The sequence below is a fragment of the Phycodurus eques genome, chromosome 21 (assembly GCF_024500275.1).
Source record: "Phycodurus eques isolate BA_2022a chromosome 21, UOR_Pequ_1.1, whole genome shotgun sequence".
Classification (NCBI taxonomy): Eukaryota; Metazoa; Chordata; class Actinopteri; order Syngnathiformes; family Syngnathidae; genus Phycodurus; species Phycodurus eques.
Window position 1 is genome coordinate 3,353,684 of NC_084545.1, and position 60,948 is coordinate 3,414,631.

The window sequence follows — 60,948 nt, forward strand, 5'->3', positions numbered from 1 at the left end:
GCTATTTTTATTTTTTTCATGTTTCCAGCTACTGGACCTTTAACGCACAGCTGACTCTTGGAATAAAGCCTCTGGCGACTCTCGACGTGCGTCAGTAAACGCACCCTCTTCCCAACATCCCCGGCTTGGCGCACCAACCGTTCGTCTGCCCAACCGCAGCGTCTAAAAAGCCTTCAACTGGTTGCAGGTTACGCACCCACTTCAATATTCCGACTTGGCGCACCCCCTGTCCCCTGGACACACCCTAAAAATAAGTCAAAACAACTCATTTTCTTATATTTGAACTTTTTACTGTAGGCCCTGTACTTTAAGTTACACAGCCCCTTCCCCTCTGCACACACCCTCAGAAAAGTCACACATCCTTATAATTTTCATTTTCACTTCCAGTCGGTCCCATACTTTTGACGTTACGCACCCCCCTTCAAAATCTCAAACCGTATGTGAAAATAACTCCTCATGTCTTTTTGAAAACGTCTTTTTTTTCTACACATTTTGATTTCATGTTGGTCCCATACCTTATAAGGTATGCACCCTCTTCAGCATTCCAATTTGCCGCACCCCTGTTCTCTCAACACACCTGTTAAAAAGTCAAAACACCTTCTTATTTGAAGCCAATTACTTATTTTCTTACATTCCACCTTCCTGTAGGCGAGTTCCCCCCAAAACGTTTCAAGCCACGCACCCTCTTCAGCGTTACAACTTGGCGCACCCCTTCGCCCCCGCGCACACCTTTTAAAAATATGTTTTCAAAAATGGTGATATTCTTCCATTTTCACTCCTTGTAGGTCCTGTACTTTCAAAGTGAAGCACCCGCTTCAACATCCATACGTGGCGCACCCCCTTTTCACCCACACACACTCAAAAATCAAAAAACTGACATTTTCTCTGTTTGCACTAACTGCATAAGACAGCCTTTCCTAAACTTTTGAAGTCCACGCACCCACTTCAGCATCCCGACTTGGCTCACCCCCTCTCCTCTGCGCACACCCTAAAAAAGGTTGCAGCCTCATGTTTCTAAACATGAGGCTGCAACCATGAGTTTAAAAAAATAAAATAAAATAACAAACAGCATTTTTGTAATAGTTGCAAAAAAATGTGTTCGCTTTTTTTTTTTATTGCAGCATGTGGAGCGAGCAATTTTTCCTTTTTTTTCTGTGCGTAGTGACTCAGGGGGCTTTCCTGGCTCCTGAATCCCCTGGTGACAATTTTTAGCTGGCATCGCCGTCCATATCGGCGGCGAGTAAGTAAGCGAGTAAGACGACTACATCAGCTTCCTCTGCAGCCCTCGCGCTCTTGCCTTCGCCCAGCTGCTCGTCGGGACCCCCGGCGGACCGCCACCTCTTTTGAAGCCGTCGTGACTAAACAATGGGCGTGACTCAGTCGGGTCCGAGGCGGAAAAAGGAAAACAATCGGTCGAGAGTGAATCAGGAGTCAAGGACGCTGCCAGTGTGACGTGTTCCGCCGACGATTACTCAACCAAACGCTGCTCGCCATTCGGGGCAAAAGTTCACTCATTAAAATGACAGGAAAAGTCGTTATTAACGATTATGTTAGGTCCACAAGTATTTGGAGAATTTAAGGTTAGGGCCAAAGGCCTCACGATGAGACACTGGTGTGGTATGAATTGTTTAAAAAAAAAAAAAAAAAAAAGTAAAAAGTCTCAGAAATGTATGAAAAGTCTCATGGTGGAAGTTTCCAGTATTTTGCATTTAAACAGCATTTAAATTGACATGAATATTGTATCACTTATGTATATTCTTATATATAATTGATTACTTACATATAATAAATGTGTATTAAACACGTAAATGTGTATTCGACATGTAATGAATGTGTAATTAACATGTAATTCGTATGGAATTCATGTGTATTTAACTTTTAATTTTCAATTGTGTAAATAATGAGGAATTCATATTAATGTGTAGCAAACAATGTGACCCCTTGTGTGTATTGAACATGTAATTATTGTGTATGTAACACGTAACGTAACTGTGTAATTAAAATATATATTTTTTTTATTGTATACTTACGGTGTATTTAAGATCCAATTAATGTGGGATTGATTGTATCAACCTGTAATTATCTCGTATTTAACATGTAATTGTGTATTTCACATGTAAAAAATGTGTAACAAATGTGTCTATTTACATAATTAATGTGGATTTAGCATTATGTTTTAGTAACACACCATCAATTGTGTCTAACGTAATTAATGTGGAAAAAAAAAAAGCATTTTAACATCATTAAATTCTAGTAACATGTAAATAAGGCACAATGAAGGTACAATCGATTTCCTTTTGGACAAATACCGAGTGTTTGCAACTTTTTCTTTTTTTTTTTTTTTTTTTGCCTCTATGCAAACCACTGAGGTGGATTTGAAATCAAACAATGTGATGAAAGTGTAAACATTTCGCTTCGATCTAACACGCATGACTAAAACGTGGCCTTTAGCGTTTCGGAATCAACAGCCATTTTGTGCAGAGTAAACCTACATTTTAAATTGAGTGCAGAGTGTCCAAAACCTTTGAGACTACTGTCCCACGTACAGTACACGTAAATATGACAATTGTGTACTATTGTCAGTGTTTTTATGTATTTTTTTCCTCTTTTTTTCTCTCTCTATATGTCGTGTAGCACCTGTCTCCACTTCCACTCCACACCCATGAAAGATGGTCTGGGAACATCCTGTCATCGTCTTTGTCCGACAGGAAATGCTGCTCTGTGAAATTCGCACCCCCGTTTTTGTTTTGTTTCGATGGCCGGTAGCACTTCCCCTTTATAATTTAAAAAAAAAAAAAAAAAAAACGGCACATAAGGTCTAAATAAAGTGTGGCGAGTACTGTATGTTGTGACCTTGGTCAAATGGCTCTGCAGGGTTATTAATATTATAACCACTCGCAGTGATTTTTTGTTTTGTTTTGTTTTTTTTTAAAGTAAAAAGGTCACAAAAAGCTCTAAAAAATCTTATACTGTATACTCCAGCAAATGTGCCAATGTTGACATTTCTAACATAAAAAAACCTGTATAAATAGTTTTAACACTGCAACTAATCAAGTGTAATTAATATGTACTTATGTAATAAATACGTAATAAACGTCTTTCTTGCGCACCTCTGGGATTAAATGATTTTAATAACTAATAAATGTTGTAATGTACAACCAAAAGCTGTTTGTTAGCTCCTCAGTGTGTATGCATCCTTTGTCTTTTTTGCACTCCTTGCACGGGCTCGTTTTTTGATCGCGTCATTTGTTGTTGTTGTTGTTGTTGTTGTTGTTGTTGTACTGCCAGCTGCTGCCACTAGGGGTCAGCTGAGCTACATTGAGTGGGGAGTTTTCGTGACAAGAGGATGAAGCGTTACCTTCATTTACTTTTACTGCCAAATCATACACTGAAATCGACATTCCGCTACAAGTTGTAATAATAATCAATTCATTGTCCATTATTATATTGACTTTAAATTAAAAGGGTATATTGTAATAAAAACAAAATATGAATCTACAATGTCACTATTTTCAACTTGGAGGAGGCGCAATGATTAGATATGAAAAGACATATAGTTGAAATATACATACATTCATTTCCAATAATTTCATTCAATAAAAATTAACCACGATGTAGTGGTATGTGCTTTGTGAGTTCTCTCCTTAAAGAGTGCATTATATGAAGTCAAAACAACTCATTTTCTTATATTTTCACCGCTTCTTGGTTCAGTCCATTTTAAGTTATGCGCCACCTTCAACAGCCCCAAATTAGCAAGTCAGCGCAACCCCCCCCCCCCCCCCCCCCCCCCCCCCCCCTTCCCACACACATCGTACACCTCCACCCAAAAAAGTTGCATTTTCACTCCCTGCGTGTCCTATACGTTATACATCAGTACCCTCTTCAACATCCCAATCTGGCGACTAATTTTCGTATATTTTTCAATACTTGTTGGTCCCATCTGTTTTAAGTTATGCGCCGCCTTTCAACATCCCCGAATTAGCAAATTGGCGCACCCCCCCTTAATGGGGGTGGGGGTTGTGCTAGTGTGTGTGTGTGTGTGTGTGTGTGTGTGTGTGTGTGTGTGTGTAATAACGCTGCTGACTAAGGGGAAGTCAGCACTCATGTCAGACCTTTTGTTGTGGGGTTGAGGGAATGTCAAGGCCTCGGCAATAAGTGCATGTCAGAGCGCCCGCCAACACTACGCGATCTGGTATTGTGTTACGTTGTGTGCGCGCGCGTGTAGGTAGAGCGCGTTGGAGGATGCCGCACGGAGGCCGCCTGTCTCGCCCCGTGTCGCCGCAATCAAGAGGAAGGCCGACACAGACGGATAAATCACTCCTCGCCCGGCGGTCGCTATCGGCCGTCGGCAAAGCTAACAGACGGAGAGGCTGCCGCATTCTGCGCACGTCGCTGTATTTATTGCACCGTGGGGACGCTTTGATGATGTGCGAACATTGAAACCGCGCTCGTTTTAACAGACCTTATGCTTCCAGAAATATCCACAACTTGTATGGAATAACGTATGATACAAATGGTAATGCGTTTGAGGGAACCCACGAAAAGAAATATCCGCATGACGTAATCATTGCCGTATAAATCAAAGAGATAGAAATCCCCCCGATTTTATTGCAGCCATAAAACTTTATTCTCCTGCAAAATGACAAAAGTGGAGTTAGCCCTCTGTAATTCTCAGTGGCTCAATAATAATAATGTGCAATTAACATGTAATTAACGTATTATTCATATAGGAGCCACAAAAGGTACAGGAAGTCTTCATCTCTGCGGCAACTGTCTCTGAATCAAAATTGTCAATACAATACATTTAAATGTCGATAAACCATTGTGCAGTATCATGTGTGTTTAATACATAATTAATGCAAGTTATGAACTGATGCCAGATTTTTTTTGTGATTTAAAAAAATATGAGACCAAGATAAGGAGGGACTTATGAACAATTAAAAACAGCAGTCAGTTTTAGCACAAAAGCTTCAAGCTTTTACTAGAAAGGAAAGAGAAAGTCGTGAAAAGCCTACTAGAACATCCGAATTTTGATGTTAATCGCAGGCACTTTAAATAGTGGCAAATAAAATAAATAGGTTTGAATGTGATTGGTGATTTCTGAAAACAGCTGCATCCCCACTTATGAGGGTGTGCCCACTTGGGCAAACATATGATGCCAGTTGTTTATTTTTATTGAAACTGTATGTGTCACTCGCTCTCTTTGCGAATCTGTTTTGTTCGTGTCATACATTTCAAAAGAGGGTGGAAATCACTCAAAGGGAGGAAATAAAACGAGGTGAGGACAAGTTTAAAGCGTGTGAAGGAAAAGGTCGCCAAAATGAATAAAGGGGGTGTCGGCGGAGGAGGGTGGAGTGATTTAAAAAAAAAAAAAAAAAAAAAAAAAAAAGAAAAGCTCTGCCACAGCTGACATCCTAAATCAAATATTTAATCATCAAAATTCCGGCTTACACGCGAGCGAGAAGGCGGCGGCGACAACGCGACAGATGCTAGCCTCCGCGTTACGGTAGCACCCGCGTTAATGGTAGCGCCAGCGCTAACGGTCACTGTGACAAGACGGCGGGCACAGCTATGCGGGCAGCAGCTGCGCGCCGCCGCGACCGATTTAGCCCCAAGCACATTTTTTCCCATTAACAGTCGAGGTTTGAAGCTCACGTGGCGCCAATTAGCCGCGGCGTGGGCGTAAAAATAGCGGCTAGGCGGGGTAGCGGGGTTGGGGATTGGCACGACCAGTTCACGTGCGATCACGTCACAGGAAAAATAAAAATAAAAATAAATAAATCATAAAAATAACGTCACCAGCTGGCTCATAACTTGGATGTCATGCTACCCGGCCTGGTTACCTCCACCAGGGAAATTTGTCGCCCTGTTTCCGACATACAGGATCAAGAAATTTCACCGTGACAAAGGAGGAACATTTGATAAAATTCAATTTAATACAATCTTTGATACATTTTTTTTTGAATGTTGTATGCAAAAAAAACTAATTCTGATCTCCCATTTCCAGGCTCTTTTTGAGACTTACATAGCATACAAAAAGTTTACACACCCTTGTTCAAATGCAAGGTTTTTGTGATGTAAAAAAATGACACCGGCATTAAAATAGTATTCTCGCCATTATTGTGACCTTGGACCAAAGGCCAAGAAAAGCCTACTAGAACCACTGAACTTTATTTGGGCTGAATTAGAGGCACTTTAATTGCTGGCAGGCGCATGCTGACCCCCATTTAACATGAGCTTCAATGTGATTGGTTCATTCTGAACACAGCCACATCTCCACTTCTAAGAGGGTGTGCACATTTGTGCAACCACATTATTTCAGTGGTTTATTGTGACATCCTCTCTTGAAACGATTTCATTTTTGTTTTCAGTTGGGTGTTACAGGTTATAGGTTGCAAAATGGTAGAAAAATTGATGATGATTTATCTTGGCCTCGTTTTTTTTTTTCTTTTCTGTACATCACAAAAACATGGCATTTGAACAGGGGGTGTGGAGACTTTTTATAAGCGCTGTACTTGTCTGTCAGCAGGATTACAGAAAATCACAGACTATACAGCAAAGAATGTTCCGACATTAAGCAAGAGAAGGAGTCCAATTTGTTAGCGATGGGTGGTAGTGGGAGGGTATGTTTGTCAGGATATATCTGTTGCCCGCTGTCTTATCTTTGCACTTGTGGAATGAGGGGCATGCAGGCTCGGTCGGGCCTACCTGTTTACTCTGGGGGGGCTTCCTCTATTGTCCCCCCCCCCCACCCCTCCCCCTCCCCCCCTCCCTGCAACTTCCCGTCTTGGAACTTTGGGCATTTTTGCGGGAGCTGTTGTTTTGGGAACGGGGCCACGAGCTCAGCATTCTTTTCCAGTAGCACCTGGGAGTCGTTGCCTTATCTTTTATGTGTGTTTTCCTGCGTTGAAGGTGCTAGCAGGGGGGAATTTTTAACATGGACAGATGGACCAGGTCATTAGTTTTTATTTTGATTTTTTTTTTTTTTTTTTTTTTAAATGTGTCCCCTGTGTAAAGATATGTCAAATAGTTAATTTTAATAATTCAATGATTCAGGATCAGTTTAACTGTATTAATTGAATCAATTTAACCAATTAGTTAACCAAATAAAACATGTTAAAGGCATATGTAAATTTTTTTTTTTAAACTATAGTGGCACCTCCGGACTCGACTCTTAGAGGGTTTAAGAAAATACATATTTATATCTTTTTTGGCGTATTGGCGGTATATCCCTGCTTATTCAAGAATTTTTGGGGTTAAAAAAATGTAAAATAAATAATGAAATTTAAAAAAACATTTTAACAAACCAATTTTAGGTTAAAAAAAACCCCACACAAAACAACCCTATATTTTAATGAACCAATTTTCGGAAAAAGATCGAAATAAAGACCGCAAACATGACAGTCCTCTTGATCATGTCAATTTGAAGACCAGAGCGGGCCTTATGTGGGCCGCGGGCCACAGTGTGCCCACCCCTGAGCGAGTTGGTAAATTCCATTGCTCGTGGCATGAGGTCACGGCTCCCGTGGCACAAAAAAAAAGCACGGCTCACTTTTGGCCGGCCGTTACGCAACGTGCGATAATTGAGTAGGTTAGGCGTACAGCTGAGCGGCTAAGCGCTTCACAGTTGCGGGCCCCGGCTTTAATTGTCTCGGGAGAAACGGGAGAAACAACGGCGGGCAAGTTCATTTGGAGGTTGGATGGCAGACACGCTAGTCGTTCACACATGAAATTGTATTAATATTATTGCCCGATCGGAAACGAATCTTGGCGCGAATGTCGGTGTTGAAATAGACATTTTTGAAAGTATTACTTGCTTCCTTTCATTTCATCCCATCCTTGTCCTTCCTTGCATCCATTTATTCTTCCGACTTCATCTTTCCTTCCATCCGTGACTCCTCCCTACTTCCTCCCTTCTTTCCTTTCAAACCATCCTTGTTTCCTTCCCAGCTGCATCTTTCATCCCTTCCTTCATCCTTCTTCCGTACCTTCCTTTCCTTCCTTTTTTGTTCCTTCCATCCTTTCATACCACCCTCATTACCTTCCATCTTTCCGTACTACCTTCCCACGATCTCATCCTTACTCAAATAAGTGACTTTAAAAAGTGTTGTTTTTTTTTTAACCCAAACTTTAAAAAAGTTTGGGTTAAAACTATGAATGTTGGTAGTAATTCTAAACGTTTATTGAGGGGGTGGTAAATTCCTGGCTGATTTCGCTATTGGTGTCAGAGCTTGCCCGAATCGCAAGGCTTCACTGTTCTCATTTAGTCCCTGAGGGTCTTGCGAGTGAAGAACCCTTTAATCCTTATTATCATAAGAGCTTCTCAATGAGATTAAACCCACCCCGCACTAATAAAACCACACACTCGTTAGCAACGTTAGCATCCTCGCCACCTGTCATTTTGTTTGTTTGTTTTTTTTGAAGGTGCTACTGGAAAAAATATGACCACAAAGACTTGTACATCAACGTTTACCATCCACGTGGGTTTGTGGGCGAAACCTACTGCATAAACACGAAGACGATTGCCCAGTGTGTTGCACTAGCATCGAGGGATTAGCGCTGAGAAAAGATTAAGCAAATTAGCCGCGATGGTGCAGCCCGAAATAAACAGTTACCGTGGAAGCGACTCGTGCAGAAGTCGGGATGTAGAGCACGGTGGTGTTTACAGCCTCAAAAAGAAGGAAATAACAAGTCGGGAGTTTCAGCATGACCACCTAGGTGAGTTTTGGATTCATTTCACGGGACGTTGTGGTATGATTTGGACTCCAAAGCCACAGAGAATCATGATCAGAATCTCTTAAATTCCATTGGAAAAGTCAAGATAATTCCCATTAGCTTTGATTGAACAAGATAGTAATTTCATATGCAATTTCTCATACACAACGATGAAGAAGGGCGATAATCTTTTTTTAAATGCTAAAATTACCCGTGAATTTTCAGATTTGTCGTTAGGGTTAGACGTTTTTTCCGACCCAAATGATATTTCTAAGGTTAAATGATCTATTTTGTAATTGCTAAGAATTCTCAAACGCACTTTTAGAAAAAAAAAAAAAAGTCCAGACAAATAGTAACACGTGATTATTTATGTTAAATTCTAGTTATTTACTTGCATTCCTAAACAGAATAAAACCCCACAAAAGTTTTGGTGGTTTGAAATGCCTTATTCCTTTTCAAAATGGTAAATTAAGAATCCACGTTTAAGCACTTGCCAGGTGGTCTAATACGTTTGTTAAGCACGGCGTATATATTTAGCTTCAATCCTAAAGTCAAATAAAGCTGCGAGCAGTGACGAGCGGGCCCTCGCAGCCGCTTTTTCACGCTCTGTCCATATTAGATGGGCTTGGAAAAAAGTCTCACATTTTAGCGTTGCCCATCTGTCGAGGATTACCTGAGCCTTCGATCAAGGCTCATTCGGGCGAATTCCGGAGAAAGAGCTTATCAAAGTTCCAGCCCTGGAATTCACCCAAAATGGCTGCTTCAAATCGAAATGGGTGACTTCCTTGAGAATTTGTTCGTGAATCGTGTTACGATGGACACGTCAGCCGAACGTTATGTCGACTAGTGAAAATGGGGCGCTACTGAGTGAGTTGAGAGGGGTCGTATTTGTATTTGGTTGTATTTAAATACATATATTTTCACCAGGAGGCATAGGCTTGCCAAAACTGATGCGTTTTTAGGCATGGTGAGCCCTGACTCCCCCCAAAAAGACAACAATCTGCTAGAAGAATGGCCCCTATGCCTCAATAATTGGTAGTTTTACTGAAGTAACTATACTCTGCAAGTTTTATGCTTCTGTTTTTTTTTTCTTTCTCTCAACATCCTGCTGGGGTTAGTAACCAGTAAGCAGGAAATCACATTTGTGTTGGCGTCTTTCCCAGAAGTCCGATCAAGTTGTCACTTGATGGCTGTGACTCAAGTAAACAACATATGTTGGCCTGATGCAAGTCACGTGCCTGCACATCATTAAGTTGTCCTCCAGCGCAACGTTTGTTAACCTATTGGGAAGTGTTGATCAACCGTCAAATATTATTTTGAACCGTCCAGACCTAAAATCACATTGTTGGTCTCCTGTGGCCACACGTTCACAGGTATTTTTAACCCTGTGCTTATGTCATGGCTGAAAGTGACACATCTTAAGTTGGTGGTAGTGGTAGCAGTAAACAAACACACAAAAAACAGTTTTTCAGTATGGAGCTTGTTCTGTATGACTTGATCATTGTTATCGACAAACACAATTAAAAAGAATAAAAATAAATCACATATTTGCAATTTTCGATGAAAGACAAGTGAATAATCCTCATGATTATCGCTGTTCCTAAGAAACTAATGTAATACACAGCAGAAACCATTTGGACAAATTCAAATAAATGCAACTGCAGAATATCAAACTGTCTTCTCCCCCCCTCACAGCCAATCATCAGAGATGAACGAGTTGGACCTTCGCAGGTTCCCCCCTGACCAGTCGTCAGGGAGTCTGCGCACCATCGGCACCCTCCGTCATGCGAGCGTCACCAACCCAATTCCATCCAAGCGGGTGTGCTTCTACAAGAGCGGCGATCCTCAGTTCAGCGGCCTGCGCATGGTCGTCAACAACCGCACCTTCAAAACATTTGATGCCCTCCTGGACAGCCTGTCCAAGAAGGTGCCCCTGCCATTCGGGGTGAGGAACATCACCACCCCCCGTGGGGTTCATGCCATTAACACACTGGACGAGCTAGAGGATGGAAAGTCCTACATTTGCTCTGACAGCAGGAAGGTAAAACCCATCAACCTGGCACTGGCTAGGAAGAAGCTGGCACCCTGGTACCACGCCAGGCCTGCGAGCTCCCGCCGCCGGACCTTGCAGCGGCCCAGGGCCTTCCCTGGGCGGCAGGAACCCGTGCTTGTGCACACGCCAAAGAGACTGGTGGTCTTTCGGAATGGAGACCCTACGGTCAAACACACGGTGGTGCTCCAAAAGAGGAGTGCGACGACTTTTGAGTGGATTCTGGAATATATTTCAGAGATGATGCAGTTCCACGTGGTGAAGCTACACACGGCTGACGGCAGACGCGTAAGTGCATCCATAACTTTTCATGTTTACCCTTTGGGTGGCAGGACGACTGACCCATATGGGATTTAGCGCTGCACTGTAAATGGCCGGGCCATAAGAGGAAAGTATTAAACATCTTTAGCGCTCACCCTAATCCCTTGCACTGAATTCTGGGATACTGCCATGTAAGGCTACTAGTCAGGGATCTGCTTTCAACTGAGAAGATCCCAGTGACATTCACAACGATATTTCCAGTCATGGCTCCAAGGGAAACTTCTCAATGAAATCGGTCTTGCTGTGTTATGCTTCCTGAAAGTGACATTTGTGTTTTGTTTGTCAAAGGTGGAAGGGCTCCCTAGCTTGATCTTGTGCTCTGGCGTGGTGGTGGCAGCGGGCAAAGAGACATTCAGGCCGGCAAACTACAACACCCAGAAGTCACCAGGGTCCAGGAGGCCGTCCGACAACCAGATGAGCGGCAGGAGACTGAAGGCTCTGAACCGTAAGCCCCATTCGCTTCAATCCAGGGGGGCCTTGGGTCATGTGACCCATGTAATCTACCTAGTATCACAGGATAAAGCCTGAGAAAGTGCTGACGCGATGATATCACGTATAACACTGTAGATGACCTACATAAGACGTCTGTGAGGCTCACTACTCATAGAGAGACCATCTTTCTAATTGTTTTTCTCTCTTCCTCCTTCATACCTCCTGGGTATACTCCTCATCCTACGCTGCTGCATGAAATCTTTGGACTTTATTTACACTGCTTCTTGGTCGAGAAGGCAAAAAGAAGTCACAATCGTACGGGTCCAAATCAAGAAAATTCTCGACGTCATCAGAGCGCTACATTGTGAACAAGATTCACAACTCCCTCATGGAAAGCTCGTGCGACCTGCCAAGCCACCCCTCCAACTCTTTGGAGTATGAGTCTGGAGTCGTCGCCGAAACAGACGGCGGAGAGCAGGACTGCATGCTGCCTGACGAGGATGACATTGAAAAGTCCTTCCGGGTGAACCAGGATGGCAGCATGACAGTGGAGATGAGGGTGCGCTTGACCGTCAAGGAGGAGGAGACCCTCCATTGGACGACCACCCTGACCCGCTCCAGCGTGGACAATCATCTTAACAACATGGCCTGTTTGCCCGAGCCAGAGCCAGAGTCAGAGCAGGATGTCTGTGCCACCACACCGGATTCACAAGACCCCATCTCCTTCAATGACACCATTAACAAGAATGAATCCAAAGACGACCACGACGAGGGGCCGCCATCGCTGGGCAATGGGGTTTTGAGTCAAAGCAGCTACGAAGAGGAAGCTGTTAAAATCCAGGCGACGTCTCCTAGGAGAGCACCAACCCCAGGACATAAACAAATCAGAAATAAGCAAGCTTCAAGAGAGAGCATTAGATCCATTGGATCTTACTCTTACAGCGAAGAAACAGAAAACGGAGCCCTGACGGAGCAGTACTGCATGGTCAAGCAGAGCAGCACTAGACCGATCCCCAAACCAAGAAGGCTCAGCTCTATGGAGACTAACAGCATGAGCAACACAAATGGCTCATTATATAAATCGGCTGAAATCATGCATATGGAATCCAGCGGGGAGGAGATCACGGAAACCGTCTTGCATATCTATGAACAGCAAACTTGCCAGGATAATTACAATGCTAATGTGGGTTCATTTTATAGGCCCGCTAATTCAGAAAAGGGACATCTACGCACAAATGACGAATTTGAACATGAGCCCTGGGGACCCTCAACAGCCTCTGAGTCTGTTAGCATCTGGAAGGCTGGGAACAAGCCAGTAACAGCAGACTTCCATTCTCCTAAGCTTAGCAGAGTAAAGATGAGGCAACGGGTAGCCAAGCCCACCATAGGCAAAGAAAATCAACCTCGACCCAAGTCCAGAAGGATCCCCAAAGTAAGCAACAAAGGCATTAGACGTCTTCTATCGCCTGGTAAAAGGCAGAGAGAAAATGTATCAGTAAACGTGAAGAAACGCAAGAAAGTAACACCGTTCTCCAGTGCCGGGTTCATCAGGAGGATTTACGGAAATAAATTCAAACCATCGAAAAGCCCGACCAAGCTCAAAAGGAGGATGACCAAGAGCACGGTGGGGAGTGCTGTAGCAAAGAGCACAAAGCTACCAGATAAAATGCAACAAAACACACTTCAGAATCCCAATGTAAGTGAGGCACAGGGAGAGCTGACCCGGCAGACGTCGGTGAATAGAGACAAGCATCATGATGTTAGCGAGCAAATGTCCCTGCCTGCTTTTGACTCCTCCAGCTCTGTTGCTAATGAATATGTCCGGAACTGGCTGAAGAAATCGCATATTAACCAACCTGCTGACTGCCAAAGAAAGACCAACAGGATAGAAAATCAGGGACTTATCCCTGCCGCTGATGGAGAGAATATCAGAGAATTAACTACGCAAACATCACCTGAGGATGTGCGGGGGACTTCTGTCAGATACAGAATCCTGTCCTTGGAAAACAAGATGGCTCCATCAAACCATCAGATCAATAGAGAAGGAATAAACGCTCACCCTAAAACCAACAAAGAGACACCACCTGCCAGCGAAACCGAAAACCACGCAAAACTACAGGAGCGTTTTCATGTTCTTTCAACAGATCTAGCTCTACCGACTCCGCCTGAAGAGAAAATGCTGGAAAAATCCAATCCTGAATATCACGTGGCCTGCAACCCAAGGTGCGTGCAGCCAGCAGGGAGCAGTCAAACATCAGATAATCACCCGCCATCTGCCCAGGCTTTACCGCATGCCCAGCATGTCATGAGAATGACTCAACTGCTGGAGGCTGAGGTTCCAAAGGAGGAAGAAACATTATCAAGATCTATGTCGATCAAAAAGGCACCTTTGGTCAGTAATGTGTCTCTGGAAAGGAAAATGTCCCTCAGAAAGTCTTGTATGGACAAATTTACCGTATGTAACAATGAAGAGAAAGAGCAATCACTCTTAGGTCCAAAAGGTAGCTCTTCTTTGTCTCCAAATAGTCTAATCTCAGAAGAGCAGTTGCCCTCAGTCAGTATGCCATCAAGTGAGGTTCCAACATCTCCAAATATCCCGTTGCCCAGGACAAAGGTGGTATCATCACCAAAAACCATCGCCAGTCCAAAATCACAATCCAAAAATTCGGCTTCTGAGCTTCCCAAAAGGTCCCAATCGTTACAGCGCCATCCTGCAGACAAGAAAATGTCTCCAAATGTAACTCCCTTGCCAAAGAAAAGGCAGACGCTGTCCAAATCCGAGCAAAGCAAACAGAACACACATTCCCAATCAACGGACCTGGCATCGGCTCCGGTCAGACGCAAGTCCAAAGGAAAGATGCTCTCCAGGAATTTTTCGTCAGATTCAGAGTCTGCCGATACAATAAGAAAAACCCCACCCCAAAGAAAGCAGCTGAACAGTCTCCAGGCCATAAAAGAGCCAGTATGTACAGATGAAACTGCTAATCAGACTGATGAGCTCCAAAAGCAAGATCAAGAGAAATCCATGACTGACACAAAAGTACAAGCACAGCCGTCAAACATCGTCAACCAGGCAAACATGCAACCTGTCTTTGAAAATGTATGCTACTCCATCAAGTCCATCAGGCAAATCACTCAAGTCAAACGTCCATCGTGCTTGGAAAAGTTCAACAGAGTGCCAGACTTCTCGTCCCACGTGGCCTCGACATTTGGCTCCTCGTCCAAAGTCCTCCTGGCGTTCTTGTCCATCGTGGCCTTGAAGGACAGCATCGCCATCCTCAACGTGGACCAAGTGAGGGCGAATGATGTGAGCTGTGCTGAGGCTTTGAGAATGATCGACTCTCTGAGGGAAATTGCTAGCATGGAGGACGCCCGCCGGTTGGAAGACAGTGTGTCGGCTTTACAGGAGTCTGCCTCGAGGCAGCTCCTGGACAGCTGGAGGGACTTCCAGGAGCTCGGGGACACACATCAAGAGGAACAGGCCATTGATGATATAATTGAAGGGCTTGACATACCCAATGCACTTAAAGAAGAACTAATGTCTCTCTCGGCTGGGTCTGTCAGCGCGAGTCCCAAGAAGCTGAAGGCTGATTCTGAGGGCTGCAGTTATGGGATGGAGGAACACGATGAGTTGGCTCATGATGACGAAGCACAGCAGAAAATGAACTCTTACCATGTTTTGCATTCTACTGAGGTACAAAGCTCAGAAGAGGAATGTGAGGACAAACCACCAGGAGAAGACTGCTATGTGGAACTCGATCCCAGCCGGAAGGCAAGTCCAGAAAAACACCAACCAGAGACTGAAGGCAAAGTGCAGAGACTGGATAAAGCTCAGCCGGAAGTTGAAGAGAAGGGATTGAACCGTATTGCGGAGGAAAGTCAATCTGGCCCTGACAAAGAGGAGAATGAGGAAGAAATTAGAAACGAGATGCAGGACATTTTGGGGGATGAAAGACTCATTTGTGACTCCAATCCAGAGAGAGGCAATCCTCAGGATCCAGCCATTGATGACAGCGGCAATGACCAGAGCGGTTGTGACGACCACACAGAGTCGTCAGCGCTCGAATACGAGCAAATTCGAAGCTCCACTGAGGAAGAGTTGAGCTTCTATGAGAAAGCGTCATGCTCAGAGGAGGAACACGGCTATTTAACGGAATGTCAAGCCGCCGTGACGGACACGAAATGTGACAAAGTCGCAGTTGCCAAAGATCTGTCTGACGAAGAAACGTCACAGCCTGTAGCGGTGAGGGTGAGTCTTCTGGAAAAGCAGGTTGCTGATGCCCAGAAGACAAGGTACAACAAACATGTCAAAAACGTCTCGCTTGTATCCGAAGACTCCATGGAAACATTTCAGCAGTGCAGCCTATCTGCCCCACAGTCCTCGCTATCCTTCAGCTATGATTGCAGCGGTGTGGTAACCGTGGAGCCTGAAGGCAACAGGGTCAAGTCTATAAGGGAAATGTTCCTGGCGAAGAGTTCCGCAGAAAATACAAAGCAGAGCCTGAAAACAGAGTCACCATCTGATATGTCGGTGAGCGGCGGATATCAATCCCGAATGTCGAGCGAGCAGTCGAGTGGTGAAGAAGATCCGGTGCGGAAGTCCATAAGCAAAGGCTTCGTAAGGAGAACCATCGAAAGGCTTTACGGGAAGAGCGATGCCATCGAGAGGCTTCCTTTGGCACCCGGAACTAAAAAGAAGCACTCCAACATTTTCACGCCCTTTCACACGGCCCGATGCAAAGCGGCGTCAGAGTTGTCTTACTTTAACTCAACCAATGCTCTGGACACCTTGACAGAGGCAACCCGCTGCATCGCTTTCAACGCACAAGTCGGGCCTCGGGACAGCGTTCCCATCGACGAGGGACGATGGCTCATCAGAGAGAACGCGCTGATCCGGAAATCCATTTCCGACCCGACTGGAATCAACAAAAACCTGGTCAACTCCGCCCAAGATGAAGACAACTGCGAGGACACGCAAGAGGACACGCCTTACTCCCTTTTTAGTACCGCATCCGAGCCGGAAGACCATAAAAAGTCCAAAAGGTGCACCTATTTCTCTTTGCCCCACACCAGCGACTCAGAGGTGTGTCAGGACGAACCGAGCGTCCTGGAAGCAAAACTGGAGAGCGCCGCTAAAACGAGGCCCGAGAGAAACGGTTCTGCTGTCGGGATGCCGGACAACAAAGTGCACCCATTGGTGGAGCTCCCGGCGGATGGTGAGGTGGTGGTGGTGGCGCAACCCAAGAAAGGACACGGTGTGGTGAGCCAAAGCCTCCAGGAGCCTGACGTGTTAGATCTGTTATACAACTTTTGTGGCGAAAACTGTCCCATCTTGTGAAGAGATTACCCATGAATATCATCTTTGGTGCCTACATTTTTTTAATGTTGCCATAGCCTTGGCATGAAAAATGACTTCCTTAAAGTTTTAAGTTGGTGTATTAAAGGTGTAATGGTACATGTATTCAGATTGTATGGTTCGATATTAAAATTCCCACAAGGAACATATTAGGTATGGGATGGGAAGTGTAATTAGCCACGTAAACGAACATGTAGCTCAGCCTCTGACTTGTGGACATCATGGCTTAGCGACATGCTTTTGGCACTACAAATTTTAACTGTTCAAACTCTTCATCGTTTGTTTCCTAAAAAGAACTGCTGATGTTGCACTTTCCTTAGAAGAAAATATTTAATAATTATTATTATTTTTTGCATATATTGGAGAATTTTTCATTAATGGGAGAATTGACTGCGAGCGGTTCGATTTTTTAAATTTTTTTTTAAAGGTGTTCCCTTTAGTTCACTTGCTGTACAAAATGTGAACAGAACTTTCACCTTAAAACCAAGGTACACACCCAACAAGGATTTTTCTTTACTTAGCGTTACACCCCTATTGTCAATATTCAGAGCTATCAGTGCAACTCATGTAAATATAGGTGTTTTGTTTTGTTTCTGTTTATGGTTTTTGCCTGTCGAGAGGAAAGAAGCTCTGGGAAGATCCAGCGTAATCTGGTTTTAAAGCACTTAGGAGAGATCAAGTCCCAGCAGATGTCAGATGTCAGGCGACGAGGTGCAGCTATGATTTGACCCATGGTTCGGGTCACACTATACAGTATGTTTTCGTACGTCATACTTTGTAAAGCAGAGTACATACGTCGATTTTTCACATCTTAACCCATTTTAAAAATGTGAGAATCACCAAGTGTGTACTTACTGCTTTTATCTTGGGCGTTGTACTCCAGATAACCACACACAGAACCATGTCCCGCGTCGCTCCTAATTGGCCCAACTCGGTGTTGACCACACGTATAAGGATTGCCATTGTAAATAATGAACAGGTTTAACATTTACGATGATCGGCTTTGATCGTTTTCCGAGTTGATCGGGGAGGAAACATTTATTTTAATGCACCACACGATAATCATTAGACACATCCAACAAGTTGGCCTTTGATCGCAAGGGAAGGATAATCCTCAAATTTGGCCTGATTATCCGTGTGTGTGTAACCTGTGTTATTGGTGTCATTAGATCATCAGATTGTTTCTAGCTAAAGTTGTGTTCTCAAAAGAGCAGTTTCAATAGTTGAAAATGTGGCAGCTGTGACGACTTTGTGTCTTTAAACTCTTGTGGAGGAATAATAATAATAAAAAAAACAAACATTTTCAAATGTCTGCTCATGTGTCAACACCACTGTCACTACCACATGCAAATAATCAAGACGCAGCAGTGAGTGCTTGTCCTGAAGGGATACCTTGGTTGTTTCTCATCCTGACAAGATCGCTATCACCTCTCCCTGCTTGAGGAAGCGTTTTTCTGTTGTTCCAAGCTTGTTTTCGCTAGCATCGAGCCGGACTGTGTTGTGACAGGAGCGTAGAAGAATGCACTAAAAAAAGAAAAAGAAAACATGCCAGTACACTTAATATACTTAAAATAAGTATTTACAACATGACGTGTCGCTGCTAATTGGGTTCTTGTTGCATCCCTGTTCAAAAAAAAAAAAAAAAAAGTGAGCAGGCACAGGCAGCAATGCTTTTACTGTTTATTATTTAAATAAATATTTACAACTTTTTGTATAAATCAAATGTATGCACAGTCATAAGAGGGAGGGGGGGGAAAAAAGAGCCTTTCAGACCTTCCACATCGTTTATTATAAATGTTATAGTACGCATTTATCTACACGACCGTTTGATATAGTACAGTGTAAGTTATTAAGGAAAAGAAGGATGATAACTGTTCACTAACTATGTAAAAAAACCAAAAAGGAATTAAGTCACACTGTTAATGAAATTCAGGCACAACATCAAAGCAGAATGGCCAGCCTGGGTGAAATAAACCGCAAAAAATATTTTTATGGTATAGGTTACAATGCCCTGCCGCTTTGATGGCGAACAGTATATGGCTCAGCAAATATGCGAGCTAAAAAAAAAAGTTTTAAAAAAATGCCCAAGCTACAGTTCTAAACATTTCTTCTTTAGATAAGAAGTTCTCACATTGTTAGTTTGAAATGTTGTGATAAAACATGATGGAGGGGAGTAAAAAGGGTTTAAAAAGTGAGCAGCCATTGGGGGGGGAACACCATGTACTTGATTGCATGTTAATGCATGGGAATAAAATACATAGTAAAAAACGGACATGATTCGTGTCGTACAAAGGAGTATGAGGGCCATACTGGAAGGAGGGGGGGGGAATAAAAAATAAAAATCTCCACAAAATTAAAGTTGCATATTTTGGAGAGGGGAAAAAAACCCAACTATTTTGCAGATTGAAGTCTTAATTTTAGGAGAATAAAGGCGTATATTTTCGAGATAAAAATGATTTTGCGAGAATAAACTCGTATGATTTCAAGTCACTTCAAGCTATTGGAATTTAAGATAAACGCATTCATTACCCAGAACTTAGTTGTAACATTCATTCATTCGTCTTCCGTTCCGCTCATCCAAGGGTCGCGGGCGTGCTGGAGCCTATCCCAGCTATCTCCTGGCGAGAGGCTTGAACTGGTCGCCAGCCAATCGCAGGGCACATAGAAACAAACAACCATTCGCACTCACAGCCATGCCTACGGGCAATTTAGAGTCTCCAATCAATGCATGTTTTTGGGATGTGGGAGGAAACCGGAGTGCCCGGAGAAAACCCACGCAGGCACGGGGAGAACATGCAAACTCTCTTGCAGGGCCGGGATTTGAACCCCGGTCCTCAGAACTGCATGTTTTCAAGCAAATAGTGAGTTACGTATTTTTTCGATTCATACTATGAGAATAGCTATGTTTTCCTGAAAAACAAGGGTACATTTTGAATATAAAAACTGATCTTTGGTTTATCTAAAAAATATATCCAAATTTATTCTCCTAAAATGATGCCATCAACCCTGCAGTTGAATTATCATTTTTTTCTTTTCAGGGTGGCCCCAATATTCAGTGGTAGTTTAAAATAAATCTGTTATGTGAGCAGAAAGGGTGAATCTGTTCATCCTGAGATTGGAACCAAGGTGTGTCCATTTTGTGGGGGGAAAAACAATTGAGGTCCATCAGACGTCTTTTGGCGAGGGCGTGTCCACTCTCGGTGTCGCCCTCACCTCTGTGCTCGACCGTCATACAGAGTCAGTTTTGGGGCGTGGGGAGTGCGTCCCGCTGACAAAGTTGTACACCAAAAACTGCGAGGTGCCGAAGTAGTGCGTGGCGAAAAGCTTGCCGTCAGGCGTCGGATCCGAGAAGGCGATCTCATCTTTGCTCAGGTAGGAACCGTAGATGAAGTTGTTTCTGCGCACGGAAAAAAAATATGTTTGAAGTTCATTGACTTGCTGTTTTGTCACGGGTCAAACTGAACAGGTTTAAAAATTAGAATTCAAGAAAAATGCTCTTTAAAAATGTGAAAAGCCATTTTGTGGAATCAAACGAGTAAGCGATTCAAATAGTTGCACTCAATAATGATGGTGTCACATTGACCAATCTATAGTTTTTGGTGAAACCAAGAAACAAACTGGCCAATGTGATCCCTTTGTAGTTAAGAACTCAACAAAAACATATTTTACGAATGGAAAATCTAAGTTTGATGACAAACACAAGTGAGCGATTGTAGTAGTAGCCATAAATATTGACTGACTCATCCTTGGGTCACATCGACCCATGCAGTTTTTGGGTACTCAACAAACGGGTCTATTGGACCCGTTTAAAGGTTACAACGCATTACAAAACACATTTTAAAACTGTAAAAAAAAATTGGGGGATGAAACAAATGAGTGAATGATTGTAGTATATAGACAAAATATTGACAGAGAATTTAAAAGAGGTCAATTTGACTGGCAACTTTAGTGTTATGTGACGATGAGGTGGCACTGACCTGAGGCACTCGACCAAGCGCGAGGCGATGGCTTGCCGTCTCAACATGCTCACCACCCATATGCGGCTGATCCCGCACAGTGCCGGCTCGGCCGTGGTGGAGCAGCACCACGCCCTTTGACGCTCAAACATCACCTTCTCCCCTTCCGAGCCCTCGGGTTCGGGCTCCTCGATCACCCGGAAGCCCTGCGGAAAGGGTCAAAGTGATCCAGTGATGTACGCGTGCTGAGCATAGAACCTTCTACAAGTGTCCCCGTGGACTTACCTCATTGATGTGCTCTGCTATGAGGCATCCCGCCACTTTCTTGTCGTTGGTGATGAAGAGAAAGGTTTTTGTCAGGGAGGGACACTTTGTCCCCACCTGCTGGAAGCCAAGGTCATTGTCCACCATCTCCCGTATTTCTTCAACCTGAGTCGCAACAAACTCAGTCATCAGTGCCTTTTTTTACATTTTTTTTTTTTTTACACTGGGTATGTGACAGAAAGCGGTACTGCTTCACACTGGCGCCACATTTTGACTCCGTAAACAAATACAGTGCAGCTCAGCATCTGGATAGCAAACGTTTTAGTTAGCAAAACCGGGGGTCCCCAACCTTTTTGAAACTGAGAGCTACTTCTTGGGTACTGATTAATGCGAAGCGACCAGTTTGATACACAATTCTGAAATAACTAGTATGCTGAAATTACCCTTAATACATTACCCTGAATATGTTATTAATTAATGATGTTCATTTATCTGAAGACACTGATCATGTCAATGATTTCTCACAATAATTAGGAAACTGAAACTATCAAGATGCATCACTATTTCTATAGCGCTTTTCATACGAATAATAAAACTAATGAACTTGATTTCACTACTGAAATAAATGAACTTTTCTAACATATTTTAATTTATTGAGCTGTACCGGTACAAAATAATGTGCAAATTGCAAAAAATATAATCAGGTTTTTTTCCCCCCCAGAAAAAAAATAAATAACTTGACATAATGTAGTGTTAATTTTTTTGTTATTGTGTAATCACCGAATCGTGATATTGTTGATATCGTTGGCAAAATATTGCAAAGACTTTGTATCGTGTGTGTGGACCTGGCAATTTTCCACCTGGGGGGTAGCAACAGAACTGTAACAGACTGCCTGAGTGTATTCTGCAAGGTCGGGACAGGGGCGTCAAGTTTAAGACCCTACCACTGAGATCTCCCACACTTTTACGTTAAAAGCAAATGTCAGTATGTAGTACGTAAGTATTTAACACATCATCTAATTACCTGTGCTGCTGTCTAAAAATGCAAAGTTTTCAGCAACGTTACTCCTTTGCTGAATTCTGCATAAAAGGCACAAACAGACGAATGTTGGGTCTTCTGTTACAGCTCTGATGGTGTTATTTTGCGGGATCTCTGCATGAAAGAGGCTACTAGTGTGTTGAACTATCACTGGCAAAAGGTTGTGACTATATCTTATCGTGAGTCATCCTGGCGTCACCTTTGGAGTTAGTATCAGTCAGAAAAACAGAGGTGAGGCACTGCCTCTATGTAAAAGTATGCCTCGAGGCTGGTACAGGGGTGTCACGTTCAATGCCCAACACCCACTTCACCCGCCCTGTTGTGAAAATAAAAGGTCTTCTGCAACGACTGTGATGCGGCCATTTTGTAGGATCTCTGTTTGAAAGCGGCTAATCAAAAACTAGTTTTCTGTACCTTCTTGAGGGCGTATTTGGGATCATCAGGCAGGACAAGAATGATTTTGCCATCGGGAAATTCTCCCAGGATCCTCTCCTTTTTCCAGCCCTGGTGTTAACAACAAAATGAAAACAGGATAAAACAGTCAAGTTTCTCAACATATTACGAGACAGCCAAAGTTATGCTAATGGCTGATTCCTCTCACCACGTATTTGACGGCACTGATAAACTGGTTGTGGAACAGCAAATGTTGCGATTCGTCCTCGGGGTTGGCGGCAGAGTACAGCATCCCACACACGCTGCAGGCCACGGCTCCAAAGTGCTTCTGTCCTGCATCCTGTGGTACAAAGACAACGGAAATGTAAGATCCCAACAAACTGAATTAAGAACAACGTTTTCCATTAATCTACTTACAATGACAGTTTGGCTATCATCTTTGTCAGCCTCCTTTAGTTTCTTGACTTCTCTTTGCAGACCCGCGTCAGAGAGAGGAGTCTGTAACTCATGCTGCTTCACCACACCACTGCAAAAAATATATATATCATGGATACAGATGACACTTGTTATGAAGAAAACAATAAGGCTTACTCTTGACAAGATGTTTCTGATGCATCCTGGGCTATCCTGGAGGTATTGGTCTTTTGGCACTCATCAGCAACTGCAAGCAAAACAATGATTATTGTAAACCACAAAAGTTTTGAAAAAGCAGGGAACAAGTCAAAAAAAAAAAATCGGACCTGCAGGCTTTTCTTCGCATTGCTGTGCATCAGAAGGATTAGCGTTCTCTTTCGATGGAGGGGGACTTTTAGGTGGACTTGATGAACTTGAAGCAGCAGCAGTATCCTAGAAAAAGAACCATGGGTTTAATAAAGTAGCATCAAAAATGTTTGAGAGCTTCAACTTGATCAAAAATTGTTACCTTGCTTTTCGTGTCTGTTGTTGCCTGAAGTTGGAAGTTTTTCGCGGGACCTGAAACTCCCTCTGCCTGAAGACCACCAGCCTTCATCTGGGACGTGTTTGAAGCTGCTGGCTGGGTGGTCTGAGCTGGGGCAGCGCCAGTAGTTTTCAGGTGGGGCAAAACAGACGGCGCCTGCTGCGATTGAGTCGCAGCCGAGGCAGGTTTTGATTGAAGAACTACAGCGGACGGTTTGACGGGAGCAGATGTGATGGAGGCTTTTGACTGAGGGGTTGTGGCGATGGCATGCTGTTGACTGGGAGAACAGGCAGGTTTGGACTGCGCAGCGGTTGAAATGACAGGTTTTGACTGACCTGGGATATGTCCAGCAGAGGTGGTTAAGGGTTTAAGTTTTGGCTGGCTGGCAAGTTGGGGCGTGGCTTTCGATTGGACCAGGGGACTACACCGACTTTGGGGCTGGTTAGGCCTGGGCAGAGGACCAGACCTTTTTGGAGGCGCTGGTAACGGATCATCGTCAAGTTCAAAATCATCTGGTGAATACCTGGGCCGTGGTTTGTATGGTTTGTACTCGACAGGCTGAGGTTTTGACGCCTTAAGTCCGTTGGGCATGGGTGGGGGTACAGCCGGCAGAGATCTCCTGGTGGACGATCTGGTGACTTTTGGAGTGGGAGCTGGAGGAGGAGTCACCTTAGGGGCCTGAGACTTACTACTTTGCCTTGTTATTCTCGTGTTTTCAGCTTTAGTGGGTTCAGTCGGAGGTGTTTCCGTTTTAGGGGGTTCAGTGTTGACCTCTAGTTCAGTCTTGGAGGCGTCCACTTTAGGTGGTTCCGTTTTAGCAGCTTCAATATTGAGAATCTCAACCACAGGAGGTTCTGGCTTGGGTGATGCTGGTTTGCTACTTAAGGCAGGACTTGGAAGCAGGGATGAACTGGCTTTGGGTGCAGGACCAGTGGTCGTGGCATTGGTGGAAAACAGAGCAGGTGTAAACATTGATGCTTGCCAGTCCATGTCCGAGAACATTTGATTGGCCTGGTCAGACTTCATTTTCTTCATGCGTGCCCATGACATTTTCTCCCTTTGGAGTTCGACCTGTCTTAGCTTTTGATATCGAGTTAGTTTCTTCTTCTCGTGGGCCTTCAGCGGTACGGAAACTTGTGAGACGAAGAAACGCCTCTTTGGCGGGTCCTCTGCCACCTTGGATTCAGCACTGGGAGGCTCCACCACAGGGGGCTCCTCAGCATGGGGCACCTTTTCTGAGGAGCTTTCGGTTTCAGCGGGAGGTTTGACGTCAATGGCGGCTACTTCCTGCACGCTCACAGGTGGATTTTCCTTCTTGGCGGCCTCACTTTTAGCCACCGCTTGTTTTTCCTCCTCAATCCTCTTTAACAGCATGCTGTCCGTGGCAATGTCCTCAGCAATTTCCTGACACAAGGCTAAGAGGTTGAGCTGCTGCTTGTTGGCTGTTCTCTTCATGGTGGCAGCTTTCTGCTCTGCCAGAGCAGCCAGACGCGCTTTGGTTCTCGCTTGGGTGTTCATTTCTTGCTTTTTGGGCTTCTCAAGGACAATATTGCTGTTAATGTCGGGCTTTAAAGATACATTGTTTGTGTTTAAAACAGCTTCATTTTCAGTCTTTTCCACTGCCTTTTGAAGAGAAGGTCCTTGAGTAGCGGCTTTTTCTAAAATCATAATATCGCTGTCTTCTTCGTTGCCGACCTCGACCACGACAATCTCATGACCGATCTCCATGTCTTCCAGAATTTGCAACTCTTGGAGGGCCAAGTCACCCCCGGCGTCCTCTGTCACCTCAAAGTTCACGCCATGAGGTTGAGGATCGGCTGTTTCTACCATGATGGATGATGGTTGAGGGGAGCGGTCCGGAGTCAACTCAATATGTTCTTCTGAAGGTGGTGCAGTTAAACCTTCTGCCTCTTCACCTAAAGGAGTCACTGCAACATCTTTGACCTTAGCGGGCTGCTCTTCAGTCTTCAAAAGGCAGGTCTGTTGGGGTCCGTTTGTAGCTGTGAACATGCAGTTTGGATCCACCTGGTTCAACAAACAGGGGTTGGACAAACCTGATGCGGCAGCGGCTTGAGAGACGATGTCTAAGTGAATTTCGCCCTCTGTGACCGGCTCTAGAATGACATATTGCTCAGATCTACGGTCTGGTACAGCAGGGACAGCCGAAGGTGGCGTCACTAGGAGGTCGTCCTCCAGGTGTTCAGAAGCCTCTGCCACAACCACAGAATCTGTAGACACAACCCTTTCTTCCCAGGCGAAGTCAGCTGGTTCATTGACGACTGTAGCAGATGATGTGAAACTCTCTGGAGCTGTGGTGGTCTGTTGTAGTTCCATCACTTCAACTGCTGCTTGTGCATCTGTCTTTTCTAAGTTGGAAGGTTCCTCATTTTCTAGTTGCAAGTCGTCCTTCGTGTCTTGGGCATGTGGTAAATCCTCTAAAGACAACAAAGCTTGCATCTCTAAAGCCAGAGCAGCATCTCCAGCTCTGCTTCTCTCTGGACTAGTCTCTGGAACTGTGGTTGTCTGTTCTACCTCCATTTCAACTACTGCTTGGATGCCTGTACATTCAGCAGTTTTCACATTTTCCAGTTGCAAACAACTAGCGCCCACGCTTTCATTAATAGATAAGTCCTCCTTCATTTCCTGGGTACTTGGTACATCCTTCATTGCAACTGCTGCTTGGCCATTTGTCGGTTCTTCTTTGGCACTTTCATCATTTTCCAGTTGCAAATCATTAGCCTCCACACATTCATTAGTAGGTATGTCCTCTTTTCTGTTGTGAGCACTCGGTAATTTTTCTAAAGACACCCAATCTTGCTTCTCCAAATTAGTAGCTGCATCTCCATCTCCATTACTCTCTGGAACTGTGGTGGTCTGTTGTAATTCCTCCAGTTCAACGGCTGCTTGGTTGTGTGTCAGTTCTTGTTTAGCAGTTTTGTTATTTTCCAGGTGCAAATGACTAGCTTCCACGAGTTCATTAGTAGTCAAGTCCTCAATTTCTTGTGTACGTGGTACATCCACTAAAGAAACCAAATATTTCTTCTCCAAAGCCAAACCAGCATCTGCATCTCCATCTCTGTTCCTCTCTGGAGTACTCTCTGAAACTGTGGTGGTCTGTTGTACCTCCATTTCAACTACTGCTTGGCCATCTGTCTTTTCTTCTTTGGCATTTTCATCATTTTCCAGCTGCAAGTCATCCTTTGTGTTTTGGGAATTTGGTAAATCCTCTAAAAATAACAAATCTTGTATCTCTAAAGCCACAGCAGCATCTCCAGCTCTGTTACTCTCTGAAACTATGGTTGTCTGTTCTACCTCCATTTCAACTACTGCTCGGACGTCTGTACATTCTTCAGCAGTGTTCACATTTTCAAGTTGCAAATAACTAGCGCCCACGCTTTCATTAACAGATAAGTGCTTCTTCGTTTCCTGGGTACTTGGTACATCCTCCATTTCAACTGCTGCTTGGCCATTTGTCGGTTCTTCTTTGGCAGTTTCATCATTTTCCAGTTGCAAATCACTAGCCTCCACACTTTTATTCATAGGCATGTCCTCTTTTCTGTTATGAGCACATGGTAATTTTTCTAAAGACACCAAATCTTGCTTCTCCAAATTGGTAGCTGCATCTCCATCACCATTACTCTCTGGAACTGTGGTGGTCTGTTGTAATTCTTCCAATTCAACGGCTGATTGGTTCTGTGTCAGTTCTTGTTGAGCAGTTTTGTTATTTTCCAGGTGCCAATGACTAGCTTCCATGCTTTCATTAGTTGACAGGTCCTCAATGTCTTGTGTACTTGGTACATCCTCTAAAGAAACCAAATCTTTCTTCTCCAAAGCCACACCAACATCTGCACCTACATCTCTGTTCCTCTCTGGACTACTCTCTGTGGTGGTCTGTTGTACCTCCATTTCAACGACTGCTTGGCCATCTGTCTGTTGTTCTTTGGCACTTGCATTATTTTCCATCTGCAAATGACTTACCTCCGCACTTGCATTAGTAGGCCTGTCCTCCTTTGTTCCTTGAGTACTTTGTTCTTTCTCGAAATACACCAAATCTTGCATCCCAAAATGAGTAGCAGCATCTCTATCTTCATTACTCTCTGGAACTGTGGTGGTCTGTTTTAATTCCTGGATTTCAACTGACGCTTGGTCGTCTGTCAGTTTTTGTTTAGCAGTTTTGTTATAGTCCAGATGCAAATGATTATCTTCCATGGTTTTAATAGTAGACAAGTCTTTCTTCATTTCTTGGGTACTTGGTACATCCTCTAAAGAAACCAAATCTTTCTTCTCCAAAGCCACAACAGCATCTCCATCTCTGTTACTCTCTGGAACAGTGGTGGTCTGTTGTACCTCCATTTCAACGACTGCTTGGCCATCTGTCTGTTCTTCTTTGGCACTTTCATTATTTTTCAGCTGCAAATGACTTGCCTCTGCACTTGCATTAGTAGGCCTGTCCTCCTTTGTTCCTTGAGTACTTTGTACTTTCTCGAAATACACCAAATCTTGCTTCCCAAAATGAGTAGCAGCATCTCTATCTTCATTACTCTCTGGAACTTTAGTGGTCTGTTTTAATTCCTCCATTTCAACTGCTGCTTGGTCATCTTTCAGTTCTTGTTTAGCAGTTTTATTTAAGTCCAAATGCAAATGATTAGCTTCCATGGTTTTAATAGTAGACAAGTCTTCCTTCGTTTCTTGGGTACTTGGTACATCCTCTAAAGAAACCAAATCTTTCTTCTCCAAAGCCACAACAGCATCTCCATCTCTGCTACTCTCTGGACTACTCTCTGGAACAGTGGTGGTCTGCTGTACCTCCATTTCAACTGCTGCTTGGCCATCTGTCTGTTCCTCTTTTGTGCTTTCATCATTTTCCAGTTGAAAATGACTAGCCTCTGCACTTTCATTAGGAGGCCAGTCCTCCTTTGTTTCTTGAGAACTTGGAACATTCTCGAAAGACACCAAATCTTTCTTTTCCAAATTAGTAGTGGAATCTCCATTACGCTCTGGAACTGTGGTGGTCTGTTGTAATTCCTCCATTTCAACTGCTGTTTGGTCACCTGTCGAGTTTTGTTTAACCGTTTCGTTATTTTTTAGGTGCAAATGACTAGCCTCCTTGCTTTCATTAGTACACAAGTCCTCCTTTATGGTTTGAGTCTTAGATACAGCCTCTGAAGTCGCCAAATATTGCTTCACCAAAGCCACAGCAGCATCTCCATCTCTGTTACCTCTTGGACTACACTCTGGAACAGTTGTAGTCTGTTCTACCTCCATTTCAACTGCAACTTGGCCATCTATCTGTTCCTTTTTTGCGCTTTCACCATTTTCCAGTTGCAAATGACTATTCTCTGCGCGTTCATGAGCAAGCAGGTTCGCCTTTGTGCCTTGAGCACTTGTTACCTCCTCTAAAGACACCAATGCTTGTGTCTCGAAATCAGTAGTATCATCTCCATTACTCTCTGAAACTGTGGTGGTCTGGCGTACCTCCTCCATTTCAACTGCTGTTTGGTCATCTGTCAGTAGTTCTTTAGTAGTTTTTTTACTTCCTAGTTTCAAACGATAAGCCTCCATGCTTTCATTAGTCGTCAAGTCCTCCATCATGTCTTGAGTACTTGGTATGTACTGTGAAGACCACAAATCTTGCTTCTCCGCAGGAGTCACAGCTTTTCCAACTGCATCAGTGTCTGGAAAAGTGGTGGTCGTTTGTAGCTTCATCATTTCAACAACTGCTTGGCATCCTGCCTGCTCTTCTTTAGCAGTTTCCACATTTTCCAGTTGCAAAAGACTAGCCTGCATGCATTCATTTGTAGACAAGGCCTCCTTTGTGTCGAGAATACTTGGTATGTCCTTTAAAGACATAAAACTTTGATTCTCCAAAGCTATAGCAGCATCTGCATCTTCGCTACTCTCTGGACTACTAATGGGCTCATACACAATCTGGTTTTCAATTTGTGATTGACTGACTGCCTCATTCTGCTCTTCTGAAGATTGGGGTACAGTAGCAGTGTCAGCCGGTTGGGCCAAAACAAGAATTTGGACGACATCACATTCAGAATCTTCTCCTACAGTGTCACGATTACTGAACATCTTTGCAGTAGCGTCCTCATCTTGCCAACTTGTCTCCTTTTCTAATGTTGAATAAACAGATTCACGCAAAACATCCATATGATCAAGACTAGTATTTCCAGAATCAACAAGAGCCAAAGTACTGGTAACTTTCGCCACCTCTTCGACTTGCTGAACTAAAGTAGTTACAGCATTAGAAGTGGCTCCCGTTTCTACAAAAGTGTTATTGAGATGAACCTCTGCAATAACACATAAATTGTCTTCATTCTGCAATTGTATTTCCTTAGTAGAAGCTGAAATCTTTGAGACGGACTCCGGTGCTGATGGCATGTCCATTTCTGCTTGGTTCACAGCATCCTCTGAACTTCTGGCGACGACCTCTGTGACATCCTCATTCTCCAAGATTGAGACGACAAGTGTAGATTCACTGGCCTCCTTGCGCATTTCCTCTCCTTCTACTATTGTCCTGAAGTCCATTTCTACTTGTGTAACACACACTGCGGTACCCATGTTTTCATGGCAGCCATTTGCGGTAAAATCTGGAGCTGTTTGAACATCACATATGCCCGGCGCAAGTTCTTCGACTTCTTGCTTCTCGTCGCTTCCAGCTAGGTCAGAATCCCCTGGTGCTGATGTTGTTTGTGGATTTTGTAGCAAATGCGCATGGTTAAGGTTTATTGCATCATCTTTATTTGAAGAATGATCGGTCATGGCGTCTTCACAAACCTCATGAGACAGCTCAGTTTCATGATGTATTTCCAAGTGAGAGGTTTCCCACATTTGACCTTCTAGGTTTTGTGTCTCGTAAGAAATCTCAGATGCTGACGTAGTAAGATTCTCCTGTGCGACGGAATCTTCATGCTCCATGGATATTTCTGCCTGACTATTATGAGCATCAGGAAATGTTGCCTCTTCCTGGTTTTCTTCTATGAGGGCTTCAGAAGACATATCTGCTGTTGGATGCATGTCCACTTCTGCTTGGCTTATTTGAGTTTTGGTTTCCTCCAGAAGGTTCACTAAGTCTTTATTTCTCTGCATTTGGAGATCAGCTGGGCTCACAGATGTTGCCACAGGGACAACATTCATATTGTTTTCATATTCACAGACATTGTGGCTGTTTTGACTTAACTCCATCTCTTCACCCTCATGAGTTTTTTCCTTTTTCTCCAGAACAGCAATTTGTTCTTCAGTTCCGCTGCTTTTGATATTTGTAGGTGCTAAATCTTTCTGTATAACAGCAGATACATCAGTGATGTGATTGCTCACTTTTGGGCTGTCCTGGAATTTAACATCTTGTACTTTTTCTGAATTAGAACTGATTGAGTCCTCAGTAATGTATTCTAATTTCACTTTGTCTTCATTTTCTGCAGATTCAGTAATTCCAATATTAATCTCTCTGTGACTTCTTGGTTCATTGTTATTGTGAGGGTCTATTTCCAGCGAATAAGGAGGATGCTCCACATTCTCTGAGGCAGCTGAAGCCGTGATGCTCACTTTGTTCATCACTGCTGTAGAATCTTCAAAATGCCTATTTTCCTTTTCCAAAATTGAGAAATTTCCACTCATCATATCCGTATTTGAAACGTCATCAACATTTTGTGTGGGGTGAATATCGATTTCCTCCTGAAGCGTCGCAGTGGTAAATCTTCCCTCCGATGGCATTTCCACATCTGTCTGATGCTGCGAGACAGTGACACATTCATGGGCCATCTCCATTGTGCTGTTTTGCTTGTCGGCCGCCTCACAGTCTGGTGTCAACACCTCAGTTGTTTTTTTTAGGCTGTCAAGTGAACCTCGTGCTTGCTCCAGCTTTTGTTCAGAGAAATTCTCGTGGATGCGACTCTCAGACTTCATATGCTTCTCCTCAACCAAACCTTCGGCATTAAAAAAGTCTCTAAGGACCTCCTGTGGGGTGGCTTCAGTTTGCTTCGTCACATTTTGTTCAGTCTTTCTACTGGAGTTCATTATTAGTAGATTTTCTTCAACTTGACTCTGTGGGTTTTTATCCAACTCCACTGGATTTTCCCCGACTTGACGCCCTGCACTGAGACATCCTACAAGGACTTCTTGTTGTATGGGTTCAGTTCCCTTTGAAGGTGAAGGATCCACTGACTCCATTGATGTAAGATTTTCTTCAAGTTGACACTCTGCGTGTTGGTCAGATTCCAGTTCGCCCTCTGAATTACGGCTTCCTAAAAGGCTCTCCTGTGCCATGGGTTCGGTATCTTGCATACGTAAAAGATCTAGGTGACACGCTAGGTTTTTATCAGAGTCCATTGCAGTTCCATTTTCTGCCTTATTTGACTCTATTTGATATTCCTCTTCATTAAAACTGTCCACGAGGACCTCTGGTGATGTTGGTTCACTTTCTTCTGAAAGTGACAGATCTTCAACATGACTCTCAAAGTTTTTACCATCTTCCACTGCTGTTAGATTTTCTTCATTTTGATTCTCTGGGTCACCATCGGACACCATTTGATGTTCTTTAACTTGACTCTCTACATTAAAACAGTCGGCAAGCACCTCTTGTAGTGAGTGGTTTTCAGTTTCTTGTGAAAGTGAAGGACTTGCTAATACATTTTCTTCATCAGGAGTTATTGGATTTCTATCAGACTCCACTGATATTGGATTTACTTCTTCAGTTTGACCTCGTAGGCTTTCTCCGACCTCTTCAATTTGACTCTCTGCAGTAAAATGGTTAACCAGGACCCCTTGTGGTGTTGGTTCCGTTGAAAGTGACAGATTTTCGGCTACATTTTCTTCAGTTTCTGGTTGACTATAGCACTCCACTGTTACATTTTCTTGAACAGCATTATCTATTTGAGGTTTTTCAATTTGTGCGTTAAGACTTCCAATGAGAACCTCTTGTGATGTGGGAACCGTTTTCTTAGAAGTGGACAAATCATCTATTGGTGTTGTTTGAGTTTGTTCTATTTTTGTCATATTTTCGTCAGTTGCATTCTCTGGACTTTGACGGGACTTGATTTGACCCAGTGCATTATAACTTTCAACGAGGACCTCTTCTAACGAGGGAACGGTTTCCTTCAAAATCAATAAATCTTCGGCCGGACTGTCTGGGTATTTATCGGACTCTGTCGCAGTTAGGTTTATTTCCATTTGACTCGCTGGGTTTACAGAAGATTCCATTGCTTCTTCGGTGTCATTAGTTGGATCCATCTGAATTTGCTGGCCTGCACTCTCTGCATTGTGAATTCCTACAAGGACTGACTCAGCTGGACACTCTGAGGTTCTATTGCTCTCTAATTCAATTTGGCACGTTGGTTTTCTATCGGGCTCTGCTGATATCACATTTTCTTTGATGTGACTTCCTTGATTTTCCTGAATATGCCTCTCTGGGTTTCTCTCTAAAGCTATTGTTAAATTATCTTCAATCTTACTTGCCGAATTTCTATTGAATTGGTTTGGTATCTCAATCTTACTATTCCAGTTGTTATCAGTGTCCGTAACAGTTGGGTTTTCTTCAGTCTGATTCTCAGATGCTGACGTTAGAAGTTCTTCAAACTGACTCTCTCGGTTTTGGTCAGAGTTGGTTTCTGGTGCCTGAGTATATGGGCTTCTATTTGACTTGGTTGTATGATTTTCTTCACTGCTAGTCTCAGAGTTACAACTTTCTACTACAATTTCTTCAGCTGTGGCAGTGGGGGGCATCTGATCTTCTCCGCATATGTCATAAAGACTCATTAAGACACTATCTGCCTTCATTTCATGCCTCCGCTGCTCTGTATTTTGTGTTAAATCCTGCTTTATCACACTTGAAACAGTCTCTTTATATTCACTGCTACAATCTGTTTGACAATTTGTTCCGTGGATTAACTTTTCGAGATTTACATCTCCGTTTATCGAACAAAATGTTCCCACTGACTGGCCTTTAATGGTGGCAGCAGCCTCTGAATTAGAGTCCATCACGGACGACGCTATGGCATTGTTAGCTGTGAGACAACGGCCCTCTGTTATTTTTCTGTCCATGTTTTCAGCTGTGAATTTGACACCAGCTGCTGTACATTCAATGCTTAAATTTTCCTTTGTGGTGTTTTCCGCAGAATTGGCTGAACTGTAAAGACTGGAGTCTGATGCTCTACCATAACTGTGCTCATTCTGTAAAAAGTCTGTTGTCGAGGGTGCTAACTCTTCACTCACTTTCAACAAGTCACAGCCCGGCTTGGTTCGTACTCGGTTTGAGTATTTCTTGATGCAACTTGAATTGTCGCTCTCAGTGAAAAGTCCATGGTTGCTGCTGTCGCCGGTCATGTTGTCGTCATCGGACTCTGCGTTAACACCGTCTGATCGAGCTTCCGGACAGATGGCACTTGTGTGTTTTGTGACGGATGGACCTAAAGTGCATCTGAGAGGGGAACTCTGTCGGCATGACTTGGCTGGGTTCCCTCCCACTTCTTCTTCTTCTTCTTCTGACAATTTCCTCTTGGTCCGAGGGGCAGCAGTGTCTATCTGTTCTTGCATATGGATTTCTTTGAGGGACCTGATGTTGGTTGCTGGTGTGGTTTCAATCCGGAGTGCTTCGCTGTCGTCATCCAACCTCCTGGATTTGGCTTGAGGATCAAGGGGCTCCTCGGTTCCCCGCTTTGAAGCTGGCATTCTGTCAAAAACAAAAACATGAGTGAAATATATGACAATGTCAGTGTGAACAAATTGTGGGGATCTGGTTTAAGCGGGGTACACATACACAGATAATAGGGCCAAATTTGAGCATTAGGTATTTCTCTGAAGATTATCCTGTGTTGCAGGGTGTGATTTTTTTATCTCCTTGATCTGCTTGGAAAACAGTTGGGCTGACAATCATACATTTTAAACATATGAGATATTTTAAAGCTGGGTACACACATACTGACAATGGGGACAAATTTGCTAGTTTCACAGTTGCTGTCAAAGTCAACAAAGACGCGATTGTCGGATGTCTCTAAAAGAGTATCCTTAGAGATGATCTTGTGGTATGGGGTGTTTTAAGAGTAGGGCTGCAGCTATCAAATATTTTTAGACTCGATTACTCTAAATGGACTATTCAATTGATTAATCAAATAATATGATAACAAAATTGTTTTGCATTAAAGTATACCGTAAATATATACATATATATATATTTTACAATCACTGAGTTTTAACTGATTAGTGTTTATTTTCTATTGTTGAATAATCCAACAGAGTCAAATAAACAACAATTAAGCAATATCACACGAGTGGGAGGAATGTACTCACCAACATTTTTTTAACTGAGAACTACTTCCTGTTTATTGATTAATGGGAAGGGCTACAAATTTGATACACACATCTTAGGCTGCTTCCGGTTCAACTACGGATAACTACGGATAAGTATGGATAAGTTAATAACTTATCCATACTACGGCTACAAAGGGCAAATACTTTCATAATAGATTAAACTATTATTTTTTCATAAATTGATTATGATTCAGTTGAAAATAGGCAAAAATGTTGATCATTGTTTTCCGAAGCAAAAGCAGATGTTTACAAAAGTCATTCTGATTTAAACACAAAGATAATCAGTCTGTTTTAATGTAGGACTACAGAAACCAGGTAATATTTACTGCTGAGATAATGAAATTAGAGGATTTTTAATTTTTTAAAGTGAAACAATGGCTCTAAATGATTACCAAAATAGTTGTCAATTTATTCCATAATCGATTAGTTGTCGATTAATCGATGCACCGCTTATTTAGAGCGAATTTTCCTATCAGATTTGCTCGGAAAACTGTCAGGGCTGACAATCACAATCATTACACTTGTTCAATATTGATGATGGAAAATCCTTCTCTGTGATTGCAATGTGAAACACAACAATAGCCAATGAGGAAACGGTTTATTCGTCTCCTACTTCTGTCTTTTCTTTGTATTTATCAGCAGTCTGGATGCCCCACTCACAGGTCAGTCTTGGTACAGTGCATGTGGGGGTGTACTGCATTGGGGTACACCACGCACGATAAGTGCTGATTTTTACCTCATACATGGTGTCTCTCACATTTCATAACTCATCTAAGATGTTGAAAATCCCTATTTTTGTCCCCTGCGTTAGTCATTTGCACTCTGAACTTTTGATGCACTCATACAATGAAGTACTGTAGAACACATGGGAATATGTCTCCAAAATGTTTCATAAAAACATGCAAGATGGTTTGTGAGTGACGTACATCCCAACGTAAACAGTTGCCAAATAGATGCATAACAACGCGGGTACCTAACGCGTCACCAGCAACACGAATTACGTTCGCACGTAAATCAGTGTCTCGATATAAAATTTTAGTGTTCCAACGACGCAACACTGCAGCAGTAGTAAGATTAGACAAGACAGCTTGTTAGCAAATCGTGGCTACATGTTAGCTACTAGTGCACAGCGGTGGTGGAAGCTAAAGCTAGCAACTCGGCAACAAAACGCGGCTCGCGTCTAAAATAAACAAAGCAGCAGCCCCGCACAGCAAGCGGGGGTTTAACCGAACGTCGCACATGATAATGATGTCAGGAAAAGAGGGATGAATCGACGTGGAAACTCACTTTGATGCTTTCTTTTTTTTTTTCGTACACCAGCTGTTTTTTTTTCTTGTGAATAAAAATTGACTGTACTTCCGGAGACGAACGGCGGATGTGACGTTTTGCTGTAACGTCATGTTTCTTTCGTTCTGTAATTTAAAATTTTTTTTTTTAAAACAATTTACGGAATATACTAATCTCAGTTTAAAAAAATAGAAACTGTAAAAACTGACAGAAAAAGCACATGAAGGTATTTCTGTGGGTGTTCCAGCCAGAACATTGATGACATGTTCCATGTGTCTTGTCCTCATTAGGTGAGCTGCAGTCTCTTTAGGGTACAACACTTGACTAGTCGCCAGTAAATCATGTGGATAAACAACCATCCATCCATCCATCCATCCTCTATAGCGCTTGGAGCCTATCACGACTGATTGTTGTTGAGAAAAACTACGAGCACTTTCGAACACAGAACTTAAAAACATTGAGGCAGATGTGCTAACCACTAGGTCAAGAAGACACTATGACACTCGCAAATGGATTACAAAATGCAGTGCATAATCATTATAAACACACACACACACACACACACAAAAACAAACACACACCAAACCAAAAAACTATTTTAACAGGTTTTATTTGATTATTTCAACACCAGCAAATCACAGTCAAGCAGAACAGGTACAGTCATCAGAGTTGGCGTACACAGATTTAAATAGCATTTATTTTTTGTGTTAGTAAAGCAATGTTATTTTTTCATCTCCAGGATGCCGATTCCGGGCCCACGCCTCTTTGCGCTGCAGATGTTGCAAAACTGCACTACAGGAATCTGACAAGGAAAAAAATAAATAAATAAAAATAAAGAACACTGGGTAAAATTTTATATTCATGTTGGATAGTTCTAATTCTATTCTATTTCTTACCGTTCCCATGGAGGGTAAACATTCCTTGTGAAACATGTGTCTGCAGTGGAACACCACTACGCTAAACGCTTTAGCCATGTCTGAAACACACAAGTATACAGTGGATATAATAAGTCTACACACCCCTTTTCAAATGCCAGATGTTTGTGATAGGGGGGAACAAAAAAGAGACCACGATAAATAATTTCAAAACCGAAAATCTGAACTTTATTTAACCCTAACCCGTCCCCAGCTATAAGAGGGTGTGCACACTTGTGCCACCACATTCACTTGTTTAGTTTTACTTTGGTTCTTGGAAGGATTTCTGTGTGATGTACCTGATGGTAATATCGTCACATGGCACGATTCACAAATGGTCTCCTCTGCAAGATAAAGCTCACATTAGTTTTGATATGAGTTTTAATGTGAAAATACCACCCCAAATAATGTGTACCAACCGTCCACCATGATGCCTCTGCTCTGCGTGCGATGCATTTTCTGAAGCAGCGACAGCGAGTCGGCCACCAGAATCTTCTTACATCCTTCCCGTAGCATAATCTGTTGATTAGGAAGAAACACAACATGCTGAATTTAATTTTTTTTTTTTTAAATGTATATTAAATGTAATATACTTAAAAAAAATAAAAATCAACTTTATACCATATTTAACAAAATATCTGTAATATTTTAGATTTGTATTGCTATTATATTAACCAAATAAAAAGTTGTGTAGGAAGCAAAAAAAAACCCAATGCATATACTGTATATTCTATAGCTTTGATATTTAAAAATATAATAACATATGTATTAATCAATGATACATTTTATAACTGCATTTTTTTTTTTGTCATTTTAGCCCAAAATTTTATTTGTTTAGGAATCACATGCTAATTAGGCAGACTAAATATATTAATATGTTAACATTTCAAAAAATTTTAAATACTATTTTATTATATGAAAATTGCTATTTTAACTAAAAGTGCAATATTACACCCTTAAAAAATATGTGCTACTTCGAATCACAATCTGAAAACTTTACTGATCCGTAAGGAGTAAAAATATCAAACAACACACTGACACATGCAAACATGAGCATGAACCTGCAGATTGTAGTCGTGGAGAATCTTGACCAGGGAATCCCTGAGGTTGGGGATCTCCATGCCCTCCTTGATGCGATGGATCAGCAGAATGGGATCCACGTGCGTGCCGATGTTGTTCAGGAGGCCCGTGATGAAGGCTGGAGAAAAAAGAAAAACTGAGTGAAACTTGTCAGGCTCACCGCGTGAAAGAGGATGGTCGGATTTCTCACGCGGCTTGTCGATGGAGTAGGTGATGAGATCTTCCCACAGTTCGGCGTCGTCCTGCTCTTTGGCGAACTCGATGGCCTTGTCCACGTCCTCCAGCTCCTTCATGATCATCTGCAGCGCTCGCCTGCAGTTGCCCATTCGGCCTGCGGAGGCGCTCGCGTTAAAATGACTGCCACATGGACCGCTACAATCAATTATATGATTCATTCTTACTGAGCAGGAAGACGGTCTCCTCCACAAAGTGTCTCTGCTGGCAAACCTCGAGAGCCTGCGAGAGATAGGTAGTTTCAGCGGTGGGCAACCCAAAAATTAAGTAACAAACAAAAGTGGAATTAAAATTGTTTTTGTTAATAAAACTACGTTATTCTTTATTACATTTTTCAAAAATTATTATACATAAATGTGTAAATACAAATACCATTCATCACAAAGTAAAACGCATATGCAAAATTGTTGATTTCACTAATATTTGTTATTATTACACAGTAAATCAACAAACTAAAATCAAACAATATATTTTTTGAATTGGATAGATAACTAAATCAAACAAAATAAACACAACCTCCCCACCCAATACTTTAATTAGATTTTGTTCTTTTCTTTTCTTTTTCCTTTACAATGCATCAATTAACTATAAGTATACTTTGATTTCAATGAGATACATTAGTTAAAAGAAGATATGGGGGGGGAAGCACAAATATTACAGGTCTTTTGATTGATCATGTAAACGCTCATTGGGCCAGATTGAAAAACAGAGCTGGCCGTATGTGGTCCGCGGACCACACCTTCTCCAGCCCTGCGGCAGATGTTGAGATGTTTTCCAGGTGCGAGTACCTTCTCCAGCGGGCAGTGGGTGCTGTCCCTCAGGAAGGGCAGCAGATTGGGCCGGTCGAACTCGGCGTACAGGGCGATCTGCTTCTCGTGGTACTTCTGGCCTTTGTGGTGGTCCCGCTTGAACAGTTTGTGGAGGTACTGCGTGAGGACGATAGGAAGAGAAGATGCACACGGTGGAATCAGGTGAAAGGGACTTTTGGAGCAAACGCAACAGAAGAAAAAGAAGAATACAAACAGGAAGTAATGTGAAGTAAGCAGTACCAAACTCCTGGTGGCGTCCCAATAATTTTGTCGGCATCATCACATCTTGTCACAGTTAGTGCTTAACTTCATTTTTAAGTGTCCCAAAAAAGTATCAAAACAATAGACTCCATTTTGAACATTGCGGCAAGTGTAAAAAGAAGTTAAGCACCAGCAAAACAACAACAGACTCAATCTTTAACAATTGTGCAAGTGTAAAAAGAAATTAAGCACTGTCAAAACCACACCAGACTTCATTTTTAACATTCCATTGCATTCCATGTGTTATGCAACGTGAGCTCTGGCAAAATTTCAAAATTCAGACTTGGGTGTAAATTTGGAGAAGACATTCTTCTTCTTTCCATTATTTCCTATGGAGATTTTTATGTTTAATTATTTTTTTAAATGAACAAATTAGATAAAATTGTATTCTGGGATGTCAATTTACCACATGTAGAAGCTCAGGTCTGTCTGCCAGCTCCTCCACCACCCTGTCAATCTTAAGAGGGGAGAAAAAGAAAAAAACAAAAGAAAAAAGGAAAAAGGTAGGCATGATAATCATCTTCACAAATGAAGAACATGACATTGGACGCACTGATATTTTGTCTTCATTGTCCAGAAGCATGTCCACGGCTTTCTGCAAACACACACACAGACATCAATGAATATGGATGGGACGGTCACCATGGTGACACAGGATGCGAGACAAACCTCTTTGTCAAAGTCCATGAGGAGCACGATCTTGTCCTCGATGGAGGAGAAGAGGTTGTGCTTGTGGATAAGCTGGTAAACATCCTTGTGGCGCAGACGCAGGTAGAGCTCCAGCGCTCGGTCGTAGCGTTGGTCGTACGTGTAGCTGCCCCCCCCAAAAAAAAAAGAATTTAACTGCAGAAGTTAACCGTTGGCCCCAACATAGTAAAAAGATAACATTTCATTCACATTAATTCCTATAAATTACAACTTGATCCCTGTATATTCAAGATATTTTTCCTCCGGCAAATGTCCACAATTTGTATCCCTAGTTCTAATAATAATGGACATTTTTGTTGTTGTCATAAATGGAGATGCATGCACACTAAAATTACATTTTGACAGATTTTAGTCAACTACATTTAATTTGCGTAATAAAAATAAAACAAAATGTTTCAAAATGTCCATTCTAGTCCCATGAATTGCTGTAAAGTCCCATAATTTTTGGAAAAACAACAAGAAAAAATAGGGATCAAAAGATAAAGCAAAGAAATGAAAAAAAGAACAAAAAGAAAGAAGGAATACAGAAAGAAAAAACGAAGAAAAAAATAAATGGAACAAAAAGGAAAAAAAAAAAAAAAAAATCAATAAATTGTAATTATTCTATTCTGTTATCATTATATACAGGTAAACAAATTACCGTATGTTCACGACCGTAGGGCGCACCGCATTAAAAGGCGCAGTCTCAGTTACGGGGTCTATTTCTGTATTTAACACACACACAAGGCGCACCGTATTATTGGGCGCAGGCACGCTAAAACATACGCTAGCATGCATGCACGCTAAAACATACGCTAGCATGCATGCACGCTAAAACAATGTTTTTAAAAAGGCAGGGGGAGCAAAACTGAGTTTGGTTGTACTTTATTGAAGTATTTAACAATGTACTCACATTATTTTTTGATCAATCCTCATCCACAAATCCATCAAAGTCCTCATGTTCTGTATCCGAAATGAACAGCTGGCCAAGTTCTCAATCAAACACGCGTCCTCCTTCACGCGCACCCTTGCCCCTTTACTGCCGCATGCGGTCCTCAGCCACGTCCGCTTTTCCTCTGTATAAGCAGCGCGTCGGCAGGAAATGCTCCCAGTCAGTCAAGCGGAGCGCTCATCATACAACAACATTTACAGATTTTGGAACTCGGTGCACACATAAGGCGCGCCGCATTATGAGGCGCTCCGTCCGTTTTGGAGAAAATGTACGACTTTTAAGTGCGCTTTATGGTCGTGAAAATACGGTATACTTTTCATTTAAGCTGGTTGTTTTCACCAAAATAACACCAATATTTTCCTCTAGCAGTTGTTCCAGTAATGTCCATTTTATTCTACTACAACTGCTAATTATTCATAATGTAGTTAATTGTCATACATTTCGATTAATTTTGAGACATCGTGATTATGTTTGTAAAGGCGGAATGGAGATTTGGATGTATTGGACCTCCTTGGAAGACTGATAACTGTCCAATATACAAATGGCAGAATACGCCGACTCACAGCTCAGCCAGCGTGGTGAGGAGGGTGCTGTTCATGGGGTTCTTGGTCAGGTGGTCAGTGACGGCCTGCACAATGGCCATGTTGTTGTACAGCTCTCCCGGCCACTCTCGGATCAGCGTGGCGAAACCCTGAGCGGGACGGGGGAGGGGGTGGAGAAAACGCAGTTTGAGGCGCTAATCTGCTTAAACGATAAACATTTGCTGACTGAACCCAAAGTACCTCGTAGTCCGTTTTGAGAAATTCGTGCAAGATCATTTCATAGATGGCAGGGCGAAGACGCAGGTCCCCTCTGGGTAAATACTGACTGATGGCCTACAATTGATAAGTAAAAAAATCTTGATATTAAAGCTCATTTAATGACAGTACTAATACATGGATATCATCGAGACCTACCTTCAGTTGTCCGATGGTCTTGAACCGGTAAACCTCGTTTTCCCACAGTTCCATGTTTTTCCCAAGAATCTTTTGACACTTTCTGCATGAGAAGTCTTCATATTACGCAAATATACACGACGCACACACTGAATGATATTCCGTCTTGATATGCAAAGTAGAAAAAGTACAAACATTCCAGAAATGGCATGATGACAACTTCTTACCTTTTTAAGATAAGGTTTTCATTTTTCATTTGAAAAGAGAGAAAAAACAGAAAAGAAAAAACTGAAAACTGATGAAGACAATTGAAAAAGGAAAACCAGAAAAAGGAAAGAAAACAAAAAAGAAAAAAGGACAAAGAAAAAAAACAAAGGGAAAAGAAAAAGGAAAATAAGAAAAAGGACAAAGAAAGAAAAAAGTAACTGAAAAAATATGTGACAAAAATAGAAAATAAAAATAAGAAAAAGGGAAAAGAAAACAAAAGACAACAAAATGAGTTAAAAGGCAAAGAATGAAAAATGTTTAAAAAGAACAAATGCAATAAATAAAAAATAAATAAAAAAATGGAAAAAAGGAAGAAATGGAAAAAGAAACAGAAAAATTAAAATAAGAACAAAAAAGAAATAAAAGAAAAAAAGAACAACAATGAAAACAAGTGAAATATATATATATATATATATATATATATATATATCCCTCACACTTGTCGCTATGGTACTCAATGGTGAAAATGCACTCAGTGGCTACTCCATTAGGTACATCTGCGAAATGTAATTATGTTCATTAACCCTCCCCCTGCCTTCCGTTGCTGTGTGTCAATAAAGTTTGATTCAATATGCCAAACCAAGTCTTTGGATCTTATTTGAGTGTCCAGGTATAAAAGGCATAGTATTATTATAAAGCAACCTCGCGGCGCTGTCGTAGTCACCCTTCTCCACCAGGTGGTTGATGTAGGCCATGCCGATCTTCTGGACGTCGTGCCTCTTGATGGTTTTAAAGCTGATCTCGGCGGCCATCAGGGCCTCCTCGTACCTTTTCTTCTCCAGCAACCAGTCGATGTGGTCGTCCTGGTCCCGCTCCTTGGCCACCACGATATCTTTGGGGCTGATGATGTAGAACAGCGACTCTCCCTCAGAATGTTCTGCTCGCGCCAACACACGTATGATTTAGAGCTCATTTAAAACTATACGGAACCATAAAAACACCACAAAAGGTTGTGAGATTTGTTGCCATTGCAGTGTCACCGAGGCGGTAGTCGCGACACTCGTTCTCCTGGTAGTTGCGCACGGTCAGCGCGTCTGATGAGATCTCCTCACAGTTCTCGGGCAGAGGCTGGATGATGTCCAGACGAGGCCGGGCCAGGAACTCCTCGTCCTGTCCCCAAACAAATGTCAGAAATATCAAATGTTCTTTTCATTTGCCATGTTACCTGGTTTCTTTACCATGTGCTCAGGGTTCTCTTTCACAAAGAACAAGGTGACCAGCTGATCTGCTAGCGGTGCCAGTCCGCTGATGAAGAACTCCGTCTCAAAGGCGGAAACTGCAAAGCACAAATTGAATTTCATTAACAATGCAATAATAATAAAAGTTGAGAAGTCTATTAATGTGGCATTTTCCTAAAAAGATAAGAATTAAACCCTTACATATTGTTAAATGGCAGAAGTAAGTTTTCCATACCTATTTCCACATAACGACTGGGCAGGTCTCTCATTTCCGTGGGATTTCGCTCCTTTACGACACAAATCTATGGAGAAAGATGTCAAATTACGAAGAAAGTCATCTAATAAAATCAAGATATCGTGACAAACCTTGATGGAAGTCCCCCAGCCCACGATCAGGGTGGTGTTGTCTTTCCAACACAGGCTGCATGGGTACATGTCAGGCCTCAGGCTGACATTGTCCCGCAATACATTGGTGATACGCTGCTTCGTGCTAATGTCGTAGATTTTGACGCCCTACCCCAAACAAATGGCATCGAGTCTCAATCACACATGCTGTAATAATAAAGGTTGTACTCCAGGAGGGATGCGTACCACGTTGTTGGACCAAGCAATGAGGTTGGCTTTCCACTGGACGTTTGTGATGCTGCCCTCGCCTTCGTGCAGGACGGACATCTTCCATCGATTCATCCAGTTGCGCTCGTACAAGAGAAGCTTCGAGAAAACCATAAAAGGAAAATGTCACTGCCCGTGTGCTAAGCGGTGCTGCCGTGCAATCAATAGAGGGCAGTGTATGAACAGTAGATTGTTGATGGAGAGGCAGACTGATGTGTTTCTATCCGCAGCAAGGGAATGGTCTGTTTTATGAATATTTGATAAAATGCAATACAAACATTTTAAGGGCTAACATGTTCAAGTAAAAGTGGATTTTTAATTTCGTTTTGTAATTTAATTATTAAAATCTAATTTAAATAATCACGTTTTTATTTTTTTTCAATCAAAATGCAATTTGAATGATTTTCATTTTTATAATTATTTTTTTCTCTAGCTATACGTTAGCATACCAACTGTTAGGATCTTATCATTTTAGCAGTTCTCATGAGAAATGGCACCTGACAGCCATTGGTCTGCCATAGCACTTCTTGTATTGGGGTGGCCGACTTGCGCTATGTTAACATGTTAGTAATCCATCATTTCTTATCTTTACGAGTATCCAACAGGGGATGCTATAATTTATACTACCTAATGTGTATTTCTATCCACATATGGCAATCCAAAAGCTACAAAATATCAGCGAGAAGGCCGAGAACCGGCCGCTAATAAACTCTTCGGCCCACAAAGAGACGACACGACAAAAGAACGGCAGTGGCAAACATTGAATTTTTCCTTCATACGGGACCAGTCTCCCGTCGAGGCGCATTGATTTCCAAGGCAGGTGCCTCGCCGAGGCCTTCAGTGAGAGGAAATGGCGGCGATTCAAAGAAAATGGCAAAGCGGCTTGCTAACAATGACGGGGAAAGAAACGTTCCTTGTTGTATAAATGTCAGTGTGCTTGATCTAAAAATACTCAATGGCATTATTAAATGTATACTCAACGACCACAACATTCAGTACACTTGCCGGAAAGATCTTAAAAATTCATAAATTGGGGAACCCGTAAATCAGGGTACTTATGTCGCATCTCGATAATGATCCATTCTCTTGTGCAGCAATGTCTTGTATTGCTGGGCAGCACTTTGTGGAAATGGGCCGCTCTCCTGAGAGCACTCCAAAGAGACAGAAAAAGTGTTTGTTTTTTGGTTTTTTTGGTTCACGGCAGGCAGACAAAGAAAAACCGTCATTATTAGCCAAAGCGAGCGACTACCACGAATGATGGCTTTGGGAATAAAAGGGCAAAAAAATAAAAAGTGAAAGGGTGAATAATGCGTTAGAAATCCTATTCAAACCTACCTTGTTGCCACCGGTGACAAACTGCTTGTAGTTGGATCGAGAAAATTGGGGGTGTAATGCCACCACCTAACAGGACAGATTACACTGTTAGGATTTGGGAAAGTGGAATGGGATTGATGTTTTGCAATATTCCAGTTAGGGAAATACAGCCTATGAATAAAAAGTAATGGGATGTTTGGACATGACGCACACTGACGCACACAGACACACACACACACACACACACACACAGAGTGAAAATATAAGAAAATATGGAGTTGGTTCTCACTTTTTAAGACTATAAAAGATTTCTGGAGTGACGATTTTCATCCCATTCATCCCGAAGATCAGCAATTCACGCAGAACCCAGTGAAGGCGGGATATGTGCAATTTTTCCGCACACCTGCCACGGAATCTCGCCACGGAATACCGCAATCAGATAATTAGAGGAGTGACGACAGCTTTGACAGGGAGGGTAAAAGGGGTGTCAAACAGGTTAAACTGCACACTTGTTCCGGATTTCTGCTCTTCCCTTTCACACAGAAGCTGTCTGGCCCTCATTTTGTGGTCCAGAACAGCGACAGCTGAGGTGAAAGGTGTGTAAATTAGGTGTTTAATACCACTGTTCCAACTTTCAGCGATTCCTTTTCACACAAGCGCCATCCCGCCTCTGGTACACCTGGTCTTGCCAGGTTGCCTTTATAACCCCTGTACCATGTTGATACGAGGGCTGCAGATATCAAATATTTTTAGAATAGATTATTTTACGAATTATCCCAGTGATTATTCTGCTACAAATTGATTTTGCATTATCATACGTTCTACTGTAGTTTCTATGACTTTAAGTGCTCATGGATTTAAAAGACGGGGCCTGGCCTGGTGAGTGCCGTGGGTTTCAGCGAGTGACAGTTTATAGAGTTGGCTGGCTGTTAACTGGCTGTGTGTTGAGTGACTCGCCGTGAGTTGTGGCCATCGACAGCTCGTGTATGAATGTGCTCATGTGCTAACGTGTTCATTTTCTTACAGTTTGTTCAATAAAGTTATTGAACGTGCACCGGCGGCTGTGTCAAGCCTTGCATTACACATTAAGTTAGCTAACATTGATGTATTACCTTGTGTTGGCGATAGCAACCCAGCAATTTCTCGGCTTCGGAGGTAACGAATCTATGAAGTCTAACACCTGTCTGACACCCCTTTGACACAGCTAAACTGTGTTTTTCCCCTGTTGTTGTTCCGTGTGACCGGTACCAACGCAGAACGGGCCTGGAAATTTCTCATCTTGGGAATTTGTATGAGCGGCGTAACAGAGACCAGATAGCATTTGGATAAAAGCAAATTTCGGCTGCAGCGTGAAAGGGGCTTACGATTTTTGTCTGTATAGGGCATCTGTTACTCACTTTTACAGGACAATCAAAGTTCTCGTGGAAGCCTTCTCTGGTGTAGAGGCCAAACACTTGCACCTGGAGAAAGAGGGGGGGAAAAGGTGAATAACTCAACACCTCTGCTTTAATTGCCCTCTCTGCAAAATGCCCAGATGGACCTATGAGGAAAAAACATGGAAAAAACAACAGAGTTGTTCCACCGGGTTACCAATTAGTGGACACCTTGATTCCAGGGGGAAAAAAAACATGCAGGCTTTGGAAGTTTGCTAATCTCTGACTCTGCCATCACCTCTTGTGGGGTGTAAGAGGGCCGCTGAGTTGCCATTAGTGCATCACAACTACCTGGGGGGGAAAATAACACCATATCCTGATACCATCTCAGCGGCAATTAAGGATTAAATTAGATTTGTAGGGATTACAAGAGCCCCCTTAAATCAAGTGTGAGAGCATCTTGACTGGCAAACCCTTGGAGGATGCTGCTAATGATGATAACCATCCGGAGAAGATCATTTTCAGAGATTAAACAGCAGGTTAACACTGGCGCTGTTAAACCTGCTGAATATTTCAATCCGACGGTTTTCGCGTAAAATTTGGCGCCAGATAAGGGGTGCCGATGGAAAATGGCGACGTGCCGCTTCTCTGCTCAATAAAATGGATAATCTCCTACCTTGCCATCCTCGGAGCAGATGCCCACGTGCTCGCCGCTCTCGTCCAGGCTGATCTGGTTGATCTTCACTGAACTCTACGGGGACAGAAAAAGCATGGCAATTTTTCATTTGCGTCTATATTTTTTTTATTTTCAAAAATATGATTGTGGCTAAAAACGGAGGTAAAATCCTTAGATTCTTTTTAAATTAGAGATATGAAGCATTTAGCTAGAATTGGGCATAGGCTATGCTTGATTCATTGGGAAAATTACAGATTTATTTTTATTTTTTTAAATCGATTAGCTAGCCAGGTTGCTAACATAATAAATGTTAACACACTGAGTCAAGTCTTATTTACAGAAAATTAAAAAAAAGAATTATTCATGTACTATTCTATTACAATTTAGGCATCTACAGTAATGAGACAGAAAAATAAACGAGTAATTGACAACACTTCCACCTATTTTGTTTTGTGATCAAAACTGCTATAAATTCAAACTCATCTTAAAACATTACCCATAAAAATAAACGGCTAGCATATGATTTAATTTCGAAAAGATGCACCTCAAGTGAGCCACGTGGCAAAGACTCTCCTAACTTCCACTAACAACCACGGCTAAACTTACACATACATTTGTTTTACAGAAATAAAAAAAAATAAAATAAAAAAAAAAAAAGAATAAAACATGCGACAGTATATCAGTATCATTTATTCAGTAATACTCATACTTACAATTTCAAACTTCTGGGTGACATTTCCTTGGATGTCCAACAGGAAGACCTTTCCAAAATGTGTCCCCAAGGCAATAAACTGTAAAAAAATATATAAAAGCAACAAAGAAGTATTAATTCAGCCAGAGAAATTCAAGATTTTTGAATTATAAAACTAAATCGTGAGTGTGTGTAGGTAAAAGGGATTTAAAAAAAAAAAGAAAAGCAAGAGAAAGGGTGCGGATTGGGTGTGCTTGGGAGCAAAAGTGTGAAATTGCCATTGGTCTTTATTAAGTCAGACAGTGTGAAATGGCATTTCTTCTTAAATTAAAATGCTTCAGCATAATAAATGCACTGTACATGTGACTTCTCTTCACCCTCTCGCTGCTAAACTAAACTCAGCACAGGGCTATTATTTTCAAGTGTTTTTCTGGGTGTTTTTTGCTTCAGCGGGGCGTGCATATCCACTGAGAAAAAAAAGTATTAAAAAAAATAGAAAACGTGTGGCTTTAAGTGTGTGTTCTTGCAGCCCAGCCTAATCCCCCCACCCCTGCGTACCCCCCCACCCCTCTGGCGGCATGTGGCCCAGCACCATGCTTGAGTGCAGCCTATAATGAAATGCTTATATTTACAGGCACAGCTGAGCGTGTCACACAGCACCCGCTGCAATCTTCCCAAACAAAATAAGCAGGAAATACAAAAAAAATAAAATAAATAAAGGGTTGGAGGCTCGTGAGGCGCAGCAACTTTTAAAAGGGATTTATCAGAATGGGGGATTGTTCAAACGGAAATCCCCATTCAGACGCTTAAAATATGAGGCCACATGCGCGCGTTCATGGTGGTAAGCAGCATAAGCGGGAATTTTTGGGAGGGGGACGCGGGCGAGTGTGACCACACGGGGGTCCTAAAAAATGTAGAATGTGACTCGTTTGACTGTGAGAAGTTGCAAAAGAAGTTTGGGACTCAAATTGTCAAAGTAAAGAAAATATTAAAAATATATATATATGTATAAAATGGAATGACAAAAAACAACATAAACAGTACAAAATACAAAAATAGTAAGAAATTTAATAAAAGAGAAAAGAAAAGTAAATAAAAGTAGTAAAAATATATCAATATAACAATGTAATTAATGTAAAAATACATCTTTAAAATTGGATTTTTTTTTACAAGGGTACTAAAAATTTAAAAAGAAATGTAATCAAAGTAGTACCACATGTAATTAAACAAAAATAAGCAATAAAAAAGGACAACCAAAATGTAATAACAGAAATAATTATATGAATATAATGACATACATAAACATCTTTTTTTTAATTAAATATTTTTTAAACAGAAAAAAGGAACAAATACTATAAACATGAAATACTAAAAAAGTAACAACATAATTGTAAATTGTCTACCATCCACTTTTCTACACTTTGTATACACTCAACACATTCACTGCCATTGACGGCTTGAGAAGTCAAATATCCATGTTAACTGGGAAGGCTGGCATTGAATTAAACAGCATTTCAACTCTTAAACATAAAGTAATGCACAGTAGTACTGTACATTGTATTCCTTGTAATGCTTTAAATAATTTATTTTTTACAGTTTTAATGTTTTAGGCAAGGAAATATCACCTTATCTGGAGCCAATATTGCTCTACCTTTCATAAAAACGGGTTCAATTGTTTACTACCAAACAACATAACCTCCTTGGTGGAGGTAATGAGGGTCTGATTCGTGCCTCTGCTGTCATGATGATTCAGCAGCTCGCTTCTAAAAGAACGACACGCCCTTATGGCAGGTGAGCGCTGGCAACTTCTCACAAGCGGGAATGAAAAGGGGAAACGACAATGGCGTCTAGCGCGTCTCCCGAAGAGGAAAGGCCAGGCGTGGAGGTGAGAAAACAACGGCCCCACCAGACCGACTTTGAAGAGGACGTGGCAACAATATGAAAGGCAAACCCCATTGTGTGCTGTGGCCCCTTCCCTACCTTGTCATGGACGGTCATACAGCTGGCTGCGTCGCTCTGGAGGATTTCCGTCACGCCGTTGGACAGGCGTTCATATTTCAGCTTGGGCTCCTCCTCGCTGTCCTCCTCCTGGGTGTCAAAGAAGACCCCTGAGATGATGGCTACGTTAAACATTCCTGAAAACCATTGTCATTTACAAGCATTGCCCTAAAAAACAAAAAATTAAAATCCCTCATGGACAATCCACAGCATCTCATGTACAATACTATCGCCAGGTGGCCCTGCTGCACTGACAGACCAAGGAAATACTTCCTCCCCGATGCCATGCGGCTTTTTAATTCCACCCTGAGAAGGAAACGCTAATAGCACATTCCCTCAACTCTGTACTGTCAACATTTTACACAATGACTACCATGCACCTTATTCCAGACCCTTAGATTGCACGGGAATTACAGCCTATATTGTATTAGTATTTCAAAAACAACAAAGACTTGTATGCTATTATTAATATGAATAATTCTGGTAACCTATTCGGGGGATCACACTCCTCAGCCTCCTTGGTAAGGTCTATTCAGGGGTGCTGGAGAGGAGGGTCCGTCGGGAAGTTGAATCCCAGATTCAGGAAGAGCAGTGTGGTTTTCGTCCTGGCCGTGGAACAGTGGACCAGCTCTACACCCTTGGCAGGGTCCTCGAGGGTGGTCCTGTGGGGGGTGCTTCGGGAGTATGGGGTACCGAACCCCCTGATACGGGCTGTTCGGTCCCTGTACGACCGGAGTCAGAGTTTGGTCTGTTTCCGGTGAGGGTTGGACTCCGCCAAGGCTGCCCTTTGTCACCGATTCTGTTCATAACCTTTATGGACAGAATTTTTAGTCGCAGCCGAGGCATAGAGGGAGTCCGGTTTGGTGGCCTCAGTATTGCATCTCTGCTTTTTGCAGATGATGTGGTTCTGTTGACTTCATCAAACCGAGACCTCCAACTCTCATTGGAGCAGTTCGCAGCTGAGTGTGAAGCGGCTGGGATGAGAATCAGCACCTCCTCGGAAAAGGGTGGCGTGCCCTCTCCAGGTCGGGCATCAGATCCTGCCCCAAGTGGAGGAGTTCAAGTATCTTGGGGTCTTGTTCATGAATGAGGGAAGAATGGAACGGGAGATCGACAGGCAGATGGATCGGTGCAGCGTCTGCAGTGATGCGGACTTTGTATCGATCCGTTGTGGTAAAGAAGGAGCTAAGCCGAAAGGCGAAGCTCTCGATCTTCGTTCCTACCCTCACCTATGGTCACGAGTTGTAGGTCGTGACCGAAAGAAGAGACCGAAATGGCCGAAATGAGTTTCCTCCGCAGGGTGTCCGGGCTCTCCCTTAGAGATAGGGTGAGAAGCTCGGTCATCCGGGAGGATCTCAGAGTAGAGCCGTTGCTCCTTCACATCGAGAGGAGCCTGATGAGGTGGCTGGGGCATCTAATTCGGATGCCTCCCGGACGCCTCCCTGGTGAGGTGTTGCGGGCACGTCCCACCGGGAGGAGACCCCGGGGACGACCCAGGACACGCTGGAGAGACTACATCCATTCGGCTGGCCTGGGAATGCCTCGGGATCCCCCCGGAAGAGATGGATGAAGTGGCTGGGGAAAGGGAAGTCTGGGCGTCCCTGCTAAAGCTACTGCCCCTGCGACCTGACCTCGGATAAGCGGTAGAAGATGGATGGATGGTAACCTTTCCTCCGTTATTGGCTGAAAAAAACTCCCTTTTTTGCAAAGGGTTGAATTGATTAGTCGACTATACTACTCCACGTCGACGTTTAACGCTTAAAGTTGACTGATCGCTAATCATGTCTTTTTGACATCTCGTCTTCCAATTGGCCAGTTTACAAAGGACTTTTGCTCGTCTGCTGCCGTCAACAGACTATAACGCTCGCTCTGTGGAGCAGTGAAATGTCTGGCCAACAAGGCGACAGTCTTTACACGCTGGCGCAGGTCCAAGAGTACTAAATTAGCTGCTTGTGGATGAGAACAGCGGCTAGCCTCGTTAGTTGCGGCTATTCTGATAGGGTTAGGGATAGAAAAATAAAAATACAATATTCATACCAGCAACAGCGACACTATGGGACTAGCGGCAAGGATTGAGATATTGTGCTGCAATATGCTAAAAAATCTAGATGACGTCATTGATTTTAGTCAATTACAAATAAAATCTTTAGTCATTTGACTCGAACTATTCGTTTATTGTGCTCAGGCCAAATATGATCTTATGTTAATATTGTTTTGGCTCCATCTTATGGTATCTCAGTGCCAAGGAATACGGCTAATTTGACGACTTAACGGGCTCAGCCAGCAATAGATGGCAAAGTTTGAAAGTGGGTAGTTTCTCTGCAGGGGAAAACAGTTTGGCTTTTTCTTGTTTGATACGGCGGCAAAGCCCGTGACAAATGCCATCGCATCAAAGCTTTCACCACCATAATACACAGGAAATAGCCGAGATATGGCATTGTTGAGTGGGAAAGGATTGTTTCTGAAAATAACACTTTTTCCACGCTCTTGTCCCACCGTCACCCCCACCGCTACCACCCACCCCCTCCGACTCAATGGGACATACCGGCACACTAAGTGTTTTGAGTTGAAGCTCCCCACAGACTGCAGCATCGCTTGTAAAGCCGATTTTGAGTAACATTCAGCCCGTGACCCAACGGGTCAGTGTTGCTTCATGCCGGCGGAAGACTTTAAGTTTGTTTTATGAAAAGACCAAATGCGTGGATTTTACTTGGGGATGAGGCTTCCTTATGACAAAATGAAAATGACGGCACCACAGTTCATGCAAGATCATGGAAATGTGCCTTTGTGCTGCTGTCCTGGGCATTTTCCAAAGAAGAGTGCGGGACACGTGCAAGCTCGCTCATTAATGTCATTGAGTTTATCTTTCCAAATGCTCTTAAATAGTAGTTATTGTTATTTTGTGCTTAAACACATTTGCTAACCAGAACAGCAACAATTAGACAGCCACGTAAACCGTCTGTGGGATGGTGCGGCGTCTAAAACGTATTACCTGCTCAGGATTAAAGATGAGCTGTCACTATCGAATAATTTTAGAATCGATTATTCGGATAAAAATGGCAAAAAAAAAATTCCACTCTGTATAATTATTTTTTTAAAAATAACAATTAGTTATTTTAAAGGTGAATAACGGCCCATTTTTCCAGTTTACACAAGCTAGTCTTGACATTTCCAGTCTATTAATAACTGAGTTAGCTGGTTTAAGCTTAAAACAAGTGGTGATATAATCACCTTACATGCTCAAACTCACAATTTATCCTTTTTTTTTTTTTTTGACACATTAGGTACTGTTAGTCAATTTAGACATGTATATGAGAATGCGGCTAACTTGTTTGCTAGGCTAGCTGGCTGACATCAAGTGTAGACTTTTTAGATAATTTTTTTGTCCTTTTCATGCAAATTATTGCAAATACAGTAAATAAATCAATAAAATTCTTTACGACAAAACTATTTTGCTTATGTTCCGGGTCCAGCCATTCCTAGCAGGTTGACGCGTGAAACTGTAATTTATTTACTCTACTTGTGACTTTCAGATATTGAGCAAAACGCTGAAAGTCACTCATAATATTGACAGATCTGGTAAAAACGTGTGCACTGCATGAAAGAGTGTTTTGACAACTCTGACAAAGACACTATCGAGACTGGATGTGCGTTGTGGAGTTTTATTGGACTTTAAACATCACCAGCGCTTGACAGAACTGTGCACACACTCGACATTGCTGTTAACAGTACAGAAATAATACGCTGAACAATAACTACTCTTTCATAACAGAGGGATCAGTGGTCATATGTATTGAACTCACCTCAGATTCATCCGTAAATTCCTCACTTGGTTTTCTGCTCTGTTTTTTGAAACACACATGAGATTAGATTCAACTTTATTATCACTACACATCACAAGTACAAGGCACCGAAATCCAGATAGCATCGAAGCAGAAGCGCAGAATGTTAGCATTTAGCTAACACTTAGACAGAGACACACACTTAGGCTAATAGCAGAATTGCCTAGGTCATTTCTGAACCTTTTCAGAACATAAGAAGAAAAAAAAAAAAAAAAAAATCTAACAAGTATAGTCTATTTGCCTTGATTCAACCTTTGCATATTTTTATGCTCTTTCTTAGGCCCTTAAGATGCCCCCCCAAACGCGCCACAGATGTTAGTGGAGGACTGGCTAGCAATGGCCAATGGCTGGCTTAACAGCAGTGTGATGAAAGATTCCATTAAAGGTCCGACAGGCAGGCGAGGTTCCTTGAGAAAGCAGGGTGGTAAACGTCTCAAGATAATGCTGAGAAAGGTCCTGATCGTTATTGGCAGTTAAACAGCTGATCAGCTGCTAAAGGAGAGCTGCTAAACGTTAGCTACAGTAAATACACATTGAGTTGTTTGAGATACATATACTTAAAAAAAAAAAAAAAAAAAAAGAGTTTCTATGTATAGCTAAGTCAAAAACTTATTAAAAATGGCTAATAGGAAAGTAGTAACACATATTTTTATGGGTTGCAAAGAGGCGACATCCACACCAGAATGTCTGTTTCAATTATTTTATTTTTAAGGGTACTGTGGAAAATGAGTTTGAAATGACATTTAACTATTTTGGGATCGTAGTTTGGGGTATGTTTAAAAACGACTGATTATTTGCATAATTGATTAATCCGTCAATTATGTTTTTGATTGATTGGATGAAAAACTTTTTCTTTTAAATTTCAACCCTTTTATTCAAAAACAGGACTTTATTTCAAATTGTTGTCATTGTTTTCCACAGTAAAAGCAGACATTTGTAAATAACTTATTTTGATTAAACACAAAAGATAATCAGCCTGCTTTCATGAAGGACTACTTGAAGCTGAACTCAGAGGATTTGGCCAATTTTAAATAAAACAATGTCTCTAAACGATTATTGAAATAGTTGTCTCATAAATTTGATAATCGATGAGTTGTCGATTTATTGTTGCACCTCCAATCAACATGAGTGTCTATTGGCTATGTTCATGAGTAATTTTTACAGGGTGGTCCTAAACTCTGGACACATAGAGTTATTGCATCAAGTTCACGTTCATGTTACAAAACATTTTTAGAGGTAATTCGTTATCATTGCTATTGCATAAAATGTTGAAAATTTAAATGTATGCCTGTGACCAGACCTTAGGGATGTCGTGTATTAAGGAACATAAGAGTGGAGCTTGGAACACATACATACAGTATAGAAAATACAACTATACATTTGAGTTTAGACGGGTAGTTTGGTAGTCGTCTATTCAAATGACAGTCGCATCAACGTTAGCAGGCTAACGTTAGCATGCTAGTCTTACCTCTTCCACCACTTCCCCCATCCTTACGCCACAACGTATCCCACAATACACCTCACCCGGCTTTGAAACCTACTTAGAGGTCCCTAACAGCACGGTTATGATCCCGACATGACCCAAAAATGTATTCACGACAAAGCGAGCTTGACGCTTGTTTGCCTCAGACTACACCCCTGCCTTCAACTTGAATCACATGATCGAAACACTGTCGTGGGGGATTGTGGGTATAGTAGTTCTTTTTGGTTGCGTCGTTCCACCAGCTAACTGTCAATGTCGATGAATTGTGACGATTATGGCGAGAAACAATCAATCCAGGTGAGGAAGGGGATGTTTTTGTCTTTTTTATCTATTTATTTAGTTTTTAAACGTAGTTAGAGTTAGTGTTCGCTGCATTGTAGTTCAGCCGGAAAAGAAATGTTAAACGATGAAAATAATCATAATTGAACTCCGTCGACTGAAAACAGGTAACAGTAGGCTTTGTTTTTTACGAAAGTATATTTAACCTCTACCAATGATTAAAAAGAAAAAACGCCATTACCCCCCTAAATTAACAAATAGGTATTAATGTAATTTAATACAGAATTAAATATTGTAGTTAACATCTGAAAGAGTGATTGAAATCATATCAAATGAATGTGTTCATTATGTTTTGCTCCCGTTATGTATGTAGCTTACTAAAATATTGGAAAAGTACAAACTACTGTACAACCTTACTAATGACATACTGTGGAAATATTGAAGTCTTATTTGCTTTTAAATGGTCTATATCAGGGGTGGGGAGCTATTTTACGATCGTTGGCAATTTATTTTTGTGTGTGAATTCCTTCAATGACCATACTGATTGTTTGGCTGTGAGTTTGAGATGAGTTTGAAAAGATATTAAAGTGAGCTCGGATAAAATTTTGCGGAATCATTTAAGGTTTGAACTATTAATATAGACTACTATAAACATGCTTAGGGGCTACATGAATTACTTGAGTTTTTTTTTTTTTAAATATATATAGCGACCAAATTACTAAATTACTAAACTGGAGAAAAAAAAAAAAAAAAAACTTTTCATTCAAACTTGAATGAATCGCTCAGCCTCATGTTATAGCTTGAACATTTTCTCTGTATTTTTCGACTTGCCACCTGGCAGGTCTCATCAAATGCCCTCGCCGGCCATATTTGGGCTCCCCGCCGTTCATACGGGTGCCGGGACTCGAAAGGGGGCCCCAATTCATTCCGCAGCCTTGCATCGCCTCTTGGTGAGCTTGTTCTCGGTTGCCAACGTCCACCCGAATGCCAACGGTATGATTTGCTTCCTCTTTATTGAGATTGTCTCACACTACCATTTTCCCCTTTTCTCCATCCTCGGGAGAATCCTAATGCAGTGATACCAAGAGTGGGATTTTCCCCCACCCCTCTTTACAATCTACTTAGCAATGATTTATTGATTGAGGCTTCCACCCTCCGAGAGAATTATCAATCCCTTTTCGGGAAATCAGATTTTCACACCTTTTCGTAAGCAAGGCAGAGGTCCCCGGAGACGGCGCCACTAACTTTGAGTGGCAGCGAGTCCTCTGTAGTGTCACTCCAGTGCATTGCCCGCTGTACAGCATGCCATTCTCTGTAGACCATTACATTATTTATGGCTTGAGAAATGCAATGTCCAAGCGCCACTTCATAGGGTATTTTTCATAGTGAAAAATAAAAGCATAAAAACAACCTCTTGGCCCTCATAGAAGGAGTCAGATTAGGCCGCTGAAAGCTTTGATGCTCCAGAATGTCAGCACAGTCGATCGATCTAGGGGATGGGGGGGAGTATGTTTATCTAAAAAAAAAAAAAAAAAACACAGCTACACCTGACCAATCCGAGGCTGCCGCCTGCTCCGGACCTGCCGGTGCTGTATAAGCTTCAAAGAGCTCCTTTTAATACGGTGATAACGTACGATAACACTCAGCCTGCACTCACACTCCAATCATCCACCAGGGAGCGTTTTAGGAGAGCCCAGTTGAGCGAGAAAGAGAGGGGGCTAAGGGGGGTGATGGGGGGGGGCTAACTGTTGATCCTTTTAATGAGTGTGATGGAAAAACAATATAGTAACTGCATTCTTCACCAGCTCAACTGCTGCTTCTGGAGAAATGGAGCGTTAGCTTTAGTTGCCGTAATCTCCAATTTCCCCCCCCCCCCCCCCCCCCCCACACACACACAAAAATCACATTTCAAACAAACGCTTATAGAGAAAGCAGATGACAATGACATAATTCAAAATGGATGGATTATTTTCCCTTCTGGGATTTGCTACTTGATACCAAACAAGATTTGAAATAGTTTTTTTCTTCTTCAGTTTTTCTTTCCGATAATGTGAAGATAAGTGGTTCTTCTTGGAAAATGTTCCTTTTGTCAAACCATGTATGGATGAAAGCATGATCCTTAATACATTCTACAATTCATCATCACAACACTTTTTCAATTCGAGTTGTACAGGTGAGCTAAGGCCACCCGAGCAAAATGTTTGCGGCTTGAATCCCCATGCCTTGAGTCAAATGCTTCCAACGTGCTGAAAAATCACTGCTTTTGCAACGTATAAAGGGATACCATATCTTTTTGCAAGTGAAACCGTGATTGCCTTCCACCAGGCTAATTTTTTAGTCATACGGAACACAAAGTAAAAATTATTCCGCTCTTGTTTTGCGTTTCTTTGTGGGAATTAAAGTTGCTAGTCGCTTTTTTTGGGGGGGGGGGGGGGGGAGAGAGGAGAAATAGTGAGTATATTGGTAGAAGGATGATGAGGATGGAGCTTCCAGGCATGAGAGCTAGAGGAAGACCAAAGAGAAGGTTGATGGATGTCGTGAGGGGAGACATGAGGGCAGATGGTGTTCGAGAGGAGGATGCAGGAGATAGGCTTACATGGAAAAGGATGACGACCCCTAAAGGGATAAGCCCAAAGGAAAAGAAGAAGAAGAAGAAGTCGCTAGAGAGTGGTCAGAAAGGATTCAAGTGGTTGTACAGTGATACTGTACTGTGAGAAATGATAATAGGATAGGTTACAACATTGATATTGCATGCTGCTCTATTAATACTGTACCGTTAGAAATTATGATCCAACACATTGCGATATCAACATACGATGCTAATACTGACTTTTTAGAGATAATAATATGTTGCACTGCAATGTCGACATCGGAGGCTGATATAGCGATATTATTTCACTAGCGATACAGTAGTATGATACATTGCAGTATCAATATTGGGGAGTGGTTTACCGATACTGTATCATTCATTGGAGATAATGATCAGAAATTTGGCAATATAGATTTTTGATACTTGTGTATCAAAACTGTATTGTTAGAGATAGACATATTACAATATCGATATTTGACTTGTGTGTATTGATAGTGTATCGTTAGCGATAACTATATGATACATTGGAAAATCAAGATGGAATGCTGGTTTATTCGTATTGCATCATTAGAGATAATGATATGATCAATTGTGATATTGATATTGGAGGCTGCTGTACCAATACTGTATCGTGAGCGATAATGATACCACACATTAGTAGTTGCCAGTGATGTATCGATACTGTACCATGAGAGATAATGATACGATACATTGCAATATCGATATTGGATGCTGGTGTTTCCATACCGTATCATAAGAGCTGATCATATGATAAAGTGCAATGTCAATATTGGAGGCTGGTGTATCGGTACTTTATCGCTAAAGATTATACATGATATATTGATATTTGATGCTGGTGTATTGATACGAGATTATTAAAGATAAACATGTGGCACATTGCGATATTGATATTGGATGCTGCTGTTTCGAGATAATGACACCACACGTAGCCGTATTGATAGTTGGTCCCCCCCCCCCCCTTCCCCGCTAATCAACACCATCCCACTTGTGTCTCAGGGCCCCCGTTTGTAATGTGCTTGTCACCGCACCGGGCGCGCCTTTGATGTGACACATGATAATCTATGAAAATGTTAATCAATAGAAAGAGTTGAAGCTGTCGTGGCTGCTCAATACTCGCGTGTCCGCTAACAATTTCACTAGTCATCACGCTTTGTGTTGCGTTTGATTTTTGGAGTGCACTTAAATCAAATGTGGGCCATCAAAACACATTTCCCCGTCTGCGTGCACCCCCGCCACCGACCCCCCCCCTTCCTCTGCCCCCGCCTCGCCTTGATAGGTCCACTGGAGGGCAAAATTAATACCTAATTGAATCTTGCAGTCATCAAAATAATCAATAGCTTTTTATTATTTATCCTTCACAGTCTGTTGGCTGCTTGAAGGCTGCGAGGGACAGCGGGGAGCTGCCCTGAAATTTCACAATGTAATTTTCACTGGGGCATGAGAGTTTGCAACACCTATAAAAATGAGAGCAGTGTTTTTTTTTCTTGTTGGAAGGTGTGTATATATATATATATATATATATATATATATATGTGTGTGTGTGTGTGTGTGTGTGTGTGTGTGTGTGTGTGTGTGCGTTGGGGGCAGAATAAAAGAAAATGGGAATCTTTGCCCCGGCAGCTATGATGAAAAATAGAATAAACAACCCGGTGACACTTTGGAGAAGAGCGGCGTCCTCTCTGTCCATCCTTCTGTCTTTTTTCTTCTTTTTTTCCGTTCCTCTTTCCTCCTTATTTCATCATATCACGAGTGTGTGGCGCTAGCTCGCTAATGCCGGCATTCCTCTTCCTGACAGACTCCAAACAAGTGCCGGGAATGAGATCAGGGCTCTAATCTTCCTCCGGCCTCCGAGGCTCCGGAATGATGACGACGATGGTGATGATGATGGTGATGTGTTTCGGGGGGTGGGGGTTCCATACATTTCAACATCTGTGTTAAGTGAATGAATGGATTAGTTGTTAATGAATTTACTGCCTTTTTCAGGACGAAGGTTTGATCCTACTGTATAAATCCGTCATAAAAGCGATATATATCTCGTGATCAAGAATGGACCTCCTTGTCGTTACTTTGTTTTCGTAAACCGAGCGCTCTACAAGTTTCCCTTTTTCAGTTACATTGATATCGCATGTATCGTAGATGTTCCACCCTCCCGTATGTCGATTATTGCTGATAATATCGTAGCTGATCAGTGTTGCTTTTTAAAAAAAATAAAAAATTACTTCATAAACAAAGTGTACGTGTTCCACAAGGATTCCCTTTTTTTTTCAGTTACATATCGCAATGTATTGTAATGTAGATGCCCCCCATATCAATTATCGCTGTATCACAATACTGTCGTCGACGAAATATGCCGATATCATAGGTGATAATGGATGTCATCCACGAGGCACAGCATCGTCAAAAATGGAGCCGATCGTCCTTACTTTGTTTTCGTAAAACTAGTGACCGGTTAAATTGACATTTCCATGTTTCGGAGATGTTTTACACCTCCCCGATATTGCTGAATAGTGACGCTATCATTTGCAAAATATGCCCATTGATACGGTAGCCGACTGGCGTTACTTTGTTTTAATGAACCAAGTGTTTCTGCCGTTTTTCATTTTTTCAGTTATGATGGTGGTGGGGGTTGGGGTCCACGTGTCTCCCAACATCTCAGCACTGCGTTAATTAAATCAATGAACGAGCTGTTTAT

General features: G+C 42.2%; 3 protein-coding genes across 5 annotated transcripts; 1 reads left to right on the forward strand and 2 right to left on the reverse strand.

The window, feature by feature from the left end:
• Positions 1-7,601: 7,601 nt before the first annotated feature.
• On the forward strand, positions 7,602-18,182 carry LOC133396726 (oxygen-regulated protein 1-like). Of its 2 annotated transcripts, none has more exons than XM_061666857.1 (4): positions 7,602-7,695; positions 10,411-11,053; positions 11,375-11,531; positions 11,815-18,182. In XM_061666857.1, exons 2-4 carry the CDS (start codon positions 10,424-10,426, stop codon positions 16,854-16,856), a joined length of 5,829 nt encoding a protein of 1,942 aa, XP_061522841.1. In that variant the 5' UTR covers positions 7,602-7,695; positions 10,411-10,423; the 3' UTR covers positions 16,857-18,182. The 2 variants fall into 2 exon arrangements, with proteins under 2 accessions (XP_061522841.1, XP_061522840.1); XM_061666856.1 differs by lacking the exon at positions 7,602-7,695 and adding an exon at positions 8,229-8,718.
• Positions 18,183-18,549: 367 nt separating this feature from the next.
• LOC133396294 (uncharacterized) lies at positions 18,550-36,131 on the reverse strand. Its single transcript, XM_061665980.1, has 10 exons — positions 36,061-36,131; positions 23,449-34,135; positions 23,267-23,372; positions 23,118-23,187; positions 22,944-23,052; positions 22,735-22,866; positions 22,548-22,637; positions 21,116-21,259; positions 20,852-21,036; positions 18,550-20,271 (listed from the first exon to the last, which is right to left on the reverse strand). Exons 2-10 carry the CDS (start codon positions 34,132-34,134, stop codon positions 20,103-20,105), a joined length of 11,691 nt encoding a protein of 3,896 aa, XP_061521964.1. The 5' UTR covers position 34,135; positions 36,061-36,131; the 3' UTR covers positions 18,550-20,102.
• A 520-nt stretch (positions 36,132-36,651) lies between these two features.
• vps41 (VPS41 subunit of HOPS complex) lies at positions 36,652-55,541 on the reverse strand. Of its 2 annotated transcripts, XM_061666697.1 has the most exons (27): positions 55,352-55,541; positions 53,845-53,883; positions 50,024-50,131; positions 48,066-48,143; positions 47,353-47,427; positions 46,701-46,763; positions 45,325-45,390; positions 43,969-44,088; positions 43,744-43,890; positions 43,613-43,679; positions 43,378-43,475; positions 43,180-43,309; positions 42,842-43,076; positions 41,954-42,035; positions 41,780-41,872; positions 41,561-41,688; positions 40,028-40,172; positions 39,912-39,953; positions 39,765-39,815; positions 39,077-39,214; positions 38,456-38,510; positions 38,245-38,385; positions 38,036-38,172; positions 37,394-37,493; positions 37,274-37,318; positions 36,957-37,036; positions 36,652-36,862 (listed from the first exon to the last, which is right to left on the reverse strand). In XM_061666697.1, exons 1-27 carry the CDS (start codon positions 55,370-55,372, stop codon positions 36,782-36,784), a joined length of 2,565 nt encoding a protein of 854 aa, XP_061522681.1. In that variant the 5' UTR covers positions 55,373-55,541; the 3' UTR covers positions 36,652-36,781. The 2 variants fall into 2 exon arrangements, with proteins under 2 accessions (XP_061522681.1, XP_061522682.1); XM_061666698.1 differs by lacking the exon at positions 55,352-55,541 and having other exon boundaries at positions 50,024-50,178.
• Positions 55,542-60,948: the final 5,407 nt, after the last annotated feature.

Bases quoted from the DNA above. Each gene is read 5' to 3' on its own strand.
- LOC133396726 (XM_061666857.1), top strand. From the start codon at position 10,424: ATGAACGAGTTGGACCTTCGCAGGTTCCCCCCTGACCAGTCGTCAGGG. The intron at 11,054-11,374 runs GTAAGTGCATCC...TGTTTGTCAAAG, and splicing joins ACACGGCTGACGGCAGACGC to GTGGAAGGGCTCCCTAGCTT. The intron at 11,532-11,814 runs GTAAGCCCCATT...TTGGTCGAGAAG, and splicing joins GAGACTGAAGGCTCTGAACC to GCAAAAAGAAGTCACAATCG.
- LOC133396294 (XM_061665980.1), bottom strand. From the start codon at position 34,134: ATGCCAGCTTCAAAGCGGGGAACCGAGGAGCCCCTTGATCCTCAAGCC. The intron at 22,638-22,734 runs GTGAGAGGAATC...TGTTAACACCAG, and splicing joins TCAGTGCCGTCAAATACGTG to GGCTGGAAAAAGGAGAGGAT. The intron at 21,260-22,547 runs GTACAGAAAACT...GTTGCGACTCAG, and splicing joins CCAAATACGCCCTCAAGAAG to GTTGAAGAAATACGGGAGAT.
- vps41 (XM_061666697.1), bottom strand. From the start codon at position 55,372: ATGGGGGAAGTGGTGGAAGAG. The intron at 50,132-53,844 runs GTGAGTTCAATA...TTTGACACCCAG, and splicing joins AATTTACGGATGAATCTGAG to GAGGAGGACAGCGAGGAGGA. The intron at 45,391-46,700 runs GTGAGTAACAGA...CTGTCCTGTTAG, and splicing joins ACTTTGATTGTCCTGTAAAA to GTGGTGGCATTACACCCCCA.